The 60,816-nt window shown below is 42.6% G+C and overlaps 7 protein-coding genes across 8 annotated transcripts; 3 read left to right on the top strand and 4 right to left on the bottom strand.

The window, feature by feature from the left end:
• Positions 1-3,935: 3,935 nt before the first annotated feature.
• Positions 3,936-20,165, bottom strand: LOC102703022. Of its 2 annotated transcripts, XM_006650879.3 has the most exons (33): positions 19,909-20,165; positions 19,311-19,842; positions 19,021-19,234; positions 18,602-18,928; positions 18,265-18,415; positions 18,039-18,176; positions 16,735-16,816; positions 13,520-13,788; positions 13,323-13,436; positions 12,906-13,144; positions 12,448-12,675; positions 12,214-12,366; positions 11,111-11,248; positions 10,776-11,006; positions 10,546-10,673; positions 10,256-10,376; positions 8,937-9,101; positions 8,220-8,367; positions 7,990-8,090; positions 7,591-7,740; positions 7,254-7,301; positions 7,059-7,166; positions 6,766-6,840; positions 6,603-6,653; positions 6,391-6,537; positions 6,159-6,289; positions 5,834-5,921; positions 5,609-5,671; positions 5,293-5,539; positions 4,869-5,020; positions 4,722-4,792; positions 4,499-4,655; positions 3,936-4,392 (listed from the first exon to the last, which is right to left on the bottom strand). In XM_006650879.3, exons 1-33 carry the CDS (start codon positions 20,102-20,104, stop codon positions 4,210-4,212), a joined length of 5,346 nt encoding a protein of 1,781 aa, XP_006650942.1. In that variant the 5' UTR covers positions 20,105-20,165; the 3' UTR covers positions 3,936-4,209. The 2 variants fall into 2 exon arrangements, with proteins under 2 accessions (XP_006650942.1, XP_040377918.1); XM_040521984.1 differs by lacking the exons at positions 3,936-4,392; positions 4,499-4,655; positions 4,722-4,792; positions 4,869-5,020; positions 5,834-5,921 and having other exon boundaries at positions 5,449-5,539.
• Positions 20,166-22,718: 2,553 nt separating this feature from the next.
• On the bottom strand, positions 22,719-27,903 carry LOC102721342 (DNA repair endonuclease UVH1). Its single transcript, XM_006649156.3, has 9 exons — positions 26,882-27,903; positions 26,553-26,782; positions 25,685-25,794; positions 25,174-25,338; positions 24,269-25,051; positions 23,925-24,035; positions 23,572-23,832; positions 23,139-23,362; positions 22,719-23,031 (listed from the first exon to the last, which is right to left on the bottom strand). Exons 1-9 carry the CDS (start codon positions 27,901-27,903, stop codon positions 22,821-22,823), a joined length of 3,117 nt encoding a protein of 1,038 aa, XP_006649219.2. The 3' UTR covers positions 22,719-22,820.
• Positions 27,904-27,945: 42 nt separating this feature from the next.
• On the bottom strand, positions 27,946-30,686 carry LOC102721622. Its single transcript, XM_040521849.1, has 5 exons — positions 30,194-30,686; positions 29,994-30,092; positions 29,696-29,740; positions 28,700-28,837; positions 27,946-28,562 (listed from the first exon to the last, which is right to left on the bottom strand). Exons 1-5 carry the CDS (start codon positions 30,548-30,550, stop codon positions 28,224-28,226), a joined length of 978 nt encoding a protein of 325 aa, XP_040377783.1. The 5' UTR covers positions 30,551-30,686; the 3' UTR covers positions 27,946-28,223.
• Positions 30,687-36,265: 5,579 nt separating this feature from the next.
• LOC102721056 (probable pterin-4-alpha-carbinolamine dehydratase, chloroplastic) lies at positions 36,266-37,114 on the top strand. The gene has a single exon (XM_006649155.3). It carries the CDS (start codon positions 36,277-36,279, stop codon positions 36,943-36,945), a length of 669 nt encoding a protein of 222 aa, XP_006649218.2. The 5' UTR covers positions 36,266-36,276; the 3' UTR covers positions 36,946-37,114.
• A 7,029-nt stretch (positions 37,115-44,143) lies between these two features.
• Positions 44,144-49,226, top strand: LOC102702457. Its single transcript, XM_006650877.3, is given in 10 exon segments — positions 44,144-44,457; positions 44,530-44,657; positions 44,750-44,821; positions 44,900-45,045; positions 45,135-45,249; positions 45,322-45,402; positions 46,116-46,253; positions 48,828-48,915; positions 49,026-49,088; positions 49,091-49,226. Coding segments are annotated over 10 exon segments (1,134 nt in total). The 5' UTR covers positions 44,144-44,213; the 3' UTR covers positions 49,150-49,226.
• A 98-nt stretch (positions 49,227-49,324) lies between these two features.
• Positions 49,325-50,538, bottom strand: LOC102702179 (ribose-phosphate pyrophosphokinase 1-like). The gene has a single exon (XM_006650876.3). It carries the CDS (start codon positions 50,509-50,511, stop codon positions 49,348-49,350), a length of 1,164 nt encoding a protein of 387 aa, XP_006650939.2. The 5' UTR covers positions 50,512-50,538; the 3' UTR covers positions 49,325-49,347.
• Positions 50,539-52,735: 2,197 nt separating this feature from the next.
• Positions 52,736-53,590, top strand: LOC102701903 (protein TORNADO 2-like). The gene has a single exon (XM_006650875.3). The coding sequence runs from the start codon at positions 52,736-52,738 to the stop codon at positions 53,546-53,548; it is 813 nt and encodes a 270-aa protein (XP_006650938.1). The 3' UTR covers positions 53,549-53,590.
• Positions 53,591-60,816: the final 7,226 nt, after the last annotated feature.

The following is a 60,816-nucleotide window of genomic DNA, read 5'->3' as shown; positions in this document are numbered from 1 at the left end:
GCATGAGGGAGATGAAAGCTAGGATATAGCGAAATTTTAGTTGTTCTTGCTAGAAATGACAAGATGACCCAAATAAATCTCGCCACTCAGTTTTATAAGCCCACGGCGATGATTTGGCTTCAACAAAAAGCGGCGATATTCTCCGCAAGGATATAGCGCACGACTAACTTCTTGACCTCCATTCGAATTCAGAATCCGACAATGTTTTTCTTCACTCGCATGGTAGTATAACATTATTGGGGCTTAACGTGCTCGGCTTGTCTCTTGATTACTGTTATTCTTCCTACAACGTGGCTTCTAAGGGCACGTTCTTATGGGCAGGGATTAGTTAACTTACCTCGGCGCGAAAAATATAGTATTAGATTAATACATAATTAATTAATTATTAATTATTAAAAAAATATAAAATAGATTAATATGATTTTTTAAACAATTTTTTTATAATTTTTTTAAAAAAAAGCAGTTTGGAAAACGTACGTGTGAAAAATAAGGGTGCTAAGTTAACTTAGAGGGACTGACGAATGTGGCAAGGTGTATGAAACAAAGATTGGAAGTGAATTTGCAAAGAGATCGGGGGCCACTCCTTGTATCCATAGAATAACATGTCCCCTGAAATAGCACATATCATATTTTTCACAAATAGATATCCTTACATTTTAGAAAGCACATATCTATATACTTTAAAACTGGAGTTTCTCCCATGTCCGTTCACCCCTTCCCTCCCCACGTCGCACATCCTCCCCTCCCCTCCTGCACACGTCGCACCGATCTAGCCGGGCGCTTGGATCAAGTGATCAGTTAATTAAATTAACTTTCAACTATACATTCAATAGCCCCGTGGTAAGCTTGTCTTCTCTAAAGGAAGGTTGTGGGTTCAATTCTCCCTTAAAACAATTTTAAAAGAAATTAAAATTTTAGATGCGAATTATTTTAATTTTAGGGTAGATTATTTTGCAACAAAATTTCTACATATAAATATTTTATTTATGTATACAGTTTATGGACAGAAATATTTTATTTGTGTTTAAAATTTGTGACTAAAAATATATTATTTATGCACAAAGTTTATGTATATTTATATAAACAGTTTATGAACAAAAATATTTTATTTATTTCCGTTCTCACGTCGCACATCACCCCTTCCCTCATATGTCGCACATGAGAAAACAAGAAAAAATCTCACTTCTATTAAAAAAGAGAGAGAATTCCTTATATGCCACTGAAATTATACCCGATTTCTTCTATGCCACGCAAAAAATCAAACTTCCCTCCATGTCATTCACTTAATTTTTTCCTTTCTTACGTGTCACTACCGTTAACTTTTCCATCCAACTCCGTTAACTTATTTTGCTTATATTCCTTCTATGCCACTACATGCCAAATGACCTCAAACATAGAATTGAAAATTGATATTTTCGAATAAAATTTGAAATTAAGACGGCAAAATTAAATATTGATACTTTCGAATAAAATTTGAAAATTGATATTTTCGGATAAATTTGAAATGACCCGCAACATATAATTGAAAATTTTGAAAATATCAATTCCTACTTTGAAGAGTACTAAAGAGTAATATTTGACCTGCTCTTTTGAAAAATTCCAAAAACTAAAATGGTTTTAATCTCTAAAAACAATAAACGAGTAAACAAAGTGATAGAAAATCTCTGAAAAACTCAAAGTAGGGAAATTGATATTATTTAAATTTTTAATTCTATGTTGCGTGTCATTTCAAATTTATCCGAAAATATCAATTTTCAAATTTTATTCAAAAATATCAATTTTCAATTCTGTTGTCTTAATTTCAAATTTTATTCGAAAATTTTAATTTTCAATTTTATGTTTTGAGTATTTGGCATGTAGTGGCATAGAAGGAACGTAAGCAAAATAAGTTAACGGAGTTAGATAGAAAAGTTAACGGCAGTGGCACATAAGGAAGAAAAAATTAAGTGAAATGGCATAGAAGGAAGTTTGATTTTTTACATGACATACAAGGAACAACAGTGGCATACAGGGAATTCTCTCATTAAAAAACCACCCTCACGGGAAAAAAAAAGTGACATTATTCTCTCCGCCTCTCTCACGCGGGTCCTCGCCTCCTCGGTCTTCGTCGTCGCCGCTCCTCCCCGCTGTTGCCGGTCAGCGCCGTCGTCCTCGCTTCTCGCCGGACATCGCGCCGCCGTCGCCGCTACAGCCCACAGTCGCTGCCGCCACGCCCTCTCCCCCTCCTCTCCCTTTCTCACATAGGCACACAGCTGCATCACAAAGCTTCCCGCCGTCGCTGTCCTCCTCACTTCCGCCTCCTCGCCGCCCCCCTCGCCCCCGGCCGCCGCCCCCTCACCGCATCTTGCCCCTGCCGCGATCAAATTTACTGGCCACAAGCAGATGCCCCCAGTCGTGTTGTATGGCTCTCCACAAGGTGTTCAGTGAAGAAGCCACTGAGCCTATTGCGGTTGCTGAGGGAAATCCGAATTGATCTCAAGAAGCAGAGCAGACCGATTTGGTCCCCGGGTTGCTAATTGTCTGATTTGATCTGGTATGATGTTGCATTTTGGTTCAAGCATATGGGCTACTTTTGTTCGGAATGTTGAATGTTGTTTGTTGGGCATGCATTGCTGGTGTCTGGGTAACCTTCCCTAGGCAAGATGAGGCAATCAGGTTCTGTAAAGCACGTGAGTATACCAATGTCTTTAGCTACGTTGGTCATTTTATATACTATTCTTTATTATATGTTTTACTTATTTTTATAAGCTTATTTATTGTGGTATACTGAAAATAAAATTATGTTTTAAGCTAATTATTTTCTTGTCAAATATAGTTTCGTTGCGAAGCACGTGCATATAACTAGTTAGAGGAAGAAAACCGCACTCGGATGAGAAAGAATGGGTTGTCTGATGTGGAAATGATTCAACCTACCCAATCGTAGGTTATGTAAAGACTTCTTCCAGTTTTACTTGATAATACAACTGCCTTCCAGAAGAGTGGAATCTAATCTCAGCACAAAGACAACTCACATTGAATCAAGGTACTATTAATTGTTTCACGGCTAACCACCAACTTTAATCTTGGTTTATATAGTTTTAGATAGGCTAGAAGAGTGATTGACCCTATCTAATGGACTTCCGTCCTATAGATATAAATAGAAGTATGGTTATTACCTATTATTGGAGGTCCGAACCTATGTAAAAATCGGTCTTACTCATTGCTATGATTTCACATACACCTTAACACTAGCCGAATTCTATATGAACAAATACATTAGTCATCCCTCATTTGTTAACATACAAGTACACATTCAGGGACATCATATATGTCCTTAGTTTTTTTCCTTCTTGTTTTCATGCTTAAAACTTTTAAATCAAATTTAAAAATCAAATAAAATTTGAAACCATCACCTCAAATTTTAAAACTATCAATTCAAAATTAAAACTTTCAACTCCAAATTTAAAAACCACAACTCAAATTTTAAAGTATTGGAGTAAAATTTCTATCAATAGTTTGAAAATTTCAACTCTAATTTAAAGATTCCAATTTAATCTCAAAATTTTCAACTCAAATTGTCAAACATTGGATTTAAAAATTCTACCCAAAATTTGAATTTTTAACCTCAAACTTAAACTTTAAACTGATATTTAAAACTTTGAAATCAATTTATTTATTGTTCATATTAAACATCAATTGATCGTGATTACGCTAATGCCGATGATCAACATTAACGGTGCCACTCCGCGCGACTTAAGAATTCGGCGCACGCATGGGCGAGTAGCCAGACCCCTAATGCAAAAACCCGAAATCGAGTTGTGCTCCAGATAACAAACATTTTTCTTTTTAGTTCAGGTGATAAAAAATAAATTGCAATAACTCCGTTTCACAATATCATTCATATATAAATGCTAATAAATTTAGACATATATCCAATAATAAACATTGATTGATAAATGAATTTTAGTTAAAAATTCTTACGAAATGGAACGAGTGAGTAATTTGTTCCCATTCTAAACTCACAACATCAAGTTCGTTACTTCCAATAATACAACTACGGTGTTTTTGCAGAAACAATATTACAAGTCGTACCGGACAAGTAGTAGCTTCGATGCTATTGGTTGAATGGTATACTAGTAACATTAATTCTCTCGTTTCGTCTGTTGCTACTCGATTGAATACAGTAACAGAAAACAAATGGGAATGTACGTAGTAACAACAAACAGCTATCTATATCAGCGGTTCAGCGGCAGCCAAGCGTTGTTGGCGAGTGTATTCCCACACCGCAATGGCACCACTGACATGAACATTCAGTGACCTGACGATGCCCAGCTGCGGGATCTCCACGCATGCGTCCAAGGCATGGATGATGTCCACAGGGATGCCCTCCTTCTCCCGTCCCAGCACAAGCACCTTGCCAATATATTCAGTTTGTTCTTGTTGGTTTTTTTCTCCTCACGTATAAGCAATATCTTCAACAACAACAGAGAGGGATTTGATTTGATTGCCTTTTACATACCGTTTTGCTCGGAAAAGAGAACTGGTCCAGTGGCTTGCTGTTAGCCGTCTGCTCCAACCCTATCACCGAATAGCCCTCCTGCCTCTTCTTCTCCAAGAACACTTTCACGCTATTCACTGGAACCTCCATCATGGGCAACCACTTCTCCGCCGTTACACTGCATGCGCAATGCCATCATCATCGTCATCTAAACATTTGCCAGAACCACCAGCTATATACATACCTGATCAACCGAAACTGCTTGTCCTCGATAATGCTTTTGTCAGCAACTGCCAATCCAGCTGTTTTGAATATCTGTCACCAAACACCTAGTATATGTTATGCACGTTAGAGGGATAATAACAGGAATGATACTGGCTGCGCTATATACCTCGCATGTTCTTGTCAGTCCAGCGAGATTAGGGATGCGATCTAGTAGTGATGCTACTACGATTAATTGTTGCTGGCTTTGCTTGATAGTTTCCACAGCGTGATTTCTTGATTCCAGCACTAAATCCAACAGTTGGTCATCTCCCTCTAGTTCTTCACCCAGCAAAACAAGACAACACATAGACAAAAAGTGAAATGAGACAACATCCATAGGGAGCAAAAAACAAAAGCTCGGTCCGTAGATAACAAGAACATCTGCAGCTTAGTTATTGAAAATGGCCTACTACATAAAAACTTATTGCCAAGTGCAAGGAACACAATAAAAATGTGCAAAGCCATCATACAAGTTCTTATCACCAAGCAAAACAGATATTGGGAGGTAGTGTGAAGAAAGTAGTAGTAAAACTACAAGGATGCTTACATACCTGAAAGTAATCTTGAAATATAGTCATCGCCAGCAACTGAATGACCACCAATGTTCAAAGCTTGATCTAAGTTCCTATAGGGTGTGATTTTCTTCTGAAAATTAAGTGCGTCTTGATTAGGTTCTAACAACCCAACTATGGTCTCATCAGTTCTGTCTTCATTGTGATGCATTTCTGCTGTGAGATCCTCATTCTTGATTGTTATTGAATCCTTTGCTATAGATTGTCTTAAATCCTCCCTCACATCCTAACATAGCTAAATATAATTAGCTTGAAGTTTAATGGAGGAAAACAAAGGTGAGGTTGAAGTTCTTACATTGAGGAAGTTAATTACTCGCTCCATCACAGACACTGGAACACATTCAAAGTCAGAGGAGACCTAACAAAACATCTTCTATTCAGTTAAAAGAATCAAATATTCAATTGTCATACAGAAACCATAATCCTCCTAGAATTTGTCTTGAAAGCGAACATATTGTTTTCATGCAACAAGAATCAATGATCCTAAACTTGTATAGAAGAGAAAGGGAATATCATGAACCTCAGGGCGAGAACTAAATATCCCTGAAGGAGTGTTGGAAGTATCAGGATTGAAAACATCAAGGAAGCGTTCAACTGAAGCTCTAAGCCTGTAATCAGAAGCACAATTAATTTATAATTAACACTTGCACTATCTTTGCAAAAATTTGGAATTTGGTGAAACAGATGGAGCATGCGGCATGTAAGTTGAGATTATTGGTCATTAAGAAACAAGACAATCATATTGGATTTTTTTTCTGTGTAATTCTATATAGTACGTCAATAGAGTATGTCAACAGGACGATACTAAGCACAAACACAGAAATAAAAAAAACATGTGGATGTACCTGACGCAGTCAGCGTTTTCTGCTAGATATCTTTTTAAATCTTGAAAGCATCTCCTCTCAAAGATTGGGTTTTCTGAACTTTCCAGTTGCAAAATAGGCCACATCTTTGATAGGACACAGTGGACAAGTAGCTGCAATACAAAATGGAGTTTCAAGTTACTAGAAGTCTAGAAGAATCTAAAGCTCCATAAGAATACGGCACAACAAAATTTTGTTAATTACATAGTTTTACCTGAGTAAAAGCACGTAAACTGTGGTGATGGGATGTTAAAAATGGCATTATTGGAGGAAGAAGCTGGTTCAGATGATTTATCTGGGCAGACAACTCCCGTGAATGGAGGATCAAGTTTGCTGCTATAAATACGTAGGAAGATAGTGCCTGCAGAGACAAGACAGATAAATAAACAAATCAAAGTGGAGAGATATTGGGCTAAAAATGTTCACCTGTTGTCGCATTTCATTGTCATGAAAAATTGGAATAAGCTCTTCTTCGGCCTGCAAATGACATTTCATCATAAACATCAGCAGTTAGCGGCAAAAAGATTCTACTGGCATAAAAGAGTTTATCAGTTACAAAAGTATACAAGCATGTCATGGAGTTTCTCACCAATGTTGGAAATTTTAAATAAATAAGTATAGCAAATGTCTCCAAGTACTGCCGGACAGCAGGTAAATTATTTCTCTGCAGAAAGAGATGCTATTAGAACTTGCACAGATGCAAAGCAATAAATAACAGTAGTGCATGGAAATAAATTGATGTGAAATTGCTTCAGACCCACAAATTATGTAAACAAGTAGGGAGTGGTCAATTCAACATGTTTCAAGAAACCCACATAAGATGAGTTTCCACAGATACAACAGATTAAAATACAAAATCAAAATGATTAAGAACATTCTTACGTAAAGACAGATGTGAATACTAGATGTCACTTCTTTAACAATATCATCCTCTACATAGTGTGAAAGAACACATATCATCTGCCAAATACGAACTTTTCGCCGATGTACCTGATAAAAATGAGACATTAAGAAATGTAGTACAAAACACAAAGTTCCGAAGAATAACAAAACGCAATTGTGATAGGAAAGACTTACGCTGCTATGTTTTTTGTATAGTTCTCTTGAAATATCCTTGTCATTCACCTTTCAAGAAAAGAGTAAATACAAAGTATCAGAATATCAGAACAGCATTAGTTTAGGCAGGGTTTTGAGAATAGAAATTATAGGTATTATTTGCAGCATCAGGTTGGTAGAATCTGTTGTGTTTTAGAAAGAGTCTAAACGGACTCATGGCAGATCCAAAGATCAAAATTCTTCAAATATTCATTATGCACTTCTGTCATTGCCATAAAATGGAACACAGCAGCCAGAGCATATCAACAGGCAACATCCCCAATAGAGCATACCCTTTTCCTGAGGAAAAAACCTTTACCGCTGAATCAAGAAGTTTCAGTAGAAATAGTTTGCCAGATCGAAGGGCTTCTTCAGTTTCTAATGTGCCCTTTTCTTTGATTTGTTTCCATAGATGATGAAAGAGGACAGCAACTGAAACACGAGCATATAGTTCTGTATTAATGAACACCTGCAACAACATTGCAATGCTGTTCATCATTGATGGATCAAGGAAACACCCAATTGGCATTATCATTAATGCTGTAAAAATTAATAAACAACAAAAATTGATGCACACATTGTCTCCTGTTCTATTACAAAGTAGTGCCTATAATTAGGATAGGAGCCATAGATGTGATAGGATGCTCAATTTTACCAACAAAACTAAAGTGACAATATATGTAGTTGTACCTCTCATGGTGGTTGTAAATAAACTTACCTCTGTGAATTCACGATCTGGGCTTTGCGCTAACATGGAAACTTCAAGCCTTGCTTCATGATTTTCAGATAGTTCAGCTTCAAAATCTTCGTCAAATGCCACTATTCAATAAATGTGAAATAGGGGTTGAAAAGAAGATTATATTTGAGAACATACTGCTAGGATTTCTTAAAACAACATCGATGAAACTAAACACAGAACGAATCACTAGGAAAGATGCTGAAAAATGCCTGATCCATATAATGATAATTGCTTCAGCTCCTCCATATAAAAGCTCAGAGTTTTTGGGTACATCAACCACACACCACTCAAATGCAGAGCTGCTAGACGAATGGTTCGAGGACTTCTCGAGCCTTCGCTAAGAAGATTCTCAATAAACTGAAAACAGATAGGAGTCATGTGTCATCATTTCTTACAGCATACAAACTTAAGTGCTCAAGAAAAATGTTTGTTTTTTTTTAATGAAATACATAAATATGCTATGCCAAATAGTCACATGAAAAAAAAGGAGAATTTTTGTCTTATCCAGATACTCGATATTTTTACACAAGCTGTCCAAAGATGTAGGATGTGAAATTGAGGTCACCAAATAATGTTCATATTTCAGAACTTCAGATGAATGACCTCTGTTTCTGTCATTGTCATTCAGCAATTAGAAGGTGAACATGTTTTCACTACTTGTAGTCATTTGTATAATATTGCAAGAATCATATGAAAAGAACACTTATCAGCAGATAACAAGTGTACTTGAAGTGCATAACGCAGACTGCATATATCCAAGGACAGTATTACTTTTGATGAACAGGACAATGGATGAGCATACATCAGCAGCAGCAGCAACTAGGCATTGTATTTGGATAAATTTGTTTCTATCGGTGCTAATTAGACAACAAGAATATTGTGTAACATCAAAACAGTTAGAAACAAATAAAGGTGTGAGAACTGACCCATTTCAAAGGACCTGGCCCCTTTTCATTCTCCTGGTGCATTTCCAAATTAGGAAAGATTGCTGGGTGCAATATAGCGGACAACAGTGCAGCAATTGGTGCAACTCTGCGTTTATTGCAACTAAGGTGCAACACCCAGGAAGACTTTACAAATTGCATCATCATCTGTGGAAGATATAGATGAAACAAGAATGCCCAATGATACTAGTTACAATCAAAGACCTTGTTGAAATGCATGATTTCCATAAGAAAACACACTGTGAGTATGTTGACCGTTTCTTTTTTCTTTTAACTTTGGTACTTTGGTCTCTTATACATATATATTTGGAAGAAGGATTCCATCAATAGCAAACATGTTTGGCCAATATCAACACATATCAAAAGTTCCCTGGGAATTTTGACACTTTTCTCCCTTCTTTTTTGCCTACCCTTCCTCTTCCTGTTACAATTAAGACCGGAAATGGAGGTCACTTGTGGTCACTGACCTGTTGGAAGTTGATGCTTAAGCGCCTCCAGCCTCATGAATGGTGGTGATAGATGGGGCTTGGGTGCCGGTGCCTCCTGTCTCATGAATGAAGACATGCATGGAGGCATGGAGTGACTAATGGCCAAACAAGGGCATGGCAGGGGGCATGGCAGGTTTTCCATCGTTGTCTTGGTCAACCACCATTTCACCTCTAACATTCAATACCCATCAGAACAGCAGATTACTACTTGCGATTGGACTTAAATCAGCAATATTGGGACAGGCTACTATAATCGAAGGGATGTGTTTATTTGGGAAGGTGATGGTTCACCTGTCTGAGGAAGAAGGAAGGTCAGGGTCAGCAAGGATTTGAGCAAGTCGCAGTCTTGCAGGTCAGCCACCTTGCTGCCTTACAGCAGGGGAAAGAACGAAGGCAAAGGTGGAATTTAGAAAAAAGGAATTTGGAGGAGTTCCTTTTATTGGGTAAAACAAACTTGTGGTACAAATGAAAATATCTGCCAATCTTGTGGCATTAATTGGTACTGAAGAAAATTGTGATATTTATTGTTAAAACTCTTGTGCTATGAATAGGCTAAACATCCATTCCCAACATCCACATCCAAGGAGAGCTAATTATTCCATCCCAGCGGAATTCCCACGTTACAAAACAGGGCCTAAATAGATTGTTAAAATTTACAGAGAAAAAAAAGACATGTACGTAAATTCAGGCAGAGACCACTAAGCAAGAAATTACAGACTCAAAGCAAATATAACCATTGGTTTTAGCAGCCACATTTGGTGGTTAAATAGTTAAAGTAGCACATAAATTGCAGAAAGGGGCCTTGTGTAGTACCTCATAACTGATGCCCAAAGAGGATAAATTTCTGGTTCTCATGATAAATTCTAAAAGCCCCAAAACAGATCTCACACATCTAAGGATGGCCAAGACAGAATTTTCACCAGCATTTTCAAGACTGCGAAGATTTTAAAGAAAAACCGATATAAGAATCTAAAGTTTCTAATGTATTTAACAATGAAGTAAAACCACCAAATATAAAACAAAAGAAAATAACCATGTGCAAACATAACCATAACTTACATTAGAAAAGGCCAACCGGAATGTATTCTGACAGCTATACTCACCTTTCAACAATATCAACAAAAATAGATCGGAGGGTTGATTCTGAAAATAAAGGATACGGCATCTTCAACTGAGATTCATTCTCGCCACAGCAGCAAGAAAATGACAGCAGTGCATCTAGACAAAGCCACTAAATCAAAACCAGTAATTAGGATCTATCCCTATAATTACCTTGTTTATGAATATAAAAATGAGCGATGTGCACTACAAAAAAAAAAGACAACGTTCTCACCTTCCAACACATTAAAACAGCCCGTCTGCTTCGCTTCAGAACTCCATTCACAAGAAGATTGTTGATGTTATCAAGAAAACTGACGACCAGAAAATCCAGCGAAAATTTGTTGCTTTGATTTATTTCTTTTGTTTCTACAAGATCTAGAAACTGAGAAGTGCAAGCAGTAGATAGAGTGGGTAGTACATAGGATAGAACTTCATAAGATGCCAAATGAAGTTCACACCCAACCTTACCCAGGGAAAAACAGTTAAAATGATTCCAACAAATTCTACATGAAGAAGCTGCAAGGTACTGGAGGTCAAATATTCAACAGTATTAAATGAGAGACTAACCTCTGTGGCATAACTATGATGTTGTATAACGTTCCAACAGAACTCCCAGAGGAATGTCAATGTTGAATAAAGAGAAAAATTAGAAAGGTAATGGTTGCACCATGTGACAATAGAGCTAATGGTTCTCATGGACCAAATCTGTAAATATTGCAATTAGAAGTTATCAGCCATACAATTAAATGGTGAGAGACTCGAAAGCAAAGGTAAAGGTCCCTATTAGAAGAGATCCTCAGGCAGTATAAACAAAACTGAACAAACAGCAGATTAACTGTTATGTGGGGAATCCCCTTCGGGCGGCGCAAGCAGGAGACCGGCCGAACTCGGCCGGCACGCGAGATTAATTAGGACTCTAAAGTTTGATTAGGATAAGGTTTGTTAGATTAATTAGGGCTCTATGTCTTTGTAAGGCTATATAAAGCCGGTTAGTTCATGGTTAATGCAAGCAGAAAATTAGTTCAATCTACCTCTTCCAATCTACCTCTTCTATTTCTCTACTCTCCCCTACCCCGTAACATTAACAACCAGATGATACTGGAGAACCCAGCCTTCAACAGAAAAAATGCTTAATTTTCTCCACAATCAAGAGAAAAGGTAACTGTATAATCTTGCTCCCATTACATGATAAAACAGCTTTGACAAAAAATTCTGAATAGATTAAGAGTGCAAACCTCAGTTGCTACTACATTATATTCTAAAACATTACACATTGTTCAAACTGAAAGGACAGCATGTATTTTTGAAAAAAAAAATGGCTGTATGGCAGCCTGGTAGATTTGGAAACACAGGAAAAGTCAAATTTTGAATGGTATTATTGCCTCAAGCAGACAATTGGAAATCCTTTTTCAAGGAGAAACTAAGTCTTCTTTTAGCTAAACTTAGAGAAGTAGACTAACTTTTCGTTCAATTATAGCCACAAGCTCTATAACCCTGTGACACTTCCCATGTAAACCACTGTAAGTATTCCTTCTATATCAATAAAAAGTAACCCATCCTACTGGTTTTCAATCCCCTCCTCCCAAAAAAAAATAGAAAACCCCCAAAAACCAAAAAAGGAGAAACAATATATATATCTAGATGCTTGAAATTATGAGGAACCAACATACACCCTGCAACACCAATGAGGTCATAGAGGTAGCCAAACGACGCTGGCTCGGGCCTCCAAGCTTTCCCTTAACAGAAGATGGTAAATCCATGTCCTTAGAATTTCTTAACCAGAAAACTGAACAAGAAGTCTTGCTGAAGACCACCATATTTTCCTAGAGTAACATATAAGCAACATGATATTCAAAATGACATTCCAGAATAAATCAAGACAAGTTGAAGAAAAATATGATTACCAAAATGACAAGCAATAGCTTTGCAAGATTCTTGTTAAGAGCATGTTGCTCTGATCCATTTGAGCTATCTGAACCTTCTTTGGAGATGGTACTGTTTTGATGAGTAAGCCTTTTGTGTTTCACTTCAAGTTCCTCAATCAAACATAATACAATGATGAAAAATTTCACTTGTATGCATTCTCCAGTTGGATATTGTTCAGAAAGCTTGTTACCGTATTTCTCCAAAAACTATGAAAAATAAAAGATATGCATATATGTATCAATCAAAGTTGAAGATGTTAAGTGAAAATTCTGATATAGGTGAAATCATCGTATTGAAAAGACAAAGGCCAACGTTTAGATATCAAATAGAAATAAATTAGTGTCTCACTCTCAGCAATATCAAAAGAGCTCCTGTTTACTCAATAACAAAAGGCATGCTTTTTAGAAACTTAAAAGCAAGTGTGGGCAAAACAAACCACAAATATTTGCTTGAAGTGCTGCTCCTCTGAGGTTACAAGAAGAAGGGTCCTTGCCCACCTCCGTGCTTCAGCTTCCCACGCACCCACATCCTCATCATCAAACAAGTATAGTCCATCCACCTCGGTGTGCTTCACAAAGGTGGTAGGGAAATCAATGAGCTTCTCCAACAAAGTGTCCCCAGAAGAACATTCTTTGTTCTGAACAAACCATTTTTGAACTGTTGGTCTCAGTGCTCCTGCAAGGATATAAAACAGCAGTGAGAAGAGAAGATGGTTATAGGGGCAAAAAGTAGCTCATCATTCTCTTCTCCTAAAAACTGATAGTAGCAAAGTAGATATTGGTTGCAGACAATTCTCTCCACTTATCATGTATGTACTACAATCGAGTGTGTCTTAACTTATGTGTGTACATACCAGAATAATCAGTAAACTCTCGAGGTATTGTAGAAATGAAGTACAAAAGCTGACTAAGTGGGATTTCAGCTGCACTTATCAATGATGTTGCGGCCTTCATGACCTGTTCACAAACTGCTTTCGGCTTCGGGTTAAGAACTTGATTTGCATTACTTAACATTTGATCAGAGTTTCTTACTGGGGAAGAGATGCCCTACCTTTAAGACGATACTTTGGATTGAAGTGTTGTTTACTCTTCTCGCAAAGAATCAATAAGACATCTAATAAATCTGCAGTATTAACTGCTGTATGTGCATCTCCATTGCATTTTGCCATTTCTTGCCCAGCAGAAGCATATGGGGAATCAAGCGCATTTGACTGACATGCGCATGAAGCGATACAAAATGCAAGAGCCATTAATCCTGCTCGGCCAAATGAATCTTGCTTTGCAGAATAAGCCAAGCTCCAAACTAGATGTAAACGGTCACTGCAAAAAAAAAATTAGGCAACATATGAAAAAAAAAATAATAACAGCCAAGCACTAGTAGAGCTACTTGAACAAACTAAACTAATCCATCAGTGGCATGTTTGTGGCTAAACAACATAAAATTGTCCTATTTAAAAAGGTGGTGGGTACAGCTATGCAGCAGTATTTGCAGTTCCAGGCCTCCAGCATCTGCAGATAAGTTTATCTAGTTATAGTGCATATGATATATACTGCACTGTATACAAACTACATGCACAGTAATATTTCCTTTTAGAAAACAAATAAGTAACTAATTTGTTCAAATATCTTCTCATGAATATAAATATCCTTTATGTTATGTGCGGGGAAGAATATGAGAGGTGCGCGGGTTAGTTCGTGGTTGCGATGGGGAGGCTCTGATCATAATCGATTGGTGGACTTCGTTGATCATTTTGGTTCCTTGCGGGATTTGGAAGCTTCAAACAACTTTGTGTTCAATGGGGCCACTCCTAATGTTGTGGTAGTGTTGCAAGCTATCACAGGCAAGGATATTTTGGAGGTATTTTAGGGGCGAAGAGGAACAAATCATATATAATAGGAAGTAACAGGGAATGGCCCTGGACCTCATCCGCGTGGTGGAATCGTGATCGACACCGCGTCGACGAGGCAGGGACAGAGACGCAAAAAAGTAACTCAAATTTAATACCTACTTTGACCCAGGACACGGAGCTTCCTTATATAAATCAAGGACTCCCCATTCTGATCCCATCCTAACAAACTCTACCCTAACTGAGCAGAGCTACAAACTCTATCCTAACAGGCAAATGTACCGCGAGGGGTATCAGTTCCAGGGTACCGTTCCCGGACTAAGACTCTCAGATCATGATACAAGTGATCTCTAACGAGAGTAGTTTCTGGTGTCTTGCTGGGGCTAATGCGCTCCAGGAATTCCTTTGTAAGATGTTGATTCCGGACGCCTAGGTACCGCTGATTGAGCATCACCTGTGAGGAGCATTTTGGGTTGGTTGTGTGTGTTTTCCTGACCCCTTCTTTGTACATATACTTTCTCTCTTCCTAATGAGATGAAACGCAAGTCTCTTGAATTTTCGAGGAAAAATAATCGATTGGTTGGAAAAACCATTCACAAATTTCTTGCTTACATCCAAAAAAATCTGGCCATCGTTTATAGCAGGCACCCTTGTACAGATTGATAACAAATATCAAATGGATACCCTTATCCTCAAAGCTATCTCTAACTCAAGGCAGGGACACTATTAACCTGATCCCTACTCTTAGTCATCTAGGCTAACCTTGTTAGATGTATTTGTATAGTGTATATACCCACTAGTGTAGGGTGTTCTCTGCATATTCATACACATTGGATTATTGGCCCACAATACCACATCATGTTCTCCAACGAATCTAACCTGGCACAAACATCAGAAGATGGGTTGTTTGGATTAAGCTTTTGGGAGTATATCAATCTCAGGGCAAATTTGATGGTGGTGATAGTGCATGTACCCACATTTACATGTAGAGAAATTTGTTCTTCAGAATGTGTATAGTTTTTTTAATACTAGAAGTGTTTGGATTTTTATGAAGCATGTTGCATAATTCAATTTATACATGAGTTCTTGATATTGGTCAAGGAGGCACCGTTGGAGAAGAATAGACAGAACACAGGTTGGCATGCAATTTTTTATGTGTAGGAAGGAGCAAACAGGGCCTGGTGTATGTTAGTATATGGTACTTAGAGGATCATTAGGATAGTCTTGATTTGATTAAAGTCTTTCCTTACCTCTAGTACCTTGTATCTACCTATTGTACTACTATATGTACCGGCCCCTTGAGGCTCAATACAACAATCTCACATATAGCCGTTGGTCCTGCTTCTTCACCTTCTTCTACCATTATGCCTTGTCATCGGCGTCATCTTCTTCCTCAACTACACTTTGCTCTTCTCCGACAACAGCTATCGACGTCACCGTTCTAGCCATTGGTCCCGCTTCTTCACCTTCGTCTACCACTATGCCTTGTCATCAACGCCATCTTCTTCCTCAAATACACTTTGCTCTTCTCTGACAACAGCGGGTTTCATTGGCACTTCTTCCTCTACGTCGCCTTACGCACCTCGACCATCTTGGAGGCCTTCTCTATTGGTCCCCATGACAATGGCGCAATGTTTATGATGGTCTCCTCCCTCGCCTACATGATATTGGCAACATCGTTGCATGCGTTCGTCCCGAGTTGTTTCTGGGCCTGGCAAACCAGGCATCATGCCTTGTCTTTTACGCTCCAATTGCATCGGCTCTTTGCGTCATCTTCCTCAATGACTGCTTCGATTGCGTCACTATCATCGTCTCTAGCGCGTCCTCACGCCCCTTGGTTTGTGGCATTGTCCTGGACGCCTGTGACCACTGCATGGGCCTCTTACGCATCTTGCAGCTTGGCTTACTCATAATCGGCATCAACTTTGGCTACTCTAACGGCTACCTCGACCACAGATCCTCCACATCCTTCGCTTTGGCTACATTGACTACGGCACAAAGGGCTATCGTCATTATTGAGTCCTCTTATCGGTTTCTTTTCTAGTCTAAGTGTCTGCGTTGCTCACGATTGGACTGTGGAGGGATTTTAGAGTATATGGTAATTAGAGGATTGTTTGGATAGGATTGATTTGATTAGAGTCCTTCCTTATCGCTAATACCTTCCTTATATCTACCTCCTGTACTCCTCTATATATCGGCCCCTCAAGGCTCAATAAAACAATCTCACATACGCAGTACATCCCTCTCCCTCTACTCTCCAACAGTGTAGGCCCAAACATCACCACCATAGATTCAATTATTTGAAGTATGAAGATAACTAAAATCCTTTCGAAAATCCAAAGTAACAGAATTTACATGCTATGTTCTCTTTGAAGTGTAAAACAGAAGTAAAAGGCAGTAGTTGCCTAAAAATCAGTACCGTGTTGTCAATGTCTGCGCGTAAATACCAAAGAATCTCTCTGCACCTTTTATGGTTTTTGAATCATAAACACCCCTGACACCTAAAATAGTTAAATAGACAACTAAGAATGTAAAAGACAATAAACTGCTAAACAGTATGAAAAGAACTGGAAATAATAAATCAAATATGATATAAAAGAGAAGAGAACAGTGAAAACAAGAAGAAGAATCTCATGAGCTACAGTACTTGATAAGTAAGAGCAACTAAATTGTTTCAAACAAGGTAACAAACCAAGGGTAATCACCCTTTGTAGCATACTCACAATCAACTTCTGGTTTGGGCATAGAACCAGCATGAAAAATTGCGAAATAATTTGAGCAAATTGCACATTAGGCCACCTTTTATTAACCAAGTTTCACTTTGGATCACCGTTAAACATATCTTTTCACTTTGGACTTAGCAAATTTGTTATTGTTGCAGTTTGGACCACCCTAAGAAACTTTTCTAGCCATCTCTAACCTCCATTTTGGCAAATATATGGACTGTCCATAGATGGGAGTTTGTTGGCATACCAGAGTCGATGTGTTTGAGGTCATTGATGTATACTAAAAAAGTTGTTCGGGGTGGTCCAAACTGCAATAATAACAAATTTATATGGTACAAAGTGAAAAGATATATTTTAGAGTGGTCTAAAGTGAAACTTAGATAAGAAAATATGGCACAAAGTGCAATTTACTCTAATAATTTTGATGTTGCAATCACCATTTAGAATTTCAACTTCAAATTTAATGCTACAGAAGAAACAAAAGGAAAAATTAAATAGTGAAGCGCATGTCTTTCTAAGGACAAAACTTAGTATGAGGTAAGAATCACGGACAAAAATTTATATCAGCTATAGTCCCAAGCAAATTAGGGTAGCTAGAGATCAAACCCAAGTCAAAATGCACGAACCAAAAGGGAACAACTAATGTACTAACAAAGTAGGATAACACAACTTCAATGCATATGCATATGCACTAAGAATGGCTAACATCAACAAAAGGGTTGGGTCACAAGTAGTCTGCCATTTGAAACATTCAGATGTACATTTACAAAGAAATGGAAGCTGAGGTGACAGAGTGTTCCAGGAAAGTATTTTTCAGGTAGAAGAATATGATATTTCCCATAGCTATGGTGGTTCGATAATATTTCATAAAAATGAAATGGGTACAACCAGACGTGAAAAGAAAAGCGCATGTTTGGGAATAAAACAATAAGAACTTTGTATTACTCAAAGAACAAGTTGGTTGTATTGAATTTAGTGTAAATTGAGTATAACTGACCAAAATCCTTGTGATGGACTACATCGTTCAAACCACGTAATAATGGACCAAGCATAAAGCCATTGGGGACTATCTGAGGATGAACCAAGTAGTGTTCCCATGTAATATCCAAAAAGGAACACATTACCAGACAGCGCACTGCAAAAACCATTGATAACAGCAGATTGTAAGACAACATTCTAAGTGTTAAGCAAATGCATTCTGCATGTATCAATGAAGTACTGACCTTGAGGATTATCATGAGTAAACCCACGCTCCCAAAGAACTACCATCCATTGAAAAAATCCTTCGAAAGATTCCATCTGAGCATGGAAAACTCCATAGGACAAGTGATCTGAGTAATCACTCTGTTGTGTGGACTCAAACAGCAGCATTACCTGAGCATAATATTTAAATTTATCAGCCCATCGAATCAAAAGATGCATAGGGTTACTCTATTGCTGTGCTATGACTGCTGTTCCTGGTATTGTGTTGACACTTAGCTACACAGGTCTTCAAATTGTTGATTTCAGATAACTGCAGATGAGAGTATTTGTTGGGAGAGCACATAGGAAACAACTGACCTGGTGTGTCCAGGCCGCCTCAACTAAATGTGTCCCGTATTCCTGGAGCATCTCATAGAGCAACAGGAAAACTTTCCACCGATCTTGACCACTTGAGCAATTTTCAGCTGATTGGCTCATTTCTCCAATGCCAAGGGATTTGGCCTCTTTGTGAGCCCACCTTTCTCTTTTTGTCATTGCAGTATTTGAATTGGGTTGACTAGGCATAGTGGCTGACCTCCCCGTGCAGCATTGCTGACCACCATAATTCTCAGAGGAGGAAAAGATGTCTAGTGATATTCTCAAGATGTACAAAGCCTGCTTCCTCACTAAAGAATCCTTGTCAACCTGGTATGTAGAGGTTAAGCATGTCAGTACAATCAGCATGGGTATAAACAGCTAAAGACTAAGAAAAACAGATTCGGAGCAGAAACGCCCACCAGTCCCCTGCGAATTTCATCCCAAAATTCATTGACATTCCTAAGATCATAGAAGTTCTGGACCGCATCAGCTCCCAAAATAACATCTCGGAGTCCTCCCAATTTTAGTGTTGAGAAGTAGAGGGAGAGTATATTATACGCATCGAGCCGCTCAGCTGGCCCCAGCGCAAACAGAGAAAGGCACGAGGCCCATATAGACTCCAAGAAACTTGAGCTGCGAGACAAGTTGGACAAATTAAGGAGTAGCATGTACACATAGAGTAGACGAAGAAGGACGAAGACCGAAAAACCTTGAGAGCTTAAGCTGAGCTGCAGCAAACTCCACGGTGACACAGGAAACATCAGCGAGCGAAAGGAGCAGCGGCTGCAGGAGGACCCGGGTGGCACAGGTTCGACACTCTTGGCTGTGGTCAAACATCTTGAGCGCCAGCCAGGAGAGGTCCCAGGTCATGTTGTGCACCAGCGCATCGAGACGAGAGTCACTTCCCTCACCCCTCCTCCTCCTCTCCAATGCGTGTTGCAGCAACGATGCCAGGACTGCGGTGGCCTTGGAGATAGGTAGTATCCCTGTCTCTGGAGGCGGCGGGTTCTCCCCAGTGTGGTACACGATGGAGCGGTGGTCGGCGGACAAATCCATGGCGACAGCGGAGGATCGAATGCACAAGGGCAGGATGGTTGCTCCTAGAAGGTCCCAGGATTGATTGGTGGAGACGGCATCGCACATCAAGGCAATCGTCTGCTGGAGCTGGTTGCCCTGAGTTTGCCTAAGCAGCGGCAGGAATACCCTCCATAGCAGCGCCCGCAGAGGATCCTCCGTCCGGTCTGGATTTCATTAGTAGGAAGGAGCAACGAAGAAAGAGGAGGGAGCTGTGTCTTTGGGCTTCTTACCGAGCAGCGCGAGCAGGTGGCAAAGCGCGGCGGCGTGAGGGAGAGAAGCCGCGGCAGCATGGTCGGAGTGGAGGAGGGCGTGGAAGAGCTGGGAGGCCGAGGTCGAGGAGGACGACGCGAGAACGCAGTCGACGACGCCCGGTACGGCGTCAGTCGGGACAGCCTGTAAGCAGCTCTCAAGGGCGGCGAGCGCCATGGTTTCAGGCAGCTGCCGAGAGAAGAGGAGCGGATGGTGGGGTGGTGTGGTGGCGGCGCCGCGCCCGACGCCAAGGCAAAATGCGGACGACGACGACGACAGTATTAACATGGGCTTTTCTTTCCTACCATTCGGTCAGCCCATTTAGCTCAAATCATAACTAATCCGGACCCACGCCTAATCGCTGTCATTAGCGCTAATCACCATTAATTAATTTTTTATTTAATTACGAAATTATAAATAGATTCAGTTAAAAGTTTTAAAAAAACTACGATGAAAAACACACAATCATCTCCCTATTTAAAAATTTGAAATTTAAATTTTAGCTTATAAGTATAGCCATAAGCAAAAACACGAGGATAGCAGTGAGCCGAGCATCAACATAATAAATTGGATGGCTTAATGCGGGTGGCTGTTGGCAGCATTGGCCATTGAACACTAAGTTCAAGCCAATGGTTTTATTGAATTTTCTCTTAAAAGTATGCACGTTTAGGTAGGCAATTCACCCATGTGACCCTTAAAAGTTATAAATCGTGAGAACTGCACTATATGCAAAATGGTTCATCGATCGAGTGACCAAGCTTTGTACTAGTACGCATTGTTCACTCATCGCTTTCGATAATTCACCGCTTAAAGAATGTTCTTACTGTTAGTAGCATAATTTGGCTTTTGGTTAGGTAATTTTAGACAAGCCAGATTATGTAGAATAATTGGTGTAATTGTTTAGTAATTTGCTCAAGAAAATCAACTCAGTCTGTATACGCAGGAATTAGGCTCCATTTAGTTCTGAAAAATTTTCAACCAAAAACATCACATCAAATCTTTGGACACCTAAATAGAGTATTAAACATAGATAAACCGAAAAACTAATTCACAGTTATGTGAGAAATCGTGAGACGAATCTTTTGAGCCTAATTAGTACATGATTAGCCATAAGTGCTATAGTAATCTACCTGCGCTAATGACAGATTAATTAGGCTCAAAAGATTCATCTCGTAGTTTTCATACCAGCCGTGAAATTCGTTTTTTCATTCTTGTCCGAAAACCTCTTCTGACATCTGGTCAAACGTCTGATGTAACACGTAAAAATTTTTATTTCATCAACTAAATACCCCCTTAATGTATCAAGAAGAGGATGTGTGCACATTTTGGGTACGTGGAGACATTTGATGCATGCAAGTGTCTAGGAGCTATGGTTGTCAAAGTTGTCAGCTAGGAGTAGCAGTCGAGGTGAGTCAATGTTTTTATGCAAGAGCATGGCTGAGGCTAGGCACCTGGTTATGTTTGATGCTGTGCATGATGAAGTCTAGCCACATGGGATCCCATGTTTAGTTCTCAAAAAATTTTTCAAAAACATCACATCAAATCTTTAGACATCTAAATAGAGAGTATTAAATATAGATAAAATAACAAACTAATTACACATTTATGGAAAAAATCATGAGACATTTTTTGAGCCTAACTAGTCCATTGTGCTAATGACGGCTTAATTAGACTTAAAAGATTCGTCTTGCGGTTTCTAGACGAGCTATGAAATTAGTTTTTTTTCGCGTCCGAAAACCCCTTTCAACATCCGGTCAAATATCTAATGTGATCATTCTCCCAAAAACTTTTGTCATTTAAACGGGGCCTAAATCAATCAATACCGTGTTGAGTTAAATGACAGATATATTTTAGTATCAGTTTTGATTAGATAGAATCAATATACATAGAGCTTTCTATGTACGCAGTATAGCGTACCCTTTTATATTATGGGTTCTATATCCGTTGACCGCCGCCCGAACAAATTCCATTTAATCTACTATTTTTCTTCTACTGGTTTTACCGTGCTTTTGTTCTTCTTTTTTCTTTCTTTCTTTTTTTTTGCCAAATCCTAGTCAACCTAGGGTGCGGTTGATCTTTGCTAGGTTGCGCTGAAAATCAGTCGAGTTCTTCCATGAAAGTGAAGATCTTTGCTAGTTTGCTCCAAAACTTCGTCGCGCGGGAACCAATTTTAAGCGTCAACACTTAGGGCATGTTTAGCTCTCAATTTTTTTTTTCCTAAAAACATCACATCGAATCTTCGAACACCTAAATAGAGCATTAAATATAGATGAAAGAAAAAACTAATTACACAGTTACAGAAGAAATCATGAGACGAATTAAGCCTAATTAGTCCATAATTAGCCATAAGTGCTATAATAACCAACATGCATTAATGAAGGATTAATTAGGCTCAAAAGATTATCACGTAGTTTCTAGGTAAGCCATGAAATTCGTTTTTTTATTCGTGTCCGAAAACTCTTTCTGACATCCAGTCAAAACGTCTGATATGACGCCAAGAATTTTCATTTCCCTAAGGGTGCATTTAGAATCCAAAAATTTTTGGAACAAATATCACGTCGATCGTTTGACCAGATGTTGATAGGGGTTTTAGACACAAATGAAAAAACAAATTATAAATTCCGCCAAGAAACTACGAAACGAATCTTTTGAGTCTAATTAATCCATCATTAGCACATATCGGTTACTGTAGCACTTATGGCTAATTATGGCCTAATTAGGCTCAAAAGATTCGTCTCACAATTCTCATATAACTGTATAATTAGTTTTTTTATCTATGTTTAATGCTCTATTTATATGTTCGATGTGATGTTTTTGAAAAACTTTTTAGGAACTAAATATGGCATAACTAAACACCCCTTAATTGGTATACAACAACAATTACAAAACTACTCTAGAGCATAGTCGGACACTTGGCATCAAGAAACTCCTTGAGCATGCGTGCCCCTTTCTGACTACCCATCAACTCAGATAGCCGTTCTAGCGGTAGCAGGGCCATCTCTGCTAAGCTATTGCATTCCTCCATTATTGCTCTATAGTTTGAATCTGTCACACCAGGAAGCCTCCTTAAGAATTCAATCGCGGATGTATTGTAATTTTCAGCCCTGAAAAACATGTTTTATCGAGGTAGGCAGATAAAATTCATTATGCTTTCGCGTGCGTTATTCCGTTACCAAACCAAAGTGTTGGCTTACATAGAAAAACAGCTTACCTCACGTCATTCTCCACAACCCCGTCCTCAGAGGGCACACCAACTCTCATTGCCTTGCTCTCATCAGGTTCATCCTGATTTGTTTTGAGTGATAGGAATATATCTGCCGTGGCATGCAAGCTGCGAGACCAGACTATGCGAAGCCGAGGAAAATGCAGGACTAGTAATGAAAGCTTAGAGCTTATATTTCTCGGAGATACATCATCGCCAATCTCACTTGCAGACTGACAAAAAAAGCAGGACCAGTTAGCACCATCGGGTGCAATCACCAATGTGAGATAGCATGCTTATGGAAATGGATTAAAATTTGCTCAAGATCGAAAGACAACTTGAGATAGCTGTTTGTAGAGAACAAGAGATCACCCATCTTAAGAACGAACATCCTAACAAATAGCAGCATGAATAAGAAATGGTAGAGTTAGGGGAGGGGTACCTGAAAGGAAAAGCTCTTGTCTTGTGAGAACTCTATCAGAAGCACCGGGATCTTGTAATACCGAACCATAGTTTCAATCTGATTGTACAGACGACCAGAAGCAAAGCTTTGGAACAAGTCCGCAATACTTTTTCGTTCAACACAGATCAAAGGAGAAAGAACATAGTCACCGACTTCCAAGGTAACAGGTATTATTCGAATCCCTTTCTGGTGCAATACATTAGGAAGACTGCTCATGAATTCTCTCATGTCCACAATAACCTAGAAGGATGCAATAACAAACATTTCAGGAATTCAGCTAGTATAAGCAAATAATATTGTTACTTAATGAAAATAATGGTCGGAAGCATCACCTGCATCTCCTTCTCTGGTGGCTTTCTACCACCAGCCTTTCTTGTTATTGAATTTTGAGATAAAAGAGCTTCTGGTTCATTTGCAAGAGTTGGTCCAATGCAACGGCCATTCTGAAAAGAAGACAGATGTGCTTTCATGTATCAGGGAAAGAAGACAGATGTGCACAGCAGCACTTTTGCCCACATAAGGTTGACTGACAGCTAAAGTAAGTACAATATGAGGTTAAAGCGCAACAATGATTAAATCAAGCATAGAATGTCTGCATTTGTATAGTAAACATTTCATGATGATCAAGCTGAATTTAATCCTTGATTTAATGAATTTTAGCAGAGAGGTACACCACCTGATCAACAGGTATCATCATCAGCGACTTCTGTCTGATCAAAGACTCGAATGCTTCATTTTCCCGGCGAATGCTGGACTCAAATTTTTGTACCTCAGCAGAATCTTCATAAAAAAGAAAGTATACTTTCAACTTCATCGATGGATTTTCTGCCTTGTATACTTCAATTTCTCTAACAAATGTTATATCTGGATGATAAACAATAATTACAGAAGGTTTCCATACATCAAGTACATGGTGATCACTGTCTAGGGCATAAAATTGCACATGAGGTAGCGGTTTGGCATCCACAAAGTCTCCAAAAGCAGACATACAGTTAACAGCTTTGTCAACAGCTGGAGCTGATGCAGAATCATCTTCTGCAGACAACTTACAGGCATCAATCTCATGTTCATCTGTTTTTACTGATTGACCTTCAACTTCCAAATTAGTATGTTCCGTAGTATTTCTGTTTCTCAAGTTATTGGCTTCTCTCTTTGCCATGGTTTTCTTAAATTTACCTTTTCCTTTTACCAATCCTCTCTTCCTACAGTTGACATTTGAATCATCATCACGATTTGCTTCCTTGGTTACAGTGCTTATTTCAGAGGCAGCCGCAAGTAAGGCATTAGTCTCAAGCTTGCTAATGCTAACAGGACCTGCACTCTCACCAGACCTCATAGGAACTTCCCCATCCAGAACCCCAAACCCTTTTGGTTGCTGAGATGTCTTCTTGTTCTTTCTATGTAATCCATGAAGTTCAGCTTTGCCAAGCAAGTATTTCTCCCACTCGACCCGCATGACCTTGTAGAAACAAAGCATATAAAGGATTCATATGATTTAGCTTTAAATATACCAAAGAAAAACTTGCATTTAAGATGTTGATTGATGGTAGGTTGCTAGCTACATTAGACTTCAACTGTTACCTGATGCAAGCCTTTTGACATACATTCTTGCAGCTGCAAGCATGACCGCTCATCTTTGCATGCTATCAAAACTATGCCACTCTCATTAAGTCTGTCTTCATGAACAGGTGTTACATTGTCACCATCTCCCTTTGCCTGTTCTTCTGCTATCTCCTGTAACAGTTCCTGCAAAGACATAGATAGTAAAACAGTTACAGATTATTCGCAATTTATGGACAAGCAGAAAATTTTGTTGATTATAACCTACCTTTAATATTTGATAGCTACAGAGGAAGTTGCTAAAAGAACAGAAAAGGCTGAGTTGAATAGATTCTCAATATCTTATTTACATGCAGAACAAGAAATAGCTGGGCACAAAAGCAAATATCTGTTACAAGTGCCAAGTTTAGCAAAAGTGCAATGGCCCTCGTCAACTAGATTAAAAAGAAAATTTCCCGTTATATACAATGCACATATTCAACTCTGGGTGCTGCCTAAAAGAACACCAAGTAATAGAAAAAAGGTCACTCACCCGTAAAACCTTCCATTTAGGCGATTCTTCTAAAATCTCCTCCACTACAACGCCTGTCTCCGCATGAACCTTCTGAGCATTGTCCTTGTTATCATTGGAATCCTCGTTTTCTAAAGGAAATGAATGAGAAATTTAACTATTTACAACTCAATAGATGTGGCTTTAACAATTTACCACTCTACAGATGTCAATTAATTAATTTCCACCCAATAGACACCCTGCTCCTGGCTAGGAGAGGCTGAGGCTGGGTGTCTTTGAACTAGTGGAGAAAAACAATCGCCTCAGCTCTGCAATTTTCTGGGATGATTATGCAATTCAGTGGTAATGCAGATGATCATGCAAAATGAAAAACAATGGTACTGCTAGCCCCAGGATGATGCTGAGACAAAAAAAAATAAAAAAAGTTGTTTCTTTCATTTTGTGCAAATTTAATCCAAAAAAGAGAGAATGGAGATAGCTCCAGGATCCACCTTGCAGAGGGCTCTCACACTAGTATGCCATTGCTTGACGACACTGGCGTGCCATGTTGTCTGTATTTGTTGCTTGGACAAGAGAAGTCAAGGCAGAAAGTGGGCCTCCTGCCACCCAATCAGCTCTGGTTAAGCTGATTTGACCAGATCAAATCTGCTTATAGAAGGGGTAAAAGAAGATAGGTGGCCACTGCATATTGTTTTGGGGAATTGGAAAGAAAATGGCTAGCAAGGTGTTTTATTACGATTGTGTCTATGGAGTGGCGAATTAATTAATTAAGTCACTTGTATGGAGCGGTAAATAGTTGTTTTTTTTTAACGAAATTAAGAGTCCTGTATCTAAATTCTTTAAGAAAAGCATCAGGTACGATTGAAAGGGAATGGCCAATAGTCGCTACCAGTTTCTTTTCCTTTCCTGCTACTACTGTGTGCCACCTTCCTCTTCTTTGTTGGTGTGCCCTTGCTGTCTGCAGCAACCTTTGTACCGTCTGCTCTCACAACCTGGTAGACACGCCTTTTTGAAAGGTCAAATATCTTGTGGCTTGAATCAGCAAAGATCCAAACAGATCGGACGCCTTCAGATACTCTGAGTGTGTCTAGGTACTTCAAGTATGTCACGGCGTCATACCTTGAGGAGGATTCATTTATTATTTGAATTGAATAATTTGAGCGTAGTGTAACAATGGAGCACATGTGGTTAAGGTATGGGCTTGATGGAGTGGATTACCTGAGAAGATAATCAAGCAACTTGCGTAGCGTCCTGAGGTCGGCGACGAGCTGCTTGGTCTTCTTGCCAAGCGTGTGCCAGATGGGGTCGAGCTGCCTCCTGACGATCTCATCAAAGGACTTGAAGAGGCCCTTGTCGACGGTGAGGTCCTCGACATCGACCTTGTTAGTCCGTCTCAGCTCCTTGAGGCAGGCGTCCATGGCATCGAGGATGGCTGCCTGGATGCCCCTCATGGGCTGGGTCATGGGGACGCGTACGTCGACGACCTCGGGTGGGGCGCGCTCGAGGTCTGCTGCAGCAAGAACGTGGAAGCGGGGCCAGAGGTGGAGGCGTCGGATGTAGAGGCTCTTCATAGTGCGCTCCGCCTTGGCGAAGCCGGAGACCATGGCGTGGGGGCGATCGGAGAAGGCGTAGACAGGGAGAAGGTGGTGCTGGCGGAGGAGGCGAGCCACGAAGGCGTCGGAGGAGGTGTCGGAGGAGCGGTGGGCGGAGAGAAGGAGAAGGGCGTGGACATGGGAGGGGAGAAGGCGGTGGGTGAGGAGGTCGGCGACAAGGGCGCGGGGGGAGAGGAAGAGCGCAGCGCGGGAGGCGTAGAGGGCGACGCGGTGGTGGGCGGGGAGGTCGGGGGCCACGTCGTGGAGCTGAAGGAGAGGCTGGGAGTTGGGTTGGAGGAGGCGGCGGCGGATTTGGTCCTTGAGAGGGTCGGGAGCGGAGAGGATCAGGAAGCAGCCGCCGGGGGATTGGTGGTAGAGCTGGAGGAGGAGAGCGGAGGCGAGGGAGGCGAGCGGGAGGCCGGATGAGAGGACCACCAGGCCGCCGTTGGGGTCCTCCAGGAGGTCTGCCACCACCTGCTCCTCGAACGGGAGCATCGCGGCCGCGGCGGCGTCCTTTCCTTCTCCTCGGAAGAATGGGAGAGAGACGGGGGAGACGACGAGGAGAGTAGAACGCGCTGCGCTACCGACCGACTGCAGTGGGCTCGTGGGCCTCCTCCACAGCCGGCCCATTACTACCAAAGTTTGCATATAGGCCACTCATATTTGACACAAGGCTCCGAAAATATTTCAACTGAACAAACATCATTGTCATCTCATCACCGATCAGACCACATAAAGATGAACAGGTAAACAGTCGAATATTCATGGTAGCTTCTGTTTCTCTTTCTTTCTTTCTTTACACAATTATCCTCTTTTCTTTCTTTAGAGTAATAAAAATATGCCAGGGGCTATAACATGCCTGATTCTAGTGGTTCCTCTTTCTTTTTATGTCCTTTATAAGAAACGAAGAAAGAAAGAAATCGACAATGATCACAATAACCTACTGACTGAAAGTGAGTGAGTAATACCTAAGGAGCACCACTGCTGGTGCTTCTCTTCACCTTGAAATATACAGGGTCTCGCAGTACCTTCACGGTTACATTGCTCCACACCTCTGTACTGGTTGGCATCAGTGCCATTTCCTCAGCGATCCCCATGTCCTCAGGCATAACAGACCCAAATACAGTGTACGCCTCTTTCCACTCCCCATGGTTTGCTAAGCTGACCAAGAACTCCGGCCCTGATCCAACCCATGCAATCGATCCTCTTCTCAATGCTGGGCAGGCTTCTTTCCCTCTCTCCTTAAAGGGTAAACCATCGACTTCCAGTGTCCCTTGAAGTAAGGCATACGGTGGACCATAAGCAACCTGGTCAAACAAAAACAAGGGCCATTGGGGTATTATTGTTGCCACCTGGAAGGCCAGACCCAAACGTGACATTGGACGACCCCCCACCCCCAAAGAAAAATCACGCAAGATACCTCAAGAGCTCATAGAAGACATACATTGTTTATGTGCTCGCCTTTCGTGTCCCACAAGTTCCCACGGCCTTCAGCTCGATAAAATCTGCATCCAGCACAGTTGCGCAAGCCCAGAACCTCAATGAAGTAATCCACAGAATGGGGTGCACAGCCAGGCAGCAGCTAGATGCAGGGAAAGTATATTAGAGAAACGGAAGACATTGTGAAAAGTCACAAACACGGTATATTTGGTATTTTCACTCAGCTCAACTGGACTGTCCAGAAGACAGAATTAGCACTATCCCACACAAAATGTCGAGAAATTACCATCCAAATAACAGCAGCATAGTCACTAATGATAGATATTCACTTGCAACTTAGTAGTCTTCAACAAATGCATGTATGGTTTTACCCTAAACACATTTTAAATCCATAATCTTGTCAATTTGGCATACCGGCCACCAGAAATGGATCTCCATACACTCAGACAATTCATGTAGCAAATGTAACCCTAGTGCCATTATCTGTTAGTGCCGATTCTCAACAAGCATATACTGTGTTCTCTTTTGTCAAAGTAAAACAGATTAGAACAAACAGAGTATTCTATAAAATCTCTGATGGGCAGAGCAGAAGCAACACAATTACTCCACATATCTTTGGTGGCTTGAACGTGTGCTTAATGGATTACACAAAAAGGTGTCAGAAACATCCATTGCATCTTTCAGATTCATGGGAAGAAAAGTAATTGACACATCACTCTGCCAGCTTCCCTATCTCTACCTATGTTTAATGTTCTTTTTGACAAAACATATCTACTTTGTGCCCATTCTATCAAATAATTGACAAAGGGGTTTTAGAGCTGCCCAAAGACAAATGTGCAATACTGAAAATGAGGAAAAATATGCAAAAAAAAAATGTTGAGAGAAAAATTTTCTTAGATCAGTACATCTAATATTCTTGATTTGTTCACTCAAACACTAATAAAGAAGATTCAAAATATCAAAATATTATTGCCCTGTTGTAGAGGCAAAGAGCACTTACTTGAATACGAATGGTCCCAAGGTTTGTTTCCAGCCCCACAATGCCCTACATTAAATTATAAATGTATGAATTAATCATGGTGTTCATACCAGCTATCGCAGTAAGATGACATGATTGAACTGGCAGATTTTCTGAACAAAAGGAATATAAGGGAACAAACGTCCCAACTTGTAAGCAATGTGATATTCTCTAGTTGCAGGCGCAAAGCTAATTACCAAAAGAATTGAATTTGATGGGAGATGAGCAAGCATCCGAACCAACCAGACGAAACCACATAGCGTATATGCGTAACACTAACCTCTCCTTTTCCGAAGACTAGACCCGAAGTCCACATGACATCATCTCCCTTTGCAATAACAGAGGGAGCCATGGCATCTTTTTGTTTCTTCAGCCAGCACTGCAATCAATGCAAGCAAGAAGAGAAGTCGAAGGAGCATTATACTAGATGGAAATGATGAAGTCGGATGAATGCGATTTTAGCGGGGGCCGGGAACGGACCTCCCCAAACCTGTGGCCGCATCTGGTCTCGTCCCCGCAGAAGACCCAGGAATTGCAACGGCAGTCCCCGTGGGTGCACATGGCCTTGCAGGATGCGCAGCAAGCAGCGGCGGAGGGCAGGCGGTGGTCGGAGCCCCAGTTGACCGCCGGGCCCCATAGCTCGAGTCCCTGGAGGCCCCTGCAGCAGCCGTCCTCCGTCGGCGCTATGGAAGATGACACCCTTGAAGAAGCGGAGGGGAAGGACAAGTAGGCGAGGGCGAGTAAGGAGGGAGCGGCGACGAGGATCGCAAGGATGAGGCGGCCGCCGCGTGCACTGTCGGATGGGCGACGGGGAAAGGGGAGGGCGGAAGGAGGCATTGCCGTTGCCGAGATCTCTCGTCGTGTGTCGTGGCCGTCAACGCTGGACTGCCCACCCTTCTGTTTGTGGAATGTGAACAGAAAAATATGGTACTATATATAGAAAAAAAAAAGAAAAACTGAAGTACAAGGCAGAGTATATATTTGGAGCGTAACAATAAAAGTATGACCGTGTATTATTTTTATTTCCTCGGTTTCTTATCTACAATTTTTGAACTGCCAGAAGCTGTGTATTTTTTTAAAAAAAAAGCTTATCATTTCATCATATTTTTAATTTTATAATAATCAATTTATCATTTATAGATCACACCCGTGTTCGTGACAAAATAGACAAAACAATCTCTAATATAAATGATAAGTGGTTTATCATTATTTCCTTAAACTATGTATTTATGAAAATATTTTAAATTTATAAGTTTTTTGTGAATGCAATATTCACATTTATATGCTGCCTTTTCCATCTAGTATTAAATTATTTAAAATCTCGAGGTTTAGTTATATGTATTCTATAACATCATCTTTAACACATAGGTGGTTGATTATATCAGAGCAGGTACAGTAGCAGGGTATAAGCCAGCTATAAGCATATTTTAAAGAGATAAGAGGGGAGAAAGAAGTGAGGTGGGCTACTAATTTGTAGCCAGCTGCACGCAAGCTACAAGACAGAGTATGTCTATGACATGTGAAACCATGTATTGATGTTTTGTATGTAGCTATTGTATGAATTGACTATTAGATTGACTATAGATGAATTGGAGCTAGTAGTTGGCTATACTATTGAACTTGCTCTTAGAGTATATGGTAGTTAGAGTCATATTAGGATAGGATTGATTTGTATGGTCTCATTTCATATCTGTAATCATTCTTTTATCTTCTTCACCTGTACTCCTATATATACCGCCCCCGAGGCTCAATACAATGGATATCAACGTCGTTGTCTAGGCCGTTGGTCCCGCTAATTCGCCTTCTTCTTCGTCCAACATGTTTCATTGCCAACGTCATCGTATTTCCTCGATTACACTTTGCTCTTCTTCGGAAACTACGTGTTGCTCCGACAACTCTCCCTCTACGTCGCGACTGTCCCGATGGGCTTGTCCCGATGGGCTTCTCCACTAGTCTCCTTCGACATTGGCGTATTTTTCATGGTGGTCCCTTGCCTTGCTCACGCGGTATTGGCAACACCCTTGCGCACGTTCTTCTCGAGTTGTCCCTAGGTCTGGCAAACCCGACGTGATGTCTTGTCCTTCACGGTTCGATTACATCGGCTCTTCGGTGTCATCTTTCTCAACGACCGCCGTGATTGTGTCACCGTCATCGTATTCAGTGCATCCTCGCGCACCTTGGTCTAGCGTCCGCGACCACTCTACGGCGTCCCATGCACACCCTGCGGCTCGGCTACCTCAACATCAGCTTCCCGACTTCGGGTACATCGACCACGGCTACTCTACACATGACTTCATCAACCATAGCTCTCTCGCACCCATCACTTTGGCTGCGTCGACAACGACACAAAGGGCTATCATCCGCATTGAGCACTCTTACCAGCTTCTTCTCAGTCCAAGTGTTCGCGCTACTGTCACGCCCAGAAATTCCTCACACGAATTTCTGAACTTAATTGTGTATTAAAATCCCTGTCCAGGACCAGCCAGGGTACACAAAAATACAATGTTGATTACATAACCATTGTTCTTAGAAACAACAGAAAATAACACTTATTATAATGGAGATGCAACGGAAAGAAAGGTAGACTAGCTCCAGCGGGTACGGCTCCAGTCCACAGGCAAAGCTTCGACGACAGACCAGCTCACTCCTGAGAGTCACCTCCGTCGGACTCAACTTCTAGCTCTGGAGGGGAAAATTGAGCAAGGCTGAGTACAAACCACCGTACTCAACAAGTAGCACGGAAAATAGGGTAATAAATGACGCATAGGGATCACCAAGGACAGGCTTAGGGCTAGTTGCAATAAAGCAGCAGTTAAACAAATAACAGAAATTAAAATGAATAAAGGTAATTGAATAAATTAAAGGATAAGTAAATAATAATTGTAAAATACCACAATACTGTCCAACGTTACACCACGTTGCGACAGGCCCAACCCCTACTCAACGTTACACCACGTTGCAGTAGTCCCGAGTGAAAACCAGTTTACTCAAGTTATTAAAGGTTCACTAATCACAGTGAAGTTGGGATTTCGCCCGTAACCGTGGGCACGGCTATTCGAATAGGTTATACTCTGATCAGAGGTGTACTACTGTACCCACAAGACACGACTCCACTACACTTGAACGTGCGCCGACATACCACCATGGTATACCGGAAAGGAGACCGTGGTAAGACCCGTCACATAACCCTTCCTATTTAATCGCACCGCACTTCAAGTTTCACTCCCTTCTTTACACCAAGTCGGGCAGTCCCCTCTTGTGCCTTGATAGATCCGGAAGCAGGAGAGGCTTTCGTTACACCACGATCGCCCGTCCATACTCCATCACGTCTACCCTTGTCTTGGTACGTCAAATAGTTCGAAGTCATGCTTCAAATCCCACCTTACCCATTCGGCATGTGGTTAGCACTTAATTACTTCCAGGGTTTCCCGTGAACCGGTCCTTAATTGCCATGGGTGCGACTCATAAAACCATGCACCCACAGCCCACCATTATCAATGTTTTAGTTGACATTAACCCGAACCGGGTAATGAATCATTATTACAGCTATTCAGAACTAAGCATGATTAAATGTGATCCCATGAGCTACTTGTTCTAAGCACGGCTAAGCATTAACCTAGGCCTAACTCTAATCAAGTTACCCTTGGTCTAGCATGAATAAAGTTGGATAATCAATGGCATAATAATAAGGATTACCCGAGAAAATAAATACAGTAAATACCTTAATTAAAACAATGCATATTTGAATAAATAAAGCGGGGAATTTTCAATAATAGGTTCAATATGATCAAAGATGAGTGTCACTTGCCTTGCTCTGGCCCCTGGGGAACTTCGGCAACGATCTCGAAGTAAACCGGCTCTTCGGCGGGGTCCGAATCTAAGCGACAAAGCACAAAAAATAAATAAAACAGGCACAAACTCTACTGAAACAATAAAAGAAAGTATTTTTAATGGATTCTTGACAATTTTATGAATTTAATGAAATTTGAATGGGCCTAAACGGAGACTAGATGAATTACTTATGAATTTTATAAGTTTTCTGGGTTTTTAACTAAACAGGGAAAGTCCTAAATCAATTATTGCGCAATTAATGGGGCTGCTGATGTCAGCGGAGGAGAGAGGGGCTGACAGCTGACAGGTGGGGTCCACCTGTCGGTGGGAGAGGAGGAGAAAGGGCTGACAGCTGGGCCCGGGAGGAGAGAGGGAGGAGAGAGGGAGGGGCGGTCGGTTGACGAGTGGGGCCCGCTCGTCAGCAGCCTAGCACAGAGGAGCGGGGAGGGAGTTCGGACGGGAGAGAGAGAGGGGCGGCAGCGCTCGGGCGCGACGGATGGCGACCGGCGGAGGACGGTGTCCAGCGACGAGCGGCGCAAACCGGTGGGCGGCGGTGAACGGCGACAACCCGACAGGTGGCGACGCGGGGGTCGGCGGCGACGCTAGGAGCGCGACGTCGAAGAGGGAGGAAAGCAGCGGCTCAGGGAGGACGACGTCGACGGCGCGACAGGAGGGCGGCGGCGCTCCGGCGACGACGGGTTTGCGTCGGTGACAACGAGGCAGGGGCGACGGTGAGCGGAGGGGTGGCGGCGACGGCGTCCCCGGCGACGGCTTGCGGAGAGAAAAAAGAGGGAGAGGGAGTAGGGGAGAGCTCACCGGCGGCGACGGAAGCCGGCGGATGGTCGGCGAGGTCGAGACGACGGTGGCGACGCGGTTACGCAGCGACGTCTGACGGCCGACGGCGAGATTGGCGGCGGACGGCGGCGCGGCGGCGGCGGGAGCTTCGGGCGGAGAGGGAAAAGTGGGCGACGGTGCGGCGGCGGTGGGGATTTATAGCGCGGGGAGGCCGGCTAGGGCGAGGCGGCAGGTGGAGACCGAGTCGGGCGCGGCGAGAACTCAACGGCGACGGTTGCGGCACGGCGGCGGTGGTGTCCGGTTCGGACCCGGCGGGGAGTCGGCACGGACTTGCGTGGTGCGAGCGCGAGCGCGTGTGGCTGGGCCGAGTGTGGGGAAGGCTGGGCCGAGCGCGGCCCGGGGGAGGAGAGGGAGGCGCGCAGGAGAGGGGAGGAGGAAGCGGGCCAGGCGGCGGGAAGAGGCCGGCTCGGTTGGGCCGGCCTGGAGGGGGAGATGGGCCGGCTCGACTGGGCCGGCCCGGGGAGGAAGAGGGAAAAAAGAAAAAGGAAAAAGAAAAGGAATGTGAGGCAAATTGAACTTCGGCCCAATTTGGGAAGGAAGGAAAAAAAGAAAGAAAAAATGAGGAAAAAAGAAAAGCCCCACTTTTGCCAAGTTTTAAATTAATTTATTTGGCTAAATTTTATACTTCTTCAATTTGAGTTTAAATCCAGTTAGTCGATTTGCGAACCTCGATTTTATTAGATTAAGTTCTTTTAGAGGGATTTTTCCTGAGTTAATTAAGCCAATTATTATTTACGAATTTCTTTTATGGATTTAGGCTTAGGATAAAACTCCGGGCGTGACAGCTACTCACGTTTGTACTGCGGGGGATATTAGAGTATATGGTAGATAGAGTCATATTAGGATATGATTAATTTGTACGGACTCCTTTCATATCTATAATCATTCCTTATCTCCTTCACTTGTACTCCTGTATATACTGCCCCTAGACTCAATACAATATTCGCAGTTTACTATCCAACAGATTAGATGGGTGTTCATGGTATTTAAGAAGAATTCACCATAGATCTTATTAGGGTGATTATTTGGCTTTTCGTAATATATGTATAAGCGAAAAATAATTTATAAATAAATATTTTATATATGTACTCTTAATGATCTAAAACCCAATTCTAGAAAAATAAACTATGGTAGAAGATCTCAAAGCCAACTATAAATTTAAGATTAAAAATTAAAATTTAGCTTATGAGCATAAGTAGAAATGAAAAGGATGGGTGGCCAACAGAATTTCCAATGTGAAGGAACGTGTGTACCATTGGGTACATGAACCCTGATATCGTATTGACCACATTACAAATTAAACAAATTTTGAAAAAAAACTTTTAATGAATTCTATGTTTTTCGTGGTACTGTGCTTACCACCGACCGGGGTGTGAGAGCAGGTATAATAGCAAGCTATAAGCCAGCTGTAAACATATTTTAAAGAGATAAGAAAAGAGATAGAATGGTAGTGAGCTACTAATTTATAGCTAGCTGCAGCACGAGCTGCAAGACACGGTGTGTGTATAATTAATATTTTATAGGTAACTATTGTATGAATTGATTATTAGATTGGCTATAGATGAATTGAAATCAGTAGTTGGCTATACTATTGAACTTGCTCCAGTAACCCTGATATCATGACTGCACGCAAAATAAGTAAGGGTGGCAGAAAAAACAAAATCGAACCGAACCAATCGAACTAATAAATTTTAGTTATTAAACAAATTTAAATTTTGGAGAATTGAAAGGAGAAGAGTGCGTGGCCGGTTCATGCAAAGGACAAAATGGAGGAAGGGGCTAGAAGCTGAGAAGGAAGGGACTAGAAGGAAGGAAGGGGGCTGTGGGCCCATGTGGCGATGACGATAAAGGGTTGATGGGTAGGGGACTAGGGGCTCATGAGTGTTGTGTCTCCCTACCACTCGTTCGTGCGTAATCCAATGGCGCTAACCAACCACGGCCTTGCGCCGGCAGCCTGCTTCGGACGGCTGCCACTAACGCCGCCGCCGCATCAGCTCGGCGTGGGCGTGGGGGCCTGGCGGAGGCAGCAGCGCTCGCAGAAAAGCTTGGTGGTGGCCATGGCCGACCTGCTAGGCGACTTTGGCGCGCGCGACCCCTTCCCAGAGGAGATCGAGAGCAAGTTCGGGGAGAAGGTGCTGGGCAACGTCGATACCCTCCACCAAATCCTCATCCCCACCCTCTCCGTCCTCTCGCTCGCTCGCCTCCCCCTCGACCCCAGCCCCGCCCCTGTCGATGCCGCCGATGCCCGCCGCCTCCTCCACAAGGTGGTCGGCTGGCGCCTCCTCGACGACGCCGACCAGGGCATGCGCCTGGAGTGCATCTGGAAGGTCAGGGACGAAGCCTGCGGCCACGAGCTCGTCGCCAGGATCAACGCCGCGGTTGACGGCGCCCCGGCCACTGTGCTCTTCGAGGCCCCCAACCAGGTCAGGGTGGAGCTGCAGACGCCCTCCGCCGCCGGCCTCACCGTCAACGACTTCATCGTCGCGGCTCGCATAGACCAGGTCAAGACGCTCGATCTTATCCCCAAGAAGAGAGTCTGGGCCTGAATGATTTTGGCCTCCCGTCTCGTCTCGTCTCGTCGCTTCACTTTCACTTCACTTGTAATTTACTCCAGTAATCCAGTCCACTCCCAAACAAGGATGCATACTCTACTAGTACTAGTTTTGGTTTGCAATTGAAATATTTTCTTTCAATGCATTCGAAATTGGGAATTGACTCTGTGCAGAAGAAGACCAAGAGAGGCTCCATTCTGTCCATTTATTCCATTGCCCCTGTATATCTCCCGTAGATGGATTTTCATTCATCAGTTGAACACCCACTTTTTTCTTAGGTTAAACACCCACTCTTTTCTTAGAGAACGTATAAAGATAATTATTAAATATGATGGCGTTGAGGAAATATAGGTGAGTAATACGAAAATTTATTGTTTGGCTTGACTACTTAGTTGACTTTTAATGTTTACCGTCTAAAATTTTGTTGCGGCAAACGTACACGGGGCCCAAGATTAGAGAATAATAAAAATATATTTTAACGCGATTTCTTTACATATGTCTTATAAAATAGCACGTTTCTTATAAGAAAATATTCTTGTTGCTAATATAAATCACAGATGTAAATAGAAAAGGAGTTGGCACTATGCTTGACCTTTCAACACTCGTATATTTCAACATAATACTTTCACCATTGTTCCAAGTATAAACGTTTTTTAGATTTTCATTCCTCGGTTAGACATCTAATTTTTTCTTACATGTCACTTAAATACTACCTCTGATATATAACACCTCTGATTTATCATATTATTATGATGGATTAGGGTTAGAAAAAATTACCATGGTATTTCTTAATAAAAGAGATACTCCCCCCGTTTCACGATATAAATCTTTCTAGCATTGCCTAGATTTATATGTATGCTAATGAATCTAGACACATATATAAATTATATATATTTATTCATAAATGAATTTAGACAAGGCTAGAAAGACTTACATAAATGAATTTAGACAAGTCTAGAAAGACTTACATATGAAACGGGGTAGTAGGCAATATCATAAAACAAAACAAAAATATTTATTTGACATAATGTTTAATACTTATAAATGTTTAATTTTGGGTCATAAAAAACAAACATGCAAGTTGACATGACGTTGAATGGAGTGATATTTCACTTTACAAACATACATGTAATTTAATTTAAATTATAGACATTATAACAAGTAAGTTACTAAAACTATGCACATTCATAATTATATGCATTATTTTTATTATAACATGTAAAAGTTAAATTTAAACTTATATTTATGTCTTTTTATATATTTTTTTAAAAATATTTTAATAAATATTTAGATGTCAAGCAAAAAATGAATAGATGTACACCAACTATAAAAGTACTTTCCTTATATATCTATCTTAATTTACATTTCCTTGACGAGTTTGGTGATCGCTGTGGTTATGATGGCGAGCTGGACGTGAGCTGAGCCAACGGTTGCTGCAGCGGGACGCCGGCCTTGGCGAAGGCGACGTTGCATTGCTGCGCGAGCGACAGGGCCTCCGCGAGCTTCGCCTCGCCAGCGGCATAGGCGCGATTGTTGATCTCGTCGTGCGCGCCGGCGAAGGCGAATCCGACGCCGCGGTACAGCTTAGCGCACTCGGCCATCGCCTGTTTGATGGCGGCCGGGCTGGGCTCGGCGTCTAGGGCCTTGATGTCATCAGCGGCGAACAGGTGTTCAGGTTTAGGAAGAGTAGTTAGCACAGAAGGGCTAGCTAGTGTTCTTTCTTTTGAGTAGGCGTGATTACGTTTATATGTATGCATGGCCTAATACAGTAGGTTTCGAAAGAAATGGTGGCGAAGGCCTTCAATCATCCTCGCTTGCTGCTGTTGCTGTTTGTTTGTGTTTGTGTTTTGTTTTGTTTTAAACAAGAGATGGGTGGACATCCATCGATCTATTGACGCGAGGGGATTCTACGCTCTAAAAGCTAGCCCATGAGGTGAGGGAGCTCTTTTCTTTTTTAAGTTAGTGTCATTCCCCCTAATTTTTCAATGTGGAACTATTCCCAACAATCTCCCCCGTCACAATATTGGTGTTCCTTAGCCCTGACTGGCTCGACACACGAGCACATACATGTCTCACAACTGCGGTCCACTGACCGGCCCAACACATAGGCACATACGGGCCTCACACCCGTGGTCCACTGGGCTTCAGGCTTACACCACCCGAGTGTGCACGACACTAGAGAGATTGTGGGCCCGGCTCTGATACCACTTGTTGGCCCAAAATCGGGAGACGCTGGCCCAACCGGGAGGAAGTCTTTCTACACCCCAAAAGCTAGCACATGAGATGAGGGACCCCTCCCCTTTTTAAGTTGGTGACACTCCCCCTAATTTTCCAATGTGAGACTATTCCCAACAGCGCCACTGGTTAGGCCAGTCTCAATGCATAGTTTCATGCAATAGTTATCAAGGCTGTAAACTAAGTAATCGAGTCAGATGAATTTTATGAGGATGAAACTTCTCTCTCATCACATTAAACTCCCTTATTTAATGACCATGCCAAGCTAACAATTTTAATGATTTGACACTCTAGTTAATGTGCACGACACCTTCATGAAACATGCATTGAGACTGGCCTTAGCAACCGGAGCATGCCTGTCACGCCTAGAAATTTCTCACACGAATTTCTGAACTTAATTGTGTATTAAAATCTCTGTCCAGGACCAGCCAGGGTACACAAAAATACAATGTTGATTACATAACCATCGTTCTTAGAAACAACTAAAAATAACACTTATTCTAACGAAAATGCAGGGGAAAGAAAGGTAGACTAGCTCCAGCGGGTACGGCTTCAGTCCACAAGCAAAGCTTCGACGGCAGACCAGCTCACTCCTGAGAGTCACCTCCATCGGACTCAACTTCTAACTCTGGAGGGGAAAATTGAGCAAGGCTGAGTACAAACCACATACTTAACAAGTAGCATGGAAAATGGGGTAATAAATGACGCATAGGGATCATCAAGGACAGGCTTAGGGTTAGTTGCAATCAAGCAGTAGTTAAACAAATAACAGAGATTAAAATGAATAAATGTAATTGAATAAATTAAAGGATAAGTAATAATAATTGTAAAATACCACAACACTGTCCAACGTTACACCACGTTGCGGCAGGCCCAACCCCTACTCAACGTTACACCACGTTACAGTAGTCCCGAGTGAAAACCAGTTTACTCAAGTTATTAAAGGTTCACTAATCACAGTGAAGCTGGGATTTCGCCCGTAACCGTGGGAACGGCTATTCGAATAGGTTATACTCTGATCAGAGGTGTACTACTGTACCCACAAGACATGACTCCATTACACTTGAACGTGCGCCGACATACCACCATGGTATGCCGGAAAGGAGACCGTGATAGGACCCGTCACATAACCCTCCCTATTTAATCGCACCGCACTTCAGGTTTCACTCCCTCCTTTATACCAAGTCGGGCAGTCCCCTCTTGTGCCTTGGTAGATCCGGAAGCAGGAGAGACTTTCGTTACACCACGATCGCCCGTCCATACTCCATCACGCCTACCCTTGCCTTGGTACGTCAAATAGTTCGAAGCCATGCTTTAAATCCCACCTTACCCATTTCGGCATGTGGTTAGCACTTAATTACTTCCAGGGTTTCCCGTGAACCGGTCCTTAATTGCCATGGGTGCGACTCTCAAAACCATGTACCCACAGCCCACCATTATCAATATTTTAGTTGCCATCAACCCGAACCGGGTGATGAATCATTATTACAGCTATTCTGAGCTAATCATGATTATTAAATGATCCCATGAGCTACTTGATCTAAGCACGGCTAAGCATTAACCTAGGCCTAACTCTAGTCAAGTTACCCCTGGTCTAGTATGAATAAAGCTGGATAATGAACGGCATAATAATAAACCGGCTCTTCGGTGGGGTCCGAATCTAAGCGACAAAGCATAAAAATAAATAAAACAGACACAAACTCTACTGAAACAGTAAAAGAAAGTATTTTTAATGGATTCTTGACAATTTTATGAATTTAATGAAATTTGAATGGACCTAAACGGAGACTAGATGAATTACTTATGAATTTTAGAAGTTTTCTGGGTTTTTTTAACTAAACAGAAAAGTCCTAAATCAATTATTGCGCAATTAAATGGGACGCTGACGTTAGCGAGGAGAGAGGGAGGCGCTGACGGCTGACACGTGGGGTCCACCTGTCAGTGAGGGGGAGAGGGGAGGAGAGGCTGACGGGTGGGACCTGCCGAGAGGAGAGAGGAGAGGTGGTCGGCGGCTGACCCGTGGGCCTGCGGAGAGAGAGAGGGTGAGGCCGACGGGTGGGGCCCGTCGGTCAGAGAGGGAGAGCAGGGGAGCGGAGAGGGGAGATGCTCGGCCAGCGGCGACGGCGGCGACGCACGGCGCGATGGCGACGGCGCGGCAACACGGCGACGGCGCACAGCGCATGACGACCGGCGAGCGACGACTGACGACGATGGCGACGGCCGGCGCAAGGCGATGGGCGGCGACGCATGGTGCCGAGGTCGACGGCGACAGCGCGCGGGAGGGAGAGACGACGGCGGGCGCCGGCAGCGGCGGCTTGGCGACCGCGTGGCGAGGACGACGCCGGGCGGAGATGCGGCGGCAAGCGCCGGTAGCTTACGGCACCCAACGACGGCGCGCGTGCGAGGAGACCCGGCGGCGACGGAAAAAGAGAGGGAGAGAGGAGGGGAGGGCTCACCGGCGGCGACGGAAGGCGGCAGCAAGTCGGCGAGGACTCGGGACAGGTGATGACGGCCGGTGGCGCGGTCGATCGGCGGTGGCGGCGGAGATTGCTCGGTGGCGGTGAGGAGGTCGGACGCGGTGGCGGAGGGGAGGAAGAGGCGCGAGGGCGTTCCGGTGCCTATCGGCGGCGACGGAAGCCGACGGAAGGTCGGCGAGGTTGAGGCGGCGGTGGCGACACGAAGAGGCGGCGACGTCTGGCGAACGGCGGCGAGATCGTACGGTGGCGGCGAGCTACGGAGCGCGGCGGTGGTTCGGTCAAGCGGAGGAAAGGTGGCGGCGGCGCGTGGACGAGGGGGCTTTATAGGGGAGGGTAGCGCGGTTAGGGCAGCGAGGTAGTTGGAGACCGAGTCGGCGATGAGGCGGACTCGGCGGCGGCGGTTGTAGTGGCCGTTGCGGCGACGCGGCGAGGGCGGGGCGGAGGCGGAGATGGACTCGGCCGGCGCCCGGACCGGTCGCTGCAGGCGGGCCCCGCCTGGGAAGGAGGAGAGGTCAAAGAAAAAGAGAGAGGAGGAAAATTGGACTTCGGCCCAATTTGGGAAGGAAGGGAAAAAGAAAGAAAAAGGAGGGGAAAAAAGAAAGCCCTACTTTTGCCGAATTTTAGATTAATTTGTTTGGCAAAATTTTATACTCTGTAATTTAAGTTTAAATCCTGTTAATCGATTTGGAACCACGATTTAATTAAATTAATTTTCTTTAGAGGGATTTTTCCTGAGTTAATTAGGCCAATTATTATTTACGAATATCCTTTACGAATTTAGGCTTGTGATAAAACTCCGGGTGTGATAATGCCCCCACATACGGTCGCTAATTTTAGACCCTAGCTAGTTTTCGTTTTCGGCAAGTTGAGTAGCATTCTTTTTTTTTGAGATGGGTATTTTTACCCGACTTTGCAGCCATTTTTATTTTGGAAATTTAGCCTCTTAAATACCTAATCCGAAATTCATCCTCTTATAGAGATTTAAACTCAGGACCTTGAGTGCTGTTCAGTGCAGTGCAACAAGTAGGCTACTCAGATGAGTAATACTCCTGCAATCCTACCCCCCGATCTGCGTTCGAACCGTCCCATCGTTGCGCGTCGTACGCGCGCATGCCCTGCTCGCCGCGCACTTTACCGTCTACGCTGCCTGTGTGGCGCCACGCTGCAGCCCCCTCGCGCTTTGCTTTCGCGAGCGCACCACGTCGTCGCTCTACGTCGCCAAGCGTCGCCATTGCCCATCCGTTGCCTGTGCCGCCTCACGACAAGCATCGGTGCTCCTCGTGCCTACCGTGTGTGTCGCTATCACTGGGTGGCTGGCCTCAGCCGCGCGCCATGTCCGTGCAGGTACACCCACGCGTGTCTCCGCCTATAAAAGAAGAACCTAAACCCTCCCTTCCTTTCGCTACCCCACCGCCACCGCCATCCTCCCTCCCTCCTCATTTCCTGTCACCACACCACGTCCTTTGTTGCAGCAGACGAGCCCTTCTCCCTCCCTCTCTCCTCCCCTCCGTCGGCCGGAGGTCGCCGGTGTCCTCCGCCGCCCTTCCCTGCACACCGCCGTTGCGCCCTCGCCCAGCCCGGGCACACGCTGTATCCCTGCCCTGCTCGGCCATAGGCAGGAGGAATAAGGAGAAAATGATAGGAGATCGACCGACCCCACTTATCAATCACGGTTAGATGTGAATAAGAATTTTGATAAAATAATTAATTAATAACAGTATGGTTTCATAATTATTAGAATTAATTCAAATTTGAATCTTAAAATAAGCATAACTTATTCATTTTAAATCTGATTCGAGTAAAAACTGAACCTAAATTTTATCTAAATTCATAACGTTGTGACGATATTAAATTCATTACTTAATAAATATGATAGTATTTATGAAGTAATTAATACCCGATGGTTAAGCAGTAGTAAACCTAAAAACTTACTAATAAATAAAATTGGTGTTATACATTAAACTAGGTATGGGAATAATTATCTCAACATGTATTCTAAAATGTAAATCCATTTTTATTAGTTTTTGAACCAATGTTCTATAAAATCAAGATTCTCCCAATGGTATATAATTTATAATTTGATCATATTTGATTTATACATTAAATACTTGGTTATCTTCATTTATGATTAATAGATCTTTAATTACTCGTGGCAAAACTCCGGGAGTTAAAATATAGTGGTACCAAGCGAATGAATCGTACCCTTAAAACACATCAATCTTTATTAAAATTAATTAATAACGGTTTTAGTTATGAATTTATGTTTACAATCACCAGTAATTAAACTGGTCCATTTGTAATTACACGCGGCAACGTCCCGCGTTTTTCTAGATTGGACCTATTACTCTCATCTGAGAATGGTGGTGTAGCGTTTTCAAGGTGATAAAATAGTAATTTTCTCGTCATAGAGGCCCAGGGAGGTGACGGACTGGAGCGAAAGAAGCGCCGAATGGGCCTTTTCTTCGAAGCCCAGCAGAATCTCCTTCCAGAGCCGTCGATGCACGCACTGCAGCCTGCTGGTGGAGACGGCGGCGGCGAACTGGCGGAGCCATGCCGTCGCGCTCGGCGGAGCGGCCGCGCAGGCGTAGGTCCGAGTCCAGGTGGTCTCTCGCTGAGCCCCCTCCCGGCCTCTTCCCCGATAGGGACGACCTCCTCCGCCTGCTCGCCGTCCTCTCCATCGCCGCCGCAGCCGCCGCTGCCTGCAGCCTTCTCAGCCGCCGCCCCAAACCTTTCTGCGACAGCAACGGAGACTTCCACTCCAGTGCCGCCTATCCAGTTTATATCCACACCCATGGTGATTGATTCTGGTTCCAGCTTCTAAGCTTCTTTCTGTGTATTAACACTAGTTCTCCACACTGCGCCGCAGATTCATGCCAACCATGCCCTCAACATGGACGATGCGTAGACGGCAACCTGGAGTGCGTCCAGGGATTCAAGAAATACGGCAGGATGTGCGTAGAGGATGGATTGGTCACCCGAACGGCCAAAAAGATTGTATTGCCCCTTCCCTTTCTTCTACACTACTGGATTTTTTCCCCTCTTTTTGTTACAAACCTTCTTTTTACTGCTGATCCACATATCTATAGTCGGAGTTGCTAGAGCGGAGGATCTGCGATCAACATGCCCGTGCTTTATGTGGCCAACCTGCCAAAATCTTGGTATGTTTTAGTGCCCCTCATGTTCTTTACGACTGTGTTCCCCATGGTCCTCATCTACATCTGTTGGCTCGCTTGCAGTTCAAAGAGCTTGATATCTCAAACGTGGCTGATGAGCTGTTATCCAAGGATTTTGTTGGCCTGAGTCAGGATGGAGTTAAGCTTGCGAAAATTAGAGTGCTAGAGAATGCAGAGATCTTCCTTGAGAAAACAATGAGCAACAACGGGTATGCCTCGTCACTACTTCTCCCCCTCTAAAATCTCTAATATATGAATGATACCTTGACATATGTGGTATTTCCCCCTTTTTATTTAGAGTTGAAGGGTTTAAATGTACAGAGCTGGTTGCAGAGCTTTATAGGCCCATGACTTGTCAACTTCGGCAATGGATCTATAGAAATATGATGTTTGTGATAGCCTTTGGTTTCCTGGTATGTCCATAGCATTACTAGTTTAGTCATGCAGTTTGTTTAGAGGCAGCTCAATTGATTATAGAACCCAAGTTTTCAGCGCTGCTCTGGATTGTTTGGAGTATTTACAGGAGCCAAGCATTGGCAATGAGAGCCGAACAGATATATGGGCAGGTATGACCCCCCCCCCCTCCATTCTTTGCAGAGGGTTATTTGCTGCTAATTGGCATAAAATGAAAAAAATCTTATGAACCGTTAATAATTACATTATGCTGTGCAACTTATCACATGGTTACTTCACTGCACTGATATGGGAAAAATGAGTTCTTTCATGACATATAGCAAAATGTTGTTCATGTTGTAAGCAATAGATGTTATTTCTGTTTGTTGCCAAGAGTTACTGCAGAACCAGCATTCACTTGTCTGGCACAGTTCACTAAGATTTCCACAGTTCCACCTTCTCTTTCACCTCTTCCAATCATGTGGGAGGCAGTGGCAGTGGGGAAAGGTGGACACTTTTATGTTTCCAAAAAATGTTAGTACATTATGAGTTTGCTTATGCTTATAAACCAAATTTGAAATTTCAACCACAAATCTAGAGTTGATTTTTTGGTTTTTTTTCACCATAGTTTATTTTTCAGCCTTTGATTTTAGATCGCCAAGAACATGTATATAAAAATTTTATTTATAAATTATTTTTCATTTGCAAATATTTCATTTAGCTTTCTACATGAAAAAACCAAACGATGAGGGTGGTGGTGGCAGTAGGGAAAGCTGGAAAATTTTATGTGCAAAAAAATGTTAGTAAATTATCTGTTGCTGAATTTAATTTTTTTCCATAATTTCTTTGGAACTTCTTGTACTTATTCTTCGTTGTCATCCAATAGGTGTGTGAAATCCTTGAAGATAATGCCACAAATGCCAAGATTGGCAACTCTGATTATGAGCCTTGGGTGGTCACGTCTTGGCTGCGAGATCATCTGCTAGTTCCACAAGAGAGAAGGAATGCTTTCCTATGGAAGAAGGTAATTACTTTGCAATATTATTTCATTGAATTACATAGATTTTGACTTTTTTTTTGAGGCAAACATAGATTTTGACTCGTATTGGTCAGCATGACCTGAATTCATCTGCTTAAAGGAAAGCTGCATGGATGTGATATATTTTTTTTGTAAGTTTTACATATTATTATTAGATGGAGGATGCCATATTTTGAGCATAAGCAATAAGCTAAACATATAGAATACAATATTTAGAAGAATTGTTTGGAATAGGTGGAATAACAAAATCCAATAGCAATTAATTTCTTTGCATAATTGATTAGGTTACCACTTACTACCTCCGTTTCACAATTCAAGACTTTGTAGCATTTGCCGGATTTATGGATGTTAATAAATATAGACATGTATACAAATAATATATATTGATCTATAGATAAATCTAGACATAGTCAAAACATCTTACAATATGAAACATGGGGAGTAGTATTTAAAAAGAAAGCTTGTACAACTTACATTTTGTTTTTTTGAGTAAACTGCAGTTGCAACCCTTAAATTTGCGAAATGCATATTTACACCCATAAACTTGCAAAATATCTCATCCTAGTCCACGATCTGAGGTGGCAATGCAACATAGACGCAGATGTGGCATGCGATGGCGATACTGACAAGTGGAACCCACCCAATTCATTCAATTTCTTTCCATTTGCCCCTTCCCTTTTTCTTTTTCCTCCCCCACTCTCTCCTCCCTTTACTGGATGGCAGTTCCGGTGGTGGTGGCAACAGCTTGAGCTCTAGTGGCGAGGAGGACGATCTCACTGGCATATTGAGGTAGAGGGTGTTCGTGTGGGCGAGGGTGGGGGGAGAAGGGTGTGTAGGAGGGAGCTTGTCATCGGTGAGAAGGCAAGATGACCTCATCATTGCCTAGATTCGGATGCCCGAATCCACCGCGTGGCACTGCCGGATGCCGTCCTCATTCGCCGATGCACCCGATGTCATCCTCGTCTACTGTTGACCCTGATTCGGTTTTCGTCTGGCCATGGTGGAGGGCACATGCCAGACTTGCTCAAGCCACTCGTTGCCACCGCTGATCCGCCGTCGTTGACCTTGCCATCGGGGAGAGCGCTTTGATAAGTAGGTCGACAAAGTATTTAAATAAGACATCCACTGGTAAGGACAAACGAAAGGAGTGTGAAGTTGAGGCAAAAGCTCTTTATCTCAGCTTGAGAATGCTACTCTATTCCTGGAATTATGAGGGGGAAGAGAGGAAAAATGACAAGGGGGCCAATGGTGGGTGACGGCGAGGACAGGAGCACCGACGGGAGTGCAGGGGGGAAGGGGCATTGGTGTCTGGTGGCAGCAGGGAGGAGAGCAGCGGTGGGAGGTAGGTGTTGTCGTGGCTTCTGTTGGAACCACCGCTGCTGCCAGAATGCTACTGATCTGTCGAAGCTTCTGCCGGCGGTTGGGAAAGGAATAGTGGTTGAGGGAGGCATTGGCACCTTGCTGCCGGAGCTGCTACCAGGAGAAGAGAGGGGAATCAAAGGATAAAGGAGAAATAAAAACAAATATAAAGAAATGAGCAGGCCTCACTTGTGAGCATCCTTGTGGTGCACAACGTCAACTTTCTTGCCACGTCAACATCTGTTTTGCATTGCCACATTGGATTGTGGACTAGGGTGGGATATTTAGCAAGTTTATAGGTGTAAATGTGCATTTTGGAAGTTTATGGACCTAATTGTGACCACCTGACAAGTTTAAGGGCCACTACTGCAGTTTACTCTTTTTTTTTTCAGCAAGTTAAACTTCAAATTATTTTAGTCCTCCTTCCTTTGATTGTTCGCATGGTATGTTGTTCTTTCATCGCTGTTAACTATAATTTGTTCTGCACACTTTACTTCCCTGTGTCTGCCAGCATTTTGGGAGTTGGCTCACGTAGCTCCTCTGTGCAGCTAGAGCAGATAACTGACATGAGTCTCATCTTTTCGCTTATGCTTATGCTTATAAGCCAAAATTTAAATTTTAAAGTTTAAATTTGGAGTTTATTTTGAGGGTTTTTTAATCTTAGTTTATGTCTCGGCCTTTGCTTTTTAGATTGCTAAGAACACGTGTATAAAGTTTTATCCATAAATTATTTTTTAATCGTCAATAAGCTGTTTCGCTTATTCTTCCTATAAGCCAAAAGATGACCGGCTCTAACTTATGTAAACTTGTCTACAAAAAGGAAGAAAAGATCGGATTGTTCTATGGCACTAGGACTATCGTGGCAAAAAGGATAAATACACTGGCCCTAACTTATTGTCAAGTGCGTTGTCCTAGGATCAATATATATAGAAATGCCCTAATGCATATTTAAGTATGGGGTAAAAGACCAAAATATGCCTTGCCAATAGGGGAGTAGTATTGGTGGGTGGGTCGGTAAGGGATAATGATGGGACAAAATTTCTCGATTTGCGAATCGGTGATAGGTGTGAATGTATAAGTTGATTTATTTTGAGATGGATAGAATAATTTATAGAGCTCTGTCTCTGTTGTTGAAAAAATTTCATTACACTCCATTTTTGGTGAACTAAATTTTCTCTTCTCTGTTGTATTGCGGCATAGGTGGAAGAACTGATAGTGGAAGATTCTCGCATAGATCAATACCCGAAAGTGATTAAGGGAGAGTCGAAAGTTGTTTATGAGTGGCAAGGTACATACATTGATCCTGCTATTCCAATAGTACGGCGGAGTACAGACTACAGACATTAGCTAGCTATTCGGTGGATAAGAAGTAATGGCACGAGTGTCTTTTTTTTGCAGCCAGCGGCTCTCTCCGTGGAAAGAGCAAGAGGATGCAATTTGTAGCAGAAGGCAAGTCAAGAGCCGGGGTGCAGCTGGCGGAGCCGTAAAACTTGCTGAAGAACTGGGTCTGGGTGCAGGCTAGTAGTTAGTTTGAGTTCGGGCTTGAATCGAATATTTGAGTTAACAACACTAGTAGCTTAGCTTGTTTGTTGTGCTGTGGTTTTTCTTCTCCTCTGATTTATATACTCACATGATCGCAGTGTAATTAATTAATTGATCGTACTGTGTAGTAGATGTGTAGACTAATAATACACATATAGATATGCATGCAATCTGAATCTTACTGGAAGATGCTGCTGACTGAGCAGTCGTCGTGAACGCGCCAGATGGTCTCGCCGAGGAGATTGGCGACAGAGAGGACCGTGAGCTGGGGGAAGCTCCGGTGGTGCATCACGGGGACGGTGTTGGTGACGATCACCTCCTGGAAGAGACCGCTGGACAGCCTCTCGACCGCCGGCGGGCTGAGGACAGCGTGGGTGCTGCAGGCATAGACGGCTCTGGCGCCCTCCCTGTGCAGCAGCTCGGCGCCCTGGGACACAGTCCCCGCCGTGTCGATCATGTCGTCCACCATCACGGCCACCTTCCCCCTCACGTCGCCGATGAGGTGCACCACCTCCGATTGGTTGTGGCCCTGGCGCCGCTTGTCGACAATGGCGAGCGGCGCGTCCGAGAGCTTCTTGGCGAAGGCGCGCGCACGGGCGACTCCGCCGACGTCCGGGGACACGACCACCACCTCGTCGGGGCAGATGGTCTTGCTGGCCAAGTAGTCGAGGATGACGGGCTGGCCGTACACATGGTCGACGGGGATGTCGAAGTAGCCAATGGACTGGCCGGAGTGGAGGTCGCAGGCGAGCACGCGGTGGGCGCCGGCCTCCGTGATGAGGTTGGCGACGAGCTTGGCGGCGATGGACTCGCGGCCGCCGCGCATCTTGCGGTCGGCGCGGGCGTAGCCGAAGTAGGGGACGACGGCGGTGATGGTCTTGGCGGAGGCGCGGCGGCAGGCGTCGATCATGATGAGGAGCTCCATGAGGTTCTCGTTGGCCGGCGGGCAGGTGGGCTGAACCAGGAACACGTCGCAGCCGCGCACGCTCTCCTGCAGCTGCACGTACAGCTCCCCGTCAGCGAACCGCTTGATCTTCACCCTTCCCAGCTCCATGCCCAGGTAGCACGCCACCTCCTGCGCCAGCGTTGGGTTCGCCGTGCCGGAGAAGATGCGCAGCCGCCCGCTCGAGCTCGGCGGCGGGGGCAGTCCCAGGGCCGCCGCCGCCGGGATCACGTCCGAGTACTGGCTGCCGTAGGCGCCGGCCCCAGCCCCGCGGGGAAGAACACAACACTGCAATAATCCCCCTTTTAGCCTGCTAATGCTAGTGCTAGTACTGGCATGTCCATGGCCGGGAAGCGAGCACGAGGAGGACGGCGGCGATATCCTGACGAAGCAGGCCATGGTCAACCAGCTTCGCCGTATCCACTCCACTCAACAAGCATCATCGTTTCGTTTGGGTGGGATAAGCCTACTAGTAGTCAGCCGCAGATCGAGCTGTGCTGTTGCGATGCTCCAGGCCGGCCCACCCAGGCGATCCTTAGCTCTCGGCCCACCCCATTCCTCCCCCACATTAGCTTCCTTCTTGTTTCATTTCTAAGTTCTAAACCCTTAAACATCTCTAATGATGTGTTTGGTTCGGAGATTACGTGGGATAACTTGATTTCATCTTAGGTTTATAGGATGGATTGATTTTATTTTTCTGTTTGATTGTTGGTATGGTTGGACCATGTTTTTTATTTGGTTGATGGGATGATAAGAGATGGATGTGGAATGACCAGATATGAGTACCTTTCACAATGAGTTAGTGAAGTTACCTCCCATCTTTCAAATACAATATATGAGATAGGTTGCGTTCGCCGCCAAGCTTCGTTAACTTATCCACTCTCGTTTTCCGCGCACACTTCCCGAACTGCTAAACGGTATATTTTTTACAAAAAAAATTTTATAGGAAAGTTGTTTTAAAAAAATCATATTAATCTATTTTATATTTTTTAATAATTAATAATTAATTAATCATGTACTAATCTATTACTACGATTTCCATGCCAGGGATAAGTTAACTTATCCTCACCATGCTGAACACGGTCACAGTAGAATTAATATTTGAATAACCTAACATATTTTTGTGTTTGTTTATACAAGTTATATTTAAAATCAATTTATATGAATATAGACATTTTACTGCTATTTAAAATCAATTTAATAATACAATGTACTGCTATAACATGCATGTATGCCATTAGAGCAGAGAGAACGTGGAGAGAGTTGACAGCATGTGCACATGCTAGGATGCGTGGCAGCAGCATGCGGATTAATGCTTGCATTTTGCAGTGCAACAGTTGCATATGGACCAGGAAGTTGTGAAGGGGTCGATCGATCATCGATCGGGCGTCCGCTCTTTGCTGTTTCATGGGACATTGGGTCTTTTTTTCGCTGCTACGACCAAAGCAAAAAAAAAAATTAAGGTATGATATCGTACTTTAATATATTAATTCTTATTAGTCAAAAGTTCATGTATAAAATCTTTGGGTATTTCATAAACAAAGCTAAATGATATATTTACAAACAAAAATAATTTGTGAGTAATATATATATATATATATAGAGTCTTGCTACGGTGAGTTGCAACTCACGGTTAGTTTCGTGAGTCGGGGTCTAAAAACATATCAAATTATTTCTAAATTTCGATTTATATGACTCACTAGATTATTTGTATCATCTCGTAGCACGCAAATTTTTTTTATTTTTGAAATTTTTAAGTATTTTTTTAAGATTTTTAAAAGTGACTGTACTTTATTAATAAAATAATCAATGTGTTATGTATCACTTTTAAAAATCTCAAAAAAATACTTAAAAATCTTCAAAAATGAATTTTTTTGCGTGCTATAAGATTTGGATACAAAGAATCTAGTGAGCCATATAATTTGAAATTTAGAAATGATTTGATATGTTTTTGGACCCCGACTCACGGAGCAGCCCGTGAGTTGTAACTCACTGTAGCTAGAATATATATATATAGCGATCTAAAAGTCAAATCTAAAAGATAACCTTTAGTGAAAAGATCTCGAATCAACTCTAAATTTAAGATTAAAAATTCAAATTTTTACTTATAAGCGAAAGGAGGGGGTGTTAAGATCTAAAATTACAATGCGGACGCATGGATCGCTGGATCCCTTTGTCCTTTTGACAGGCACGTATATGTATATCAGTATATGGAATATGGCGATGGAATGAATTACACAGGAAGCAAAGAATAAGGTAGCACTCGACGTATCTATTCCGTGCTCCGCGCACGAAACAGCTGTATGAACCAGTATCTTATAAAAAAGAGCAAAGAAAAGCACGCGCGGTGGCCGAATACGGAAGAAAGGAATTACTCTTTACTCCAATATTGGAGAAGGGTCAGGAGGCTGCTGTACGCGTCTGAAGCCGTGGTTCTCTGATTAAGCAGCATATATATTATCCTGAATCATACATATGAATGCATGCTCTAATAGCTCAACGTACTTAGCAATGCCGTTCATCTTCCTCATACACATGCATATTAATTATTAGACTGGGCATGTCCATTATTTTGATATATCATTGGATCGATTCGACCGAATACAGCTAGCTCGCTCGCGCGATGGCCCTCAGCTATGTTGGTGTGGCGGCCATCAACCTGGTGGCTGCGCTGTTCTCCATCCCGGTGATCGCGGCTGGTAGCTGGCTGTCCTCACAAGTAGACAGCGCGTGCGTCCAGATCCTCCAGTGGCCACTGATTGGCCTCGGCGTCGCCGTCCTCGCCGTTGGTCTCGCTGGATTCGTCGCCGCCTTCTGGCGACTGCCCTGGCTACTCCTTGCCTACTTCGTCGGCATGCTCCTCCTCATGGTGGCGCTCGCCGGCCTTGCTGTCTTCGTCTTCGTCGTCACCGCCAGCGCGTCGGGTCACCCCGTGCCTAGCCGGGCCTTCCTCGAGTACGACCTGGACGATTTTTCCGGCTGGCTGCGTGGCCGCGTCGATGATCCAGGCAGATGGGAGCAGATCAAGACGTGTCTGGCCGCCACGCCCGTCTGCACGGCCGTCAACCAGACCTACGCCACGGCGCAGGAATTGTTCTCCGCCTCGTGGCTCACCCCATTGCAGTCAGGGTGCTGCAAGCCGCCCACCCGGTGTGGCTACACCTTCGTCACTCCGATGTTCTGGATTAGCCCCATCAGCCCCACTGCCGACCCCGATTGCACCGCTTGGAGCAACGACCAGTCCCAGCTCTGCTACTCCTGCGCCTCCTGCAAGGCTGGTCTTCTCCAGAACCTTCGTAGGGAGTGGCGCCGAGCGGATCTCATCCTCGTCGTCGCCACCGTCGCGCTCCTCGCCGTCTACGCATTGGGGTGCTATGCCTTCCGCACCGCCAAGACCGACGAGCTCTTCCGTCGCTACAGGCAGGGCTATACGTAGCAATCATCCTCCCCTAATAATATACATGTATACACTTTAATTTCCAACCATCCAGATAAATATTCACATGTTCATCATTTTTAGTTGAATTTTACATATATTTTCGTTATTAAGTCTTTTTATTCTTTCAACTTATGTAATGACATTTTAAACACTGAGACTATGTTACTTTTTTATGCAATAGGGTAGAAAGACTCTTACCTTGTAACCGTATAAGTAAATAGTGGGCCAAGTCTTACATTTGCAAATGCAAAAGAAAAGTAGTAAAAGAGGAAGAGGCAGAGGAAGAGGCCGAAATAGAGGCAGAGAAACCGGTAAACGCGTTTGCAATTGAACAGTCCAATGCTTGATAATCTTGGGCTTATCAGGTTTGAGACTAAATCCCCAGAGCGATAGGCATTCCTTTATACACTGACCGTGGCATTGTCCAGTGATTGTTCGAAAATCCGTTTGTTGAGTGACTTCCAGAGGCAGTGGGTTGAGGCAGCAAAACAAACTAGCCATTCTATAGGGAACGGAACATTTAGAACCATCCTCGTCCTCCTAGCACAAGAATTTCCGGCAGGAAAACGGGTAACGAGCCCATTAGCATCTCTGTTGAGGCTAAGTCTGTTAGTGGACTGTGATCCAATTCAAATCCACTCCAATCCTTTTTTTTTTGCTAATTAGCCTACCAAACCAACCCGCATCAATTATTCTTCATTAGAATCCAATCCAAACCAATCCAACTTTAATTTTAGCCCAACCCCACCAACCCATTTGGTTAAAATGGATTCAATCCACAAATGAAAAAAAATTGCACCATTTGATATGTATAAACTCGGATATAAAATTTTAAAACTCGCGTTCACACTATAAAAGTTTATCAAATTTGACTGAAATTTAGTAGGATGATCTGTTATGTATAAAAGTAACTTTGTGCAAATTTTGGTCGATTTCTATATATGGGCCCACGTATGTCTATTATCTTATCTATTAGCTATCCAATTAAAAGATCCATTTACCCTCCATGGGTTAAATACATTTAGAACCTAAAATCACCTAACCAAATCCAGTCCATACTAATCCATTTGTCTCTATAACCCAATCCAATCTAGACCATTTGAAGTTACAATCCATTTGCACCCAACTAAACACAATCCAAATTAAAACCAACCCATTTAACCCATTTCCATCCAACCCATTAGCAGGCCCAGTTGAGGCAATCTTTCAAAGCTAGCCACATAAAAATCTTATAGGAGCTTTGGGACAACTTTGAGATAGCCTGGAAGCCGACATCTTTTTGCTTATTCTTATAAGCAAAAAATTAAAATTTTAACCTTAAATGAGTTGATTTAAATGTTTTTTCATCATATTTTATTTTTTAGCGCATGTATATAAAAGTTTTATTTATAAATTAATGTCCATTTGAAAATATGCTGTTTCATTTTTTATTCAAAACACGATAAGATATACATTGCCAGTCTCCATTTGTATATACCAGTAATTGAGTAATCTATAGGCCTCAGCTATAGTGATCCTGGATGATTCTGCGAGCATTATTCTTGCGTCCGACACATTTGGTAGAGTTCTGTATGTGGAATGTGTGTGTCAATAATACCTGAAGCTCAATAATACCTGAAGCTCTTGTTGTGCTTACCGGGAGAGGAGTACGTGGTTGAAGGTTCAATTGCTAGCCGTTTTCTTGGAACTGTGATGATACTTTGCAATCTGGGTTGACAGTGAGCGACGCGAGCATAGGCAAAGTATGCTTATGTTTGCGTTTACAAGTCAAATTTAAATTTTAAAACTTAAATATAGAGTTAATTTTGGATCTTTTCATCTTTGTTTACTTTTTAGCTTTTACTTTTAGATAGCCAATGTATATCTAAAGTTAATTTAAAAACTTTACACATAATTTTAAATATAAATTAAAAATGACAATTAATAGGCTAAGCCAAGCGATAACATTTATATTTATATGGATGATACTGAATTTTAATATATATATACGGCTAATATACATCAATCAATAGATTAATCAAGGTATAGCTTACATAATCTTTGAATACAAAACGAAGGGAGTTGGACACACATATAAATTAATTAATCCAAATGCATCCAAATATAAATTTCGAAGCACCAACATCACACAGACTTCAAATTGCGCATAACGCATACAATTACGTATATCTATACATGTTTTGTATTAGAGTTAGGTTAATGAAACACTAATTTCTCATACTAGCAATATACACGTGCTAACGCTACGACCTAATTTTATAATGTAAATATGATATTATAAATTCTTTTTAATGCAAACGTATATAAACCAAACATTCGAATTTGTTTGTCTATTAAGCATTTGTTAATTTGATTATTTAAACAAACTATGATAAAATAGCAGCCAGTTAACGACAAGTGCATATATCTTTTCATGATTTAGCACACATATATGCACACATGATAACTACTCCAATCAGGCTTAGTATGTTTTTTTATATAAAATTGGTGAAGAAAATAAATAGACTATTGTAGACAAAGTGTGTTGATGCTACAGACGACATCATTGTGCTTCTAGCTATAGAAGTGGTGTCGCACAAGCGCCTGGTGAAGTGCGCTGGTACCGCAAATGGTATCAATGTTTGTTAGCTACGGAAGTGTTGTTGTGCTAGCCTGTTGCTAACATCTGTAATGTGCCCGTGCTATTGTTTTATTAATAAATTAATAAATTTTACTTAGTCAAATTAATCTACTCGGAACCTGTGCAACTGAGCTTTAATTCAGTTCAAGTCATATATCAAGTATATTTAAGACATTGCAGTACTATTGTATTGTCAAAAAAATATTGATCACAACACCACCAATAATTATATCTAATCACTTAATTACATATATGAGAACAATATATGCAGACATAAAAAAGAATGATATAAAGTTATTCCATTGCATAGTATATATTAAAGGAGAAGTGCAATAATACCACTGCATCCATTATAAAACAGAGATAAATCAAACAGTGATGAAAATTCATCAAAAATGGCAAGAACAGCTCATGGAACAGTCCAAGTATACCTATGAAAAATATGGTAGTTGATGTCAACTTTGCTGCGAAACGAAGCCTGCCAGGATCTAGCAGCACAGGCTCGTCAAGTGCACCTGATGCCCCTGCAACTAAATAAGAGAATGAAAACAACAGCTAGTTGAGAATATTTTGTAGATTCTTGCATTGAATCAAGCAACGATGGAACAAAAGTAAGATAACACGTAGATTGAATGCCTAATCAAAACTTATCCATTGAAGTGACTTCAACTTTCGCAAGATATTGCTATCCTTTTCTAAGATAAAGTATAACCCAATCACTGCATAACAGATGCACAAAGCCCATATAAGGTTTTCCTTGGTGCATGTATACTCATACAGTGACTATTTGCTTGATCACAATGATAAGAACCACAAATCTATTATTCTGGTTAGAATTGTTTTCATGAATCTAAAAGAAAACTAACCTCTCCTTTGCAAAGCTCTCCATAATTATAGGGAGATTCAAGGCATTGCACAGTTCAACTGACACATCCAAATCACTTGATTTTGCGTAAAGCTGTGACACAAAGGATCCAAAAGGTTTAGCCAAGGCACCTGCAAAGGAAAATTAAGAGACTCAGAAGGCTTGAACAATAAAGAAACTATACTTCTATTTTATGTAGAAGTTTCCTAGTTATGAATCACTGCCCATAATATCTAGTTATGAATCACTGTCCATAATATCTAACTTCTCTAACAGCTCCCTATATGCATTGAGCAAGTTACTATTCATTGTATGGCAAGATAATTGTCTTAAAAAAACCTCTAGTAAAAACATTGTGACGTTTGGGCAGCTCCATTTGAGCAACACAAACTATTACACAATTGTCATTTTGTCAGGCATGATGAAACAAACCATTGACTACTGACAGGTCACCAGTTGCCTGCTAGCAAACTCATGTGCCTGCCATAGAGTTGCCACTGCTTTGCAACAATCGCGGCATGAAGACCATATCTAACATCGATCATAAACACATTATTTTTAAGTACTATGGATTTTATAATTGTGTCACTCATTGTAATTTCAAACAACTATTGCCGAGAAAAATGCAATGACTTCTGAACTGAAAGTTCTTTATGAATATAAAAGGAAATATGATAGGCACGCATGCACCTATAATCCTTAATGCAAAATGCAACAGGCATAGAGACACACATCCTGAAGGTTCTGTATGAATATAACAGACTGTTGGAGACCAACATGTCTTGCTTCCTGTAAGATTGGGGTGTTTTCTTGCATCCTGTATGAATATAACAGACATGGTTTCTCTAATAGCTAAATGGAACAGAAAACCCAAATTATTCAGAAACTGTAGCTCTTAAAGTGCACATAATTATATAATGCACTAAAAGCACAACATCGCCTCAAATATGAGCCCTAACTGTATAATTGAGCAACACAAATCAACATTGAAAAGATGAACAGTACCAAATTGTTGAGACAAATTGTTCTTTAGCCAAAATTAAAAAATGATCAGGAAAAGAGAGTCAAGAGTTAAATCTTTGTTGCATTTGCCTCACCTACTGACAACAACCAAAGGAGCACCCTCTCCTTCATCATCACCTGCAGACCACTATGCTTCATCAATCAGGATATCAATGCCATCCATCACCTAGCCTCACATACATGCATAATTTCTCAGTCAATCTTATCCGCACAACTCTACATAGACTGGGAAATTATGCATGACTAATCTTATAAAAAAATACACGTTAGATTGACAGGGGAACGCAACATCTAACCATGCTTCACTAACTGACAGTACTTCAAAGTGCTGAGAAGAAAAAAACCGAAAAATTTACTATCGGTCATTTTTAAGAAATATTTGGATCACTGTATCGAGGAAATTATGGTTTGGATCACTGCTCAAAGGACTAACCCCAGACCACACACCCTAAACCCTAAACCCTAAACCCTAACACTAAACCCTAAACCCTAAACCCATATCACCGAAAGTAGCCCCCGGCGTTAGGTGGGGCCCTCGATTAAGCGCTGCTAAACACCTTAGTCTTCTGAAATGGGCCCGTACAATTGCCATGAGCTGCTTGTGTCATATGGTTTGACATGGCCCATGGGCATCGCTGGATAGCGATGTTGATGTTGCTCAATTGTGGGCCGTTTGAGCTTCCATAAATTAATTGCAACGGTTTCCCCAATCCTATCGTGCGAAAAAGCCGCGCAGGAATCTAGGGGTCGCCACCGCCCATGCATCCACTCGCACACGTCCGTCGCCTCTCGATCTCTCCGCATATTATGGCGTGTGGGAACTGAGGAGCCGCAACCGTTCGTCTGCCTGCCTGCATGCACCCGTTATTCGGTACTGCACGTCCGCTTGCACACGCCTACCACTCTGCGCCACATCTTTTGCGTGAACCGAGGAGGCGCGGACGTGACCGTAGGTGCATGCGGGAGCCGAGAGGGCGCATTGCGTGCGGAGTGGGAGAATTTCCCCGCCCCGCGCGTGGCACGTGGCCTTTGTGGGGGTGAGGAATTCCAAAAGATGCCCCGGATAGTGGGAGCGCATCTCGGGGATGTGGAAGATGAACGGGCACAGTAGAGCAACCGACGAGTATAAGAGGGGGACTTTGGCAGTCTCGGCCTCCCTTTCTCGCCACTCGCTGCACTCGTTTTCCCAACTTCCCTCATCTCCGTTGCTCTTCGCCACTTCTCTCGGTTGCTTTCATGACGCGCGACAACACTCTGCTCCCAGGCTACGTGCTCCCGCCATTGAGAGTCACGTCCTAGGCGCAGACTGGCCCCCCTGAGAAGTTCATGCCGGCGGTGCCTGGGCAGGTAGTCGTCTGGCCTGGCGAGGCCCGCCTGGCAGCATCATTCCTGGAGAAGGCCATCTTTATGGTCCCGTTCGCCTTGGTGTGTCTCGTTCCGCCCTTCTCATCCTTCTATGATGTGTTGGAGTTTTACCAGATACAAATGGCCAAACTCCATTCTTTTTCTTTCCATCTTCACGTATTTGTGCAAGATGTTTGTGGGTATGATGCCCTCACTTCCCCTTTTTCCGGCACTTCTTCATGCTTTGCCGGATGAAGGCCCCGTCGGCAGTCGGGGGCTACGCTTTTCAACCTCGTGACAAGCAGGTGGATGACTTCATCCTCCTGTCCATGCAGAAGAAATGGGATGACTGGAAGACTGACTAGTTCTACACCAGGCACCCTAATCATCCTCGTCTGCAGCTTCCCATAGGACCGCCGGTGTCCAATGAACACAGGCTCGTCGCTGACCCTCGGCTCGGAGTTCGACACTGCCCTTAGCCGCATCGCTGGTCTTCGAGCCAATGGGCTTAACAGCCACATGGTTTTCAGAGACTTCCTGCGCCGTCGCATCGTAGCACTTTAGGCGAGACCCCGTCCGGTGTACCTCTATACGGGGGTGAATGACGATATGCGTACGCACGGGGCCGCTGGCGACTAGGACCCGGAATCTTATGCCATGGTGATTCACTTGGTGCTGAGCATCAACGATGTTTCCCTGACCCTAGTGCCTATGGGTGTCCTGCCATTGTGCAGCGACCTAGGTAGAGATGTCCTTGCCGTGATGTGGTCCGTGGCGTCCGATGCTAGCGGGGCCAGGGTCTCTGTCGACGGGAGCAGGCCTGGCGCCGGCGGGGCCAGCACATCTGTTGGTGGGAGCGGGTCTGGTGTACCGCTTCGAGGCAGGGGGCTCCCGGGGCAGGGTCATCGTCTGAACAGAAGGGGAAGAGGAAGTGGAGCTCTAGTGATGTGGACTAGGTGCTATACAACTTTTTTTTTCATGTGTTTATATATTTTTATGAATTTATTAATTATCCATAGGTTATAAAATGGTTAGATGGTATGGTGTGTCTTTTGGGGAAAGAGATGTAATTTACACTTTTGATGAATCATCCAAATGCTAAAAACAATTAAGATGATGTGAAGAGATACAATTTACACTCTTGATGTATCTTCCTAAGGCTGAAAATAATTGAGATGATGTGGCTTAATTTACACCCTTGATGTATCATCATAAGGCTAAAAACAATTAAGGTGATGTGACTTCTTGCGAGAAGAGAGAATGACATTAACTTTATAGAAGTATAGATGACACTTTCTAATATTTGATGATGTATTTCTATTTTTTCCATCTATCAGATACATGAAATGTTAAAACTACCCTTGGTCTATTCATAATCTACACTAGGCCGATAGAGACTTTACTTTAAGGATC

The sequence above is a fragment of the Oryza brachyantha genome, chromosome 3, assembly GCF_000231095.2.
Source record: "Oryza brachyantha chromosome 3, ObraRS2, whole genome shotgun sequence".
Lineage (NCBI taxonomy): Eukaryota > Viridiplantae > Streptophyta > Magnoliopsida > Poales > Poaceae > Oryza > Oryza brachyantha.
Note: the sequence above shows the minus strand (reverse complement) of the source record. Positions and strands in the feature narration are given on the sequence as shown.

What these genes read in the sequence shown, in the direction of transcription:
- LOC102702179 (XM_006650876.3), bottom strand. Translation starts at nt 50,511, where the DNA reads ATGGCCTGCTTCGTCAGGATATCGCCGCCGTCCTCCTCGTGCTCGCTT.
- LOC102721342 (XM_006649156.3), bottom strand. Translation starts at nt 27,903, where the DNA reads ATGCAAACTTTGGTAGTAATGGGCCGGCTGTGGAGGAGGCCCACGAGC. An exon ending in CACCAGAGAAGGAGATGCAG is followed by an intron (nt 23,833 to 23,924) that starts GTGATGCTTCCG and finishes GCATCCTTCTAG; the next exon opens with GTTATTGTGGACATGAGAGA. An exon ending in ACAAGAGCTTTTCCTTTCAG is followed by an intron (nt 23,363 to 23,571) that starts GTACCCCTCCCC and finishes TTTTTTTGTCAG; the next exon opens with TCTGCAAGTGAGATTGGCGA.
- LOC102701903 (XM_006650875.3), top strand. Translation starts at nt 52,736, where the DNA reads ATGGCCCTCAGCTATGTTGGTGTGGCGGCCATCAACCTGGTGGCTGCG.
- LOC102721622 (XM_040521849.1), bottom strand. Translation starts at nt 30,550, where the DNA reads ATGCCTCCTTCCGCCCTCCCCTTTCCCCGTCGCCCATCCGACAGTGCA. An exon ending in GCGGCCACAGGTTTGGGGAG is followed by an intron (nt 30,093 to 30,193) that starts GTCCGTTCCCGG and finishes CATTGATTGCAG; the next exon opens with TGCTGGCTGAAGAAACAAAA. An exon ending in AAGGCGAGCACATAAACAAT is followed by an intron (nt 28,563 to 28,699) that starts GTATGTCTTCTA and finishes TTGTTTGACCAG; the next exon opens with GTTGCTTATGGTCCACCGTA.
- LOC102703022 (XM_006650879.3), bottom strand. Translation starts at nt 20,104, where the DNA reads ATGGCGCTCGCCGCCCTTGAGAGCTGCTTACAGGCTGTCCCGACTGAC. An exon ending in AGTCCATCACAAGGATTTTG is followed by an intron (nt 16,817 to 18,038) that starts GTCAGTTATACT and finishes TAACTATTTTAG; the next exon opens with GTGTCAGGGGTGTTTATGAT. An exon ending in GACTGACAAGAACATGCGAG is followed by an intron (nt 4,793 to 4,868) that starts GTATATAGCGCA and finishes GTTTGGTGACAG; the next exon opens with ATATTCAAAACAGCTGGATT.
- LOC102721056 (XM_006649155.3), top strand. Translation starts at nt 36,277, where the DNA reads ATGAGTGTTGTGTCTCCCTACCACTCGTTCGTGCGTAATCCAATGGCG.